Source organism: Sphaerodactylus townsendi, linkage group LG07, assembly GCF_021028975.2.
Source record: "Sphaerodactylus townsendi isolate TG3544 linkage group LG07, MPM_Stown_v2.3, whole genome shotgun sequence".
NCBI classification, from domain to species: Eukaryota; Metazoa; Chordata; class Lepidosauria; order Squamata; family Sphaerodactylidae; genus Sphaerodactylus; species Sphaerodactylus townsendi.
The window spans coordinates 29,206,921-29,279,009 of record NC_059431.1 but is presented as its reverse complement, the minus strand read 5'-3'; the positions used below and the strand labels follow the sequence as shown (position 1 = coordinate 29,279,009).

At 43.0% G+C, this 72,089-nt stretch overlaps 1 protein-coding gene across 1 annotated transcript; it reads right to left on the bottom strand.

The window, feature by feature from the left end:
• Positions 1–17,692: 17,692 nt before the first annotated feature.
• GPBP1 (GC-rich promoter binding protein 1) lies at positions 17,693–58,255 on the bottom strand. Its single transcript, XM_048503846.1, has 13 exons — positions 58,104–58,255; positions 56,085–57,065; positions 54,557–54,624; positions 32,230–32,358; positions 29,089–29,212; positions 27,763–27,986; positions 26,251–26,317; positions 25,354–25,538; positions 24,873–25,010; positions 24,518–24,682; positions 23,214–23,401; positions 19,622–19,724; positions 17,693–18,618 (listed from the first exon to the last, which is right to left on the bottom strand). The coding sequence occupies exons 4-13, from the start codon at positions 32,299–32,301 to the stop codon at positions 18,460–18,462; spliced, it is 1,425 nt and encodes a 474-aa protein (XP_048359803.1). The 5' UTR covers positions 32,302–32,358; positions 54,557–54,624; positions 56,085–57,065; positions 58,104–58,255; the 3' UTR covers positions 17,693–18,459.
• Positions 58,256–72,089: the final 13,834 nt, after the last annotated feature.

Here is a 72,089-nt window from a genome sequence, read left to right as displayed (position 1 = left end):
TCATGTTGCCATGGCAGCACAAATCCCACTTGAGCTCTAGCTTCTGGTGTGTGCAATATCTGCTCGTGCACAGATATCACTCTTGACTGAGAGAATTAATGCCAGAATAAGTGTGTGTGTATGTGCATGTGTGTGTGTGTTTTAAGAAACTAATACTTTTGTGGACTAGGGGATTTAACTAGGTTTACAAATCTCTAGATATGGCAGTGGCAGAGCAACCCTTGGCTATTAAAATATAGTGATTTACCGTTCAAAACTGTCAATCATAAAGCAATATGAAACAGCTACTGTTTCACTTCCAGAAAAATGACCACCTTCCCTTTAAAACCTTAGGCTAAATACTGCTGTTTTCTAGGAACCCACACCAAAATATTCCCCTCAGAGGACCTCTCTCTATTCCCCTTTTATGTGCAATATTAAGCAGAATGAGACAGATTTTGAATATACCATTAAATGGCAACCAATTTTAGTTATTTTGTTTATTATTACACTTTTACTACTATGGGCTGCAATTTAGATTTTCTGCCTCAAGCACCATACTGTCCTGATTTGTCTCTGAAATTAAACAACAATTCAAGACCTAATTATGCTGATGAGGCCTGTGATTATCTTGCAAGGGAAGCCTGATGAGACAAGACGGGTGAGTCAATGCTAGCTTGAAGTTTGCACCTGCAAATCCCCCATTTTGTAAGACAATGGCAGGGTAGCTACTTTAAAGCTTGATAATAAGGGAGTGAGATTATGGGGTTGTATCCTTCCCAAAGGGGAGATCCTGCTATCTAAATGAACAGCAGCCAGCTATCCGCAAAGATTCACCAGCTCTGGCTGTAATTTTGAACAAAACTGTACTGGGTCATTGAAAACAAAATAGCTTTTAAAAACATGGGGGGAAAGCATGTCCCATTCATTTACTATGGGGCCAAAATCGTCATTCATAGGAATAGACAAAGTTAATGCAGAGTAGTAGCTAGAACACTAAACTGTGAAGTAAGAACAGACTGCCTGAAATCTTATCTCAGATGAAACTAACTACCCTGTTTCCCCGAATATAAGACATCCCCTGAAAATAAGACGTAGTAGAGGTTTTGCTGAAGTATGAAATATAAGGCATCCCCTGAAAGTAAGACGTAGCAAAGTTTTTGCTTGGAAGCATGCCTGATGAACAGAACACAGAAAAATTAAGACATCCCCTGAAAATAAAAATGGACTATAGCAAGAAACATCTTTTGGGAGCAACCAAAATTAATATAAGACACTGTGCTTAATTTTAGGCTGCTCTCTGTTAGCACAAAGGTACTTGGAAAAAGAGCATTAGAATGTTCAGATTTTCCAAACACACTCTAATAAACCTGGATTGATTTCATTTTAATTGCTTAGTTTTCTTTGCAAATAATTCCTTTTTGTACCATGATCTTTTGAGCTGGGAAGGTTCCTAATTGTAAAGAAATTAATCGATTTCTGGGAACTGTTCTGTGTGCATTATCATTTTGCTAAATAGCCTGCAAAGAATCTTCATATGTGTGGAGTATATTATACTCCATATTCAAAATACTTTAAGGAACAAGTTTCCTTATTCCCTGTTCTGTTCCCCAACGTCCCCAGTGACCATAGATAGTCATTTCTTCTTCTACAACAAACAAGTCCCCTGTGCGAGCACTGGATCATTACTGACCCATGGGGTGACATCACAATGTTTACACACAGACTATGTTTACAGGGTGGTTTGCCATTGCCTTGCCCAGTCAAATACTTAACCCCCGCAAGCTGGGTACTCATTTTACCACCCTCAGAAGGATGGAAGGTGGAGTGAACCTTGAGCTGGCTACCTAAACCTGACTTTCGACAAGATCGAACTCAGGTTATGTGAAGAGCTTTCACTGCAGTACTGCAGCTTGCCACAGGGCCAATTATTTCTTCTTAGCCTACAGTCTAATCTGAACAGCAAGAATTCACCTACTTTCAACAAGGCTTTCACAGAAGAATTTCCTGGTGTAGGGATCTTTGGCAAATATCTTGTATCTTTGACAGATACCAGACATGCTGCAGAGTAATTCATGCAGTTCCTACAAGAGTCTGGGAAAAATTACCAAAAGATTTGCTTTAGGCACTTTTGATTTTTAGGAAGCGTTTATTTCAAAGGATTTCCTTTATGCTGCTTTGCTGATCGTTTTATTTCTGATGCTCTTTCTAGTCCATGTTCTGTTCCTAGGCAGAGCAAAATTTAGTAACATGCTGAAATGAAGAGTAGCTTGGGATATTTGTTATTACTTTGAAGTAGCTCTCATGAAAGAAAATGTGGGTAGCGGCTGTCCTATTGGACAGTGACCATGGTATATTAGGGGGTATTGTGATAAAGAGATGCAATATCCCTTAACGCTTAGGGAGGCCCTGTTCTCAGGAAAAACATTATTTCCTGGAAAATGAAGCAATAAAACTTCTCAGATTGTAGACCAGGAGAAGATGAGTTTCATTTATGGAGACAAATGGGCAGGATGCTGAAAACCATTTGCCCACCTGCCAGGAAGGGGCTTTTGAATATCCTGAGCTTTGCCATAAAGATTTAGGAGGTTTTCTGAAATGAGGATCCGAGCCCAAATAAATGATAAGGCAAAGGGAAGCTTTCCCAGCTGTGACAGGAAAACATAAAGGTCAGAACACCCTGTCAGAAGTATACAAAGCAAGCCAAGATCCAGGGAACAAAGAGTACGGGGCTAAAGTCTATCCTTTATTTTTCAAGGTTCCAGTGGGCTTACATCCATTCCGGGGAAGGGAATGTCAAGATAACTGTGACTGTATAATTTATGTAGTTAGCCTAACATGTTTTATTTTCTTAGTTCTATAATACCTAATAGTGTTTTGATATAGTTTTCCAATGTCCTTGAGTTCTAGAGACTTGAGATTGTATTTGGGTAAATAAAGATGTTTTCATTGTAAAGATATCAGACTGTAGTCAAATAATCTCACCCATGCATAGGCCAGAAATCCCTCAATGGGTTACAGACAGCTGACCAGGATTTGTGTGTGTGTACAAGAGTGAGTATAGCCACACATACCCCTGCATGCACATAACTTCTACCTGCATGTGGGGAAAAGGAGGGCACAGCAAAGACAGCTGGAAAGAAGGGGAAAAGGAGGACTCTGGGAACTATTTTATAGAGAGTAGCACCACCAATAAGTAAAAACGAACCTTTTTTAATTGGTTCAGTCTTGCAGAATGTTAACAGGATGTCAAATTTCAGAAAGCCATACTAATCATAATAGCATAGCATGACAGAACATCAAAGTTCAGGATGGTGTACATAGTAACTCCCTCAGTCAGTGGCGTATAGGGTGGTGTACATAGCAGCAGTGGCGTAGGAGGTTAAGCGCTCGTGTGTTGTGGGAGTTAAAATTTAATCACCACCAGCCATACAATTGGGCTTCTAAAAACTTTTTAGGATAAAAAAAAATCTTAAAATGGGCTACAGGAACCACACCATGGGAAAACCTGAAAGGCTGGCCCCTTTTTTGCTGTTTTTGTTTTTGTTTGCTTTTTGGCTTCAAGCAGCCTGGGTTTTTTGGCTGAAAAGTAATCCGAAAAAAGCCAAAATTTATTTTTTTTCCCCGGTTTATTTTTGATTCACTTTTATCTGGATTCACAGCCCTACTCTAAATCAGTATACCACGCTGGCTATCAAGTCAGGGAAATCATACAAAAGGAAGGTTTAGGCCTTTTCTCTCTACACTCCACAGTTCCGATCCAAACTGGGCCACACTCCTGCCTAGGAATTAAGTTCTAGGTACAGAACTCTCATGGCAGCTTTGTGAGGGACTTTGTAGCATGGAAATGAGCCCAGGCGACTCTCATGCCTGAGGAATACAAATGACAGCTAGGGGTTTTTTTTTTCCAAAACAAAATTATTGAGATAAAACATTAGCAAGAAAGGTCAACAGTTGAGATGCAAGTTGTGCCCTTAAAAGCTTCCAGTGCTGGAGTCGTTATTCAAACATCGTCATCCGATGAGGGACCTGATGCATCTTGAAGCAGATGGTTTGTGGTTAAAGCTTCCTGTATCTAAAATTATTTTCATAATCGCCAACGAACAACCTTTGAAAGTTCCTGGAAAACAAATATGAATTATGCCAAAAGACCATTGTGTTTTGTGGGAGCTCCAATTATTACTAAACAAATGTAGGCCTTGAGAACAGCTAACTGCGGACAAAGTCTACAATGCTTGTGTGACTTTAAAATCGGGCCAGCTTAGCCATCTGTTATTAATTCTTCTGGGATCACAGCCATTCTTTTATGTCCATTTTGTTATCTGGTCTTAACAAAGTAATGAAGTGTTAACCACATATTTAGCTGAATATGGAGAGTATGTGCTGTTGCTTATGCAGAGAAAGGTCTTTCCATCCTGGCCTGTTAATTTCGTTATTTTTCTAGTTCATCATCATTTCCCAGTGGTGAACATTTGCCAACTGCCTGGAGAGAGAAAAAGGTCCTGTCCCTTTAACAGAGTCTTAATGGGACGTTATTTATCTCTGTGCCATAAAAAGTTTCAGCTGCCCATTTCCATGCATTGAACTTTTGTTAAAAGCACAGGACATTTTCCCTCCAGCCCTGTCTGCAGCAACCCTAAAGGGCAAGAGAAGTTTGATGACAGTGAGCAAGGGATACAGAGATTTATTCAGGTTCCGTTCTGACAGGTAACTGGCCATGAATTGTCTTGTGGGAAATAAAACATTGTAGTAGTGCCTTTGTAGTAGCTTGGATAGCCCCGACTAGCCTGAGCTTGCTCAAGCTTGGAAGCTAAGCAGGATTGGCCCTGCTTAATAGTTCAGTGGGAGACCACCAAAGCAGACAGGGGGGCGGGGGGAGAAAAGCAATGGCATTCATCTCTATTCATCTCTATTCATCTCTTGTCTTCATAACACCAAGAGGAGTTGACGTACGTCAGTTGTGACTTGATGGCACTTTTTAGGAACTATAGTCTGTCTCAGGAAAAGATGTTAGTAGAGTTGTATATTCCTCTACCACAGAACTTAACATGCTGGACCTTCTTTGTTGTAGGCTGCTCTGCCTGGGTCCTAGTGCCTGTCTAGTCCTGCTCCCCTCATCCATTTGAAAATAAAAATACAAGGAACTATAAATGCTCTTGCATCAAAGTACCATGTTCAGTAATGCAAAAAAATAATGATTTTGACAAAGGCAGCACGTAAAAGTGAGTGATAATTCTCATACAATTTTCTGAATCACTGCACCTCAACCAGAGGTGGGATCCAACCAGTTCTCACCACTTCTCTAGAAGTGGTTACTAATTTTTTCTGAGTGCCGAGAAGGGGTTACTAAAGCAACCTCCCTGCCCAATAGGGACTGGAGGTGCATGTGTGCGGTGGCGCAACTGTTTGAATCCCACCACCATCGGAACCTGTTATTAAAATTTTTGGATCCCACCACTGACCTCAACTGAGACAGAGTGTAGTGGACAGAATTGGGGATTGCCATGAGGTCTCAGCAGGACACTTACACCACTCACTCAGAGGCAGCCAAACGCAGACCACTTTTAGTTTTTAAAAACCATGGAGCAGGGAAAGGCACAAACTCCATTTAAAGTACAGTTCGAAGCTCTCTATGGCATGGAAACCCCTACAGAATGGTTTAAGTATTTGGAGCACACAGACTGAAGATATAATCATCCAAATGCTGTAGAATTAATTCCAGTCTATGACAGACCTGCCTCTTAGAGATTACCATTTCTAATGAGATTTTTTCTTAATGGCACATTAGAGTTCATGTCCCTGCATGTTCAATTAATTGATGGTGTTTTTTAAAAAGCCACTGATGGACATAGAAAAATACTTTTGCATTCACTGACGACCGAAACAGTGAAACATGCATGATTTTTCCTTTAAAATACAACATTACAGTTGCAAGGCATCTCATTTAAACTCACTGGTGTAAAATTAAGAACACATTTAATTACTTGCAGTGCCAAACAGATGGTCAGCTCTGGCAGCAGTTTCAGGGTGGATGGGAATGCATCGATGTATCCCCCAAAGAATCTCACTTTCCAGCAGTTACTGGATGCAGATCCAGGAGATGAAATATTAACAACAACAACAAACACACACCCAAATTTCTGAACAGAGTCTCCCCTAATGGACCAGGATATCCGCCTGCACAGTCACAGACAGCAGGGGGGGGGGGGAGCAATGCCAGTTAATTGCTGTTATTTATTTGTGTATTTAGGCTTTTTTAATGCAAGAAAATTCAGCGTGGGTCGCACTGAACTGCATTGGCCCTGATATATCTCAAGTTCTGGGAAACTAGTCAGTTTGTGACAACAGATGCCCCTCTATAATGATACACTAATCCCCCATTCATCAAAAAGTACACTCAACCAGTTTCAACTGGAACCCAAGGTATGCTGCAATATGATGAGGATATGCAAACAGGTGAACCCCGTGTGGTCATATGCATGGGAGGCTGCTTTGCCTGCCGTGGGTCTCCCTTGGAATCAAGGCAACTGTGGCTTCAGCTGAAGATAAGGCTGAGTGCAAGAGGGGGGACCGGAAGCACATTTCTGGGTGGCTACCAGACACTCCTACTGAGAGGGAAACCCTCATGGCTCCTTTTGCCTTACAGTACGGGTTGGCAACCTTTAGGGTCAAAAGAGCCATTTTGACCCCCTCCAAAAAAGGGGGGGAATCTCTGGAGCTGCAAAACATTTTTGAGCCTTATAATGAAGGTGAAAGAGCTTGTTACGGGCTGTTGTGAGGATAAAATGGAAGCAAGGAGAACAAAGAAAGCTGCTTTGGGTCTTCATTGAGGAGAAATGGAGGGTATAAATACATTTTAAAATAAATAAATGAGTGCGGATGGTGCGCACCCCTAGTGACCATAAATGAAGAATCGGTTCACTCCAGAGTTCTAAATAAGGATTGGACTATAGTATAGAAATGCAGAGGTGCAGAGTGGGTAGAGTGGTCTGTGAGGTCTCAGTTCAGAGACCACACCCAGCCTCAAAATTCACTTCGATTACTTTGACCCTATCTCTTTCTCCTAAACTATCTCACAGAGTTGCTGAAAGAATAAAACGGGGGGAAAGGGAGAAAAACTACATGAACTCCCCTGTGTTCCATGATGGGACAGCAAGACAGAACTAGGCAGGGCTTGATTTAAGTTGGGCTCTGTACTTTACTCAGCGTGTGAATTACCTGACTCCCCTTAATACTACTGAACATCTTATTATTCTCTGATAACAGTTATAAATTATAGATGCAGAATATGAGCAACAGTGGGCACGCACTCACAGAGAATTCAGCAGAGTTTAGCATTAGCAACATTTCTATACTGACCAGGGTGGAAGTGAGATCATATTTCAGATTAGGTAATACTGACCCCGCACAACAGTGTTAAGAGTACACTTGAGCATGAAGAAATCACTCTAATATTGAGCAAAGGATGGTAACCCCCGAAAGGAGTAATTGAACCAAGTGATGAGTCCTGCAAAAGGGAGGGTCTGTATCCACTAAAGGACAGGGATCATGGTTTGCTTTTTTATTATGTAAGATGGGTCTCTCCTTTACTTTGCACTGAAAGGCCCTTTATCTGCGTCAAAGATTTTATTTCCAGTAAAGTTTACGATTGCCCCGAAAGGTTGCATCAACAACGGACTATCTTAACTAAACATGGACAAGCAAGACTCAAGAGCTTTGGTAGAAATAGCTGCTATTTTGTCCGATTGCAGCCTCTGCTGTGGGCTCATCGATGAATCACGTTGCTCCTCCGTATAAACAGGATACTGCACTTTCATACACAGGGCCGTTTACTAAAACACACACAAATAAACAGTGCAGCAGAGCAGTCTCAAGTTAAATCAGGCTGCAGGAAGAGTTCTCACTACGTGGCTACCCCAGACTTGCATCTGCTTACACCTGCATTCAGTTGGCACCGCTGATAAACAAGGCCCAGCTATACACACAGTTTGCTAGGTTAGTGCCAGCAGCGACATCCAACTACTTCCATCCCAACAGCTGCAAGTCCTTGAAAGGCAACTTTGCGGAGGCTGCTTCATGCACAATTTATTTGTGTGCAACTGTTTAACATGCAACCTGGTTATACTGGGATGAGGCTGAGGCTCAGTGGTAAAGCCTCTGTGTTGCATGCAGGAAGTCCCAGGTTCAACATACAGCATCTTCAGCTGCAAAAGTATTCACCTGCAACCCCAGAAACTGCTGCCAAGTCGGAACAGGCAGTCCTGACCTTACTAAACCATTAGGTCTGACTCAGTATAAGGCCCTTCCGTGGGTTCGTGTGATTTTTCACTGTGGCACCAATTGCAGTGTCATGCTGAATTTCCCTAGATCTGAATGGCAAGTTGGCATTGGGGATATGTAGTTAGCATAGCAGACCCAGTCATAGCATTGGCCATTCAGATATCTCACGCAGTCAGTAAAACTCCTGAGAAGAAGACTGCAAAAGTGAAACTTACATTTATTGAGGTAGATTCCGTTCACATCCATACTGAATTTAAAAGGAAGCCTTAATGCTTAATCTAAAGAATACTAATTCCTTTCACAAGTGGTCAGATGATCTGGTGTCCCATATGTGGGAGTATGAGGGCATTGTTTCTACAGGAGAGAGTGATGTATGCACCTGACCCCTTGAAGGGCCGTGTGGAGAAGTAGTATAGAATAACCACACAGGACACAAGCAGAGGTCAGAGGGGTCAGAGAGCGCCTCTAGGGTTAAGAACCAAGAAAGGCATCCCCTTAAGGAGGTAACACTTGACACCACTTTCCACCTCTACCACCAGTTCCCACAACTGGAAGGAGGGAGGAGGGACATCAACAGCACTAAGTAATCTGAGAATCAACTTGTTCATTTTGGATTCTACTATCTTACACAGAATAGCGTTTTAATGCCTATCACGCTTTATTTCAGTACATATCTCCTCCGATTTGTCAACTGGTGAACATATGAAACAGCTTTATAATATGTCAAACCATTGTTCTGCCTAGCTTTCAGTATGCTCTACTGTATCTCCCGGCAGCACTGTCTAGATTCTCAAGCCAAGACAGGTTTTTTTCCCAGTAGCTAAGATCCTCTGAGTGTGCAAAGTAGAGATTGGGACCCGATGCATAAAATTCACTGAGCCACGGTCTCTCCTTTAAATAGGTGAGAAACTATAATGTTATGTAACTGAAGGCACAACTAAATGTTATGGTATCCCTGAGGATGACCTGGCAACACTCCTGCTATTTTAGAGCTGAGCCATTTAAAAATCCCATCCCTGAAACATCAACCCTGCATAACTGTTAGTCTCTGACATGGTAGTGGTTCTTCCCCATAATATATCTAGCTCATCAAGTGTGTACTGTAACTCATGGGGTGTAGCCAGAGATAATCTCCCACCCTTGCTGTCTTTAGCTGGAGATTCTAGGGCCTGAACTTGAAATTTCTACAAGCAACAAATGTGGTCTATACTGAACTTTGACATGAAACAGTATAAAACTCTAAACAAAGACAAAATTCATATGTGTAAAGAATTGGCATCCATATACCTCCAAATGATCTCAAGGTGAGCTTTAGATGTTGTGCATAGTAACTGTCTGGGCTAGTGCCCAGACATCTGGTTAATCACACGGCGCCTATCGTGCAGTGAAGTGATAGTATGGTGTAGTAGTTAGAGTATCAAACAAGGATTTGGGAGACCCAGGTCCAAATCCTTGCTCTACCAAGGAAGCTTGCAGGGAGACCTTATGCCAGTCGCACTCTCTCAGCCTAACCTACTTCACGGTGCTGTTGTGTGGATAAAACAGAGATAGGGAAACAATGTGCAAATTAGGGTGTTGTAGGTTTTCCGGGTTGTATGCAGCATTCCAGTAGCATTCTCTCCTGACATTTCACCTGAATCTGCGGCTGGCACCTACCTGATGCCAGCCACAGATGCAGGCGAAATGGCCAGAGAAAATGCTACTGGAACACGGCCACACAACCCAGAAAACCCACAACACCTAGTGATTCCGGCCGTGAAAGCCTTCGACAACACAATGTGCAAATTACTTCAGGTCCTCGCTGGGGAGAAAGATGAGCTATAAAAAAGTAAATAATGCAGCATTATTCACTTCTAAGCTGACTGAAATCAATTATGCCAGCTGAAAATCAAGCCAATTAAAATCAGTGAGTTCAGTTACTAGCTCTGTGTAAGATTGAAAACACATCAAGGTCAGTATTATCCGCTCTGACTGGCTTTCTCTCTCTGGGGCTTCAGGCAGAGGATTTTCGCCTCACCTGCTACCTGCTCCTTTTAACTCGCTATTGAATCTCTGCCCTTCTGCATACAAAGCAGGTAGTCTATTTCTGAACCACAGCTCCCCCACTGTAGCAGTTCATGCTGGACTATTGTCTTCACCATTGTTATATGGCTTATGCAATGACATATGTGGGTTTTTTCAATTTAATTTGCTCTGCTCGTCACCTTTAGAAACATACAGTCCTTTCTAAAATATAGTCCCCTCTTTTTTAAAAAAAGAATAGTTTTTGCCCTTTTTGACACACATGATACAAACAATGGTGATATTTTTAGCCAGTGTGGTAGAGTGGTTAAGAGCAGGTGTCTTCTAATCTGGAGAACCGCGTTTGATTCCCCACTCCTCCACCTGAATGGCGGAGGCTTATCTGGTGAACCAGAAGTGTTTCCGCACTCCTACATTCCTGCTGGGTGACCTTGGGCTAGTCTCAGCCCCACCTACCTCACAAGGTGTCTGTTGTGGGGAGAGGAAGGGAAAGGAGCTTGTAAGCCACCTTGAGTCTCCTTACAGCAGAGAAAGGTGGGGTATAAAGCCAAACTCTTCCTCTTCTTCTTTTAATGAATATCAGCACGTTTTTTTTTTTAAAAAAACAAGTAACTGGAATCAAATAAGAGAAAAGGGGGATATATCTAAAAGATCAAATATGAATGTGGTGTCAGACACATCATGAAGAGCTCCATACTTCAAAATATGGCTCATAAATGTGTACTGTTAGAAATAAATAAGCAGGGGACCAAGGGGGACTTGCAGCCAGCATTGCATTATCCCCTTCCCCACTATTTCCACTTTCCATTCCCTGAAAGCCCCCATAGCCTCTTCCCGTTTCTATTTCCTTCCTTCCTTCTTTCCTTCCCCCACCCCACCAGCCAACCTACCTTTTCTCTGCCCCCTCCCCATCTTTTAGCTATGTCTATTATTTATTTACCCTGCCTTTTTTGCACAATGGTAACCCAAAGCAGCTTACATCATACTTCTCTTCCCTATTTTGTCACCACAACAATCCTGCAAGGTAGGTTAGGCTAAGAGTGTGTGACTAGCCCAAAGATACCCAGTGAGCTTCTACACCAGAGTGGAGATTTCAGTCTGGATCACCCAGATACAACTCTAACCTTGACACAAGCGGCTTTGAACAATTGCCAGCAGCAAGGCCTGGGTGAATCATGGAAGCCACATGGTATCAAGTCATCCCGGGGGGGTGGATGTCGTCCCAGTGAATCGTCCCTCAAAGGCCAAAATAGCCCTGGAAAGGGCTCCTACCTTTCCCCCTGCATTTTCCAGAAACAAATCAAGTCTTGAATACTGTTGTGGTACCTAGCAGTGGCCTCTGGAAACATGTGTTTCTTAAAGCCACAGCTGTTAATGTTACCCTTTTGGTGGGTTTTACTCCCTCGTATTTTTTTTGTTTGTTTTAGATTTTTTTCCCTAAAGATCTGTCTTGTCTATCCATGCCCCCAGTCTCCAGATTTCAGTAGCTAGTACTATGTTGAGGTTCTAAAAGGAGGCAAACATACTTTTTGTTTTTTGAAAAAAAAATCTAGCTTTTATTTCCACAAAGAAACTACTCTGCTGACATCTACTGGCTGCATTAGTGTCAGCCAGATAAAATGTCCACAAAAATCAATCTGAATTAGCACGTTTTAATTTGTTGGTGGGGCAGGGGAGGGATAAATAGAACAATATGGTGTTCTAAATAAAACACTCTAACCAACCGAAACATCTTTCACACACGAAGAATTCAGCCAATAGTTAGCAAGGCCTTTTCATTATTGTTCATAAGGTTGCCTGTAATCAATCTATTTGAATCAAGGAAATCTGGCTTTTGGATTCACACTACCTGATCTCCCAATCAGTTCACATCAGACAGGAGGATTCTAATCTTTTGGACTGAGGAGTTAATTCATTTATGATAATAGCATGGCATACAAAATCAGTATCAAGGCAAGAAAAGAGGAAGTTCTCCTCAGCACCAACTAGTGGAGATTAGTGAAACTAAACACCAAATATCTTAATAAAACTAAGGTAACAGAATGAAACTTACAGAGAGATGCCTGTATCAGTTAAGGATTCTGATTCAAATGAAGTTGGACTCTGTAATCCTTACCTTAATCCCCATTGAGATTGGGGAGTGGACACCTGAAGCAAACAGAATTGTATTTTTCTCTCTCTTTAAATTATTAACTAGGAATCACATGCAGCAAATCAGCATCAGTTTGGCAAGCTCAGCAATGGTGTCATATTTAATACATGTATGCAGGAGAATGAGGCAGCATGTGATGATTTTGATGAAGTAATAGAATGGCCAGGACCGCTGCAGATAACAAGAGGAAGCCAGAAAACCCCACTTGTTGGCCCGACAACTGCCAATGTATATGCTTTCTCCATCCTGGCCACCTCATTCCTGAGCTCAGGGACGTAGGGATAGATTTTTTATGGGGGGGGTTCGGGGGTTCAGGGGGGCCCACACCCCTACCTGCCCCTAGGGCATGGCCATGCCTCCCCAAGCCCCGCCCCCGGCCTAGCGCTTATAAAAGCAGCTCTCCAAGGCCGGGGACGGCAGACTCCCCCGCCCTGCCCCCCACCAGCTGGGCTCCCAGCCAGCAGCTGGCAGTTCCTTCTGCCCTCCCCTCTGGGCAGAGGCATAGAGGGAAAATGGAGCCCGGTGCAAAATCTGAGTTTTGTGCCCCACCCCCCCAGGGCAGCCACTGTGATGCTGGAATCCACCCCCAAACAGCATCACTTTCAATGGTGTTTAAACTAGAGAGCCCAAATTCTCCTTTTAAATCCACCTTAAAAGGAGAATCTGGGGTCCCCAGTTAAATAACATTGAAAGTGATGATGTTTTGGGGTGGATTATCCCCCACCGTGAAGCAGCATCACTTTCAATGTGGCGTAGTGGTTAAGAGCAGATGCATTCTAATCTGGAGGAATCGGGTTTGATTCCCTGCTCTGCCAATTGAGCTGTGGAGGCTTATCTGGGGAATTCAGATTAGCCTGTGCACTCCCACACAGGCCAGCTGGGTGACCTTGAGCTAGTCACAGTTTTTCAGAGCTCTTTCAGCCCCACCCACCTCACAGGGTGTTTGTTGTGAGGAGGGAAGATTGTAAGCCCCTTTGAGTCTCCTACAGGAGAGAAAGTGAGGATAAAGTGAGAGAAAGTGAGGATAAAGTGAGAGAAAGTGAGGCCTTTAAGGCCTTGCGCGGCCTGGGACCCTCGTACCTACAAGACTGTCTGGCCCCATATGTCCCACGTCTGTCCCTGCGTTCTGCGGAGGCCAATTTGCTGGTGATCCCCCCCCCCCTATGATGCGGCTGGCCTCCACCAGGGCCAGGGCTTTTACGGCCCTGGCCCCTGCCTGGTGGAATGCTCTCCCTCCAGCTGTCCGGGCCCTGCAGGACCTTCATGAGTTCCGCAGGGCCTGTAAGACTGAGCTTTTCCACCGGGCCTTCGGGGAGACCAGCGGCTGATGTGGGTGCCCATAACAAACAAACATGCTGTGTAACATTCTAGACCCACTGTCCCTCTCTTAAGAGGAGTTTTAATAGTCGGATGCCATCTATTTTTAAACTTAAATTTAAATCGGGTTCGATAGCTGAACGCTGCTGCATTTTAAGTCTTAATTTAATTTATTTGTTTTATTGTCTGTTTAGTGTTGTACACCGCCCTGAGCCCTCCGGGGGAGGGCGGTATAAAAATGTAATAATTAATTAATTAATTAATTAATTAATAAAAGATATAAATCCAAACTCTTCTTCTTCTTCTAAACTGAGGACCTCAGATTCTCCCTTTAAATCCATGCCAAAGGGGGTAGATTTAAAAGGAGAATCTGGGGAAATTTGGGGGGTGCCTGCTGTCAGGAGTGCAATTGTTAAGCTAGCAACACCAAACTTTTAGGGTATCTTTAGGAGACTCTCCTAATGATACCACCCAGGTTTGGTGAAGTTTGGTTCAGGGGGGTCCAAAGTTCTGGACCCTCAAAGGTGTAGCCCCATCTCCTATTACCTTCCATTGGAAACAATGGGGGATGGGGGCACCCCCTTTGGAAGTCCATAGCTTTGGACCCCCTGGACCAAACTTCACAAAACCTGGGTGGTATTAGTAAGAGACTCTCCTGATGATATCTCCCAGGTTTGGTGAAATTTAGTTCAGGGTGTCCAAAGTTATGGACCTGCAAAGGTTTATCCCCCATCTTCTATTAGTTCCCATTGGAAACAATGGAGGATGGGGGTACCCCCTTTGGGAGTCCATAACTTTGGACCCCCTGAACCAAACCTCACCAAACCTGGGTAGTATCATCAGGAGATTCCCCCAAACAATCCCTGAAAGTTTTGATGCTGCTAGCCCAGTGGTGCCAGAGGTGGCACTCAGAGCCCTCTCTGTGGGCACGCACTGAGTCGCCCCACCCCCAACCCCCACACACGCATCTAGGCTGGCCTGGGCCGCTGGGCTCAATTATTAGCATTAAATTTAAGACCTAGTTTTGGGGAAGCGGTGTAGGTAACCCTGTTAAGCGCTGTTAAACCCCACTGATTTTAATGCAAAGAACTAAAGCGCGATCCTTTAGCTGGGAGTAAGCTTGGTTGCTGGCAATGGGGCCTGCTTCTGAATAAACCCTCCTAGAGTCGTGAGTCACCCATTGGAAGAGCTGCATGGTTACTTCAAAGCAGAGCCACCGACTACCACCAAGCTTACTCCTGAGTAACGCACGCCTCAAAGCCAACCGTTTTTTCTAAACTAAAACCTCAGTATTCAGGTTAAATTGCCATGTTGGCACTTTGCAATAAATAAGTGGGTTTTGGGTTGCAGTTTGGGCACTCGGTCTCGAAAAGGTTCGCCATCACTGTGCTAGCCTAAACAATAAGCCCCCTGCAGGCCAAAGATCGAAAAACACTAAAAATGTTTTAAAAACCCACAAATGGGCGGGCGGAGCTTTGGACATGAAGGGGGGGGGGGGTTGAACCTGAGAACCCTCCCTTACCTATGTCCTTGCTTGAGCTCAGGAAGGCTTCCAGTCTCCTGTACACACAATTGGGTAGCACTGACTGTACAAAAGGTTTCTTAAAGTTACTCGGATAAATTATTGGGGGCTGCAGTCTGAACTACTGCATATAGTTTGCTGTCGGTTGGATCCTGCTGTGTAATTTTGCATCAAGTTATTAACTGGCTGTTGTGGGTTTTCCGGGCTGCGCGGCTGTGGTCTGGTAGTTTTTGCTTCTAACATTTCGCCTGCATCTATAGCTGATATCTTCAGAGACATATCATGATGAGACACGCACAGAAAAACACATCTCAGTATGATGTGCCATTGAAGATGTCAGCCATAAATGCAGGCGAAATGTTAGGAGCAAACATTACCAGATCACGGCCACACAGCCCAGAAAATCCACAATAGCCAGTGGATTCTGGTCATGAAAGCCTTCGACAATACATTGTCATATTAACACTTATGATTTCATTCAGCCCTTGTCTTTTTAGACTTCTGGTTAGTTGTACAACCAAAGTCCTGTTTCATTGTTTATTTAATGTCCCATCTTCTTGATTGTATTGACTGATTCTGTCATCTGCCTTTGGTCCCACTAGGTAAGGGAGAAATAAAAAAGTTTTCCTCACTAGGAATGGCCTGCAGCACAACCCCCTTACACTATTTGGATGTTTATACCACACTTTTCTCTGCAACCGTAGTTTACAACATAATTCCCTCCCCCTTTCAGCCTCCCAACCTTGTGTGGTAAGTTACACTGACAGAGTGACTTGGGTATAAAGGAATTGAAAAAGTTTGGCATTCTGAAAAAGCCAAACCCTCACTAGTATGGGTTTTGGGGAGCTTTCCCCTGAAATATCTGAAAATGTTGGGTTCCGTGGAGAAATCTTACCAGGGCAACTCTAGTCAAGCCAGGCCCCAATGAATCTTTTCTCAAAGGCCCAAACAAGCCCTGGAAAGAACCCTTTTTACTCATAGAAATCCAGCCTAGAAAGCTGTTGCCTAGCAACAGCCACTGAGTGAATCCACTGTTAAAAGCTACAGGCACTCCTTTCACTATTTTGGGTTTTTTAAACACTTCAATGTATTTTTGCTTCACATTTTTCTGCAAATATTGGGGCGGGGGTTTGTACAAAGATCTTGTCATACCCCTTCACAGCTTCTATCAGCAAATTTAAATATCCTCAGATTTGGCTGACTTGACTATTAGTATATAGTTTAAATATATAGACAAGTATGAGGCCCACAAGACTTCTCAGAGGAATTCCATTCTCCCCCCGCCCCTTGCCCCCATTGCAGTTCCAGGCCCCACAACCCACTTTAAGCCTGGCATCCTTCACTGCAGGAGTAGTGGGGCTGGAGTGGCTTCTAGAGAGCTTCACCACCACACTGGGTCCGTAACCTCTCCTGGCAGCTGCCACCACTAAGGCCCTGCCAGGGGACTTTCCATGCATGTCTGTGGCAACCACCACCAATTCAGCTGGAAAGTGTGTTGTCTGCACATGTGCAGATAAACGTTATTTTTTAATTTGAGGGAATTTAATTTTCAGATTTTTCTGTAATCCTGCGGAGTACCCCTAAGTTTTTAGAAAATGTTGTTTAGCAGTGTTTTGGTCACAATCTACAGATTTGGTATCTGCAGATGGGAATCGCATGCCACTATTAGACATTCCCCACAGTTAATTCCACTATTGTTTTTTCTCGAGACTACTTAAGACTTTCCTTTTGATCACTAAAAACTAAGCTGAAAAATAAAACCTTAGGAGCCAAGTCTATAAACATTGGAACTTTTTGTGAAAGCAATTTTAGTCTTCTTGGTGTCTACTGCAACAACATCCTTCTTCTGCAACAACATCCTTCAGTGAGCTATGGAACTGTATCAATCCAAACATTAACGATAGACTAATCCTACTTTTAGTTTAAGACGACAACACTGGACAGCAAAACACAAAGTATTACATAGAAAAGAGCAAGAATCCAGTAGACTACTGGACGCTTGCTCTTCTCTACAGCTACAGAAAAACATTGCTATCCATCATGATCTAAGTCTTACATAGTATACGAAGGAAATGTTTATGAAGAGCATTATTACCCAGATCTTGGTGACAGCAGTGGGGAAACGAGATCCCAGCAGTGAAACAGATATACCTGTACAGATGAATGTGCAGCCATACCACTATTCAATGGAATGTACCTTAACATTCTGGGCTGAGAGTCACAAAATGCATTTGCTGTATAGTGACACAGACCAGAAATCAATACTAGTATTCTCAGAAGAATGACAGGCAGCAATATTAGACAATTAAAGAACCATAAATATCTTCAGTGTTATGTACCAAGGTGACATTATGAGAAGACAGTTTATTGTGCATGAGTTTGACAAGACCAGTCAATGAAATAAGCTTTCTGCATCTGAATAATTTATCAAAATAATGTTTATTTACCCTCCCCCACAAGAATCAGCGCCCGTTGTGAGGATCCAGATTCCTGGGTCTCATAGCATCCAAATAAAGCTTTTGATTTACACCAGTTCTGTGAAGTTTGGAATTGAAGCAAGTCTTTTTCCATAATTACTGTAGTACAAACTGCTAGAGAGCAATTATTGGTATGTATCAAGAAGAAGTGGAACAATTACAACAGTTCAGGAAAATGGAAGTTTTAGTGCACTTTTTGTCATTTTTTTATTTTTAGCCAACATGCTATACTCTCTATCGTCTGTGCACAAAGTGAATACTGGGGATTTCCACCATATGGAAATCCGTCTCAGCAAGCAACACACTGTGTCAAGCTGCCCTTTCTCCCCTCAGACCTGCAGTTTTTAAGACAAAAACTTTGCCAAACAATACATAATCTTTTTTTATTATTAAATGAGAAAATCTCATTCTCATACATTGTCACATGGCTAGTCAGAGAAATGCTGCAGTGATGAAAAAAAGTCAATGTTGGGGCAGAGTCCTCATTTCTACAACATCCATTTACAAAGAAATTATAGTCATGTTTTCAACACAGCTCATCAACACAACGGTCTTCGGTTCCTTCACGAGGAGTCCCAAAGATCCTTCGTCTAACGGGGGGCGCGCGCACAGCACTACTTCAATTATAGTTCTTCCCCTCTTTTGAGCAATTCACTCGCAAACTGTGCCGGCTGCAAGAAAGAGCGCCTCCTGCTCTCCAGCAGTCTTCTTCACACATCATCATCATCTGACGTGTCGCTGCTGCTTGTTTCCGTGTCTTCATTCTCAATCGTTGGTTTGAAAGTGCTGTTTTTCCAGGGACTGAATTTGAAGTCACAGATGAGGCCATTTTTCAGAATACCATTTTTTCTAAGGCCATTTTTTTGTAACTGAAATGAAAAGCAAAGTTAGCAGTTTGAAGGAGACATAACCAAAAGGTTTCTGTTTTCCTAAAATATAAAGTGGCATACTGTGTTCATGGTAATCCTGCTTGCCTATTGCTTCAAACAACTTACCAAGAGGGAGAAAAAGTTAGCTTGTTCTTCCTGACCACTTGCCAAGCCCTCTATAATCTATTCAAATATTTCACCAAGGAAAACTCTGCAAAGTTCTAGAGATCTGCAAAAAGTTACAGGTGTAAATCTCTTTCCTTCTAAACCAGGGGTCTGCAACCTGCGGCTCTCCAGATGTTCATGGACTACAATTCCCATCAGCCCCTGCCAGCATGGCCAATTGGAGAGCCGCAGGTTGCAGACCCCTGTTCTAAACTAATCCAAGAATTTGGAAGTATCAAGTTGACATGCAACAGGAAGAAACCTCTTAGCTTAGTAATTTCTTGCCAACAGTGCAGAAGTCTCTTAAAGAAACTCGCACTGTCATGCTATTGTTACTTAGCTGAGCTAGTAGCAGAGGGAACATAAGACTCCGTATTTATGTAGCACAAGACTATAGAAAGTTGCATGCGTAGCTCTCATCCTAAAGAGTTACAGAATGGGTGATGTTATGGGGAAGCAGTAGATGCCATTCCATTCCCCATTACTGTCCACGGCTGAAACAGACATTTGCAGTGGCAAAAACAGAAGGGAGATTATCATACTAAAGAAGTTCAGAAATGAGCCAAACAGCACAGGCAAGTAGGACAGGAAGCAGATGACCGTGCTGTGTAGCAACAATTTGAGAAGATGAACTCTCTAAAGCTAATTTCCTACTCCAAGAAATTGTGCAGGCAAAGAATTACAGCTCTATGATGTTCAGGAAATGTTCAGTTGTGACTGATGCTTGAAGCACTAGACCTCAGGCTACTGGTACTGCTTCTCTTAGAGCTGAATGCTAGACGTATATCCATCCTGCTTTGCTCATAATGTACTTCTACAGGTAGATTTTGTCTCTCACCTGTTCACTGATAACCTGAAATTCCCTCATTTCATCCTCTGTTAATGGAGCACAGGTCTCATCATTCTCACTGTCTTCCTGCCAGCCCATCTCCTTTAACAATCTAAAGAGAGATAGAAGACATTGCATGGTTTAGTTTAAAGCCTTTTACTGATGCTTATATACACTGAAAGTGACTAGCAGCTTGAGGCCCAATCTGATTGCTTTGAAGGAGACCCGCTGGGCGGTCATTTGCCAGGTCTTCGCATCTGTTTCCTTCTACTCTTAAGACAGCATGGAGAAATGATTTGAGATAAGAAACCCTGTATCTTCTTTAAAGCTCAGATGAAGGCAACAGCACATAACTCAGAAAAAGCAGGAGCTCTCAGGTCCCCAAAACAAATTCCCAGTCATTTTGAAAAATTCAATCATCAGGGCAACTCTGATCAGGGCCACAGAATGAGCGTGTTGCCACTTTCCCAACCTGCAATGGCCCGAGAGGACCTGACTGCTACTTGACTGTTTGGGCAAGCATAGGAACACCACTTGCATTACCTAATTGTTAGCAGCTACCAGGGTCCATTTTTAGGTTTTTTTAAAAAGAGCAAAAGGGATCCATTGCCCCCACCCAGCTTCCCTTGAAATCCTGAATCAGGTGCCGAACACCTGATAACCAAATTATAAAACAATACTGGAAGCTCTGCTCATGGAACTCCCAACATCTTATACCTCTCTCCACAGGTATAATGAAGAGGGAGAAAGGCTTGCCTGTATACCCACCCACACACACCCACACCCACGGGCGACCCATCTGCAATGATAATGATTGTACATATGGAGTACGCATGCACGCACGCACGCACGCACACATGTCCAGCTACATGGGTTCTTCCCCAAAAGCCACTGAGGGGCAGAGAGCCAGCAGAAATTATCTACGGTACCGAAACCAGCAAGGGGAATTGGCAGAAATGCCCCATGGCCTTAGTGCAACAACCACTCACAAAGAACTGGTACAAGATGAGCTGGTCAAACCATTTCCCACCTGACTTCAAATCCCCCACCACATCCTGTGCCATTGTGAGGGTTTGAGTGGGGACATAAAATCCCATCCAAAAAGACTCCATTGGCAGTTCTTTAGGATTCAATATCTGCAGTTCTTTAGGATTCAATGCTGTGAGCTGACAGCACTTTCCACCACCATTAGGATTCAATACATACATTTTAAGAATTATTAGCTATCATATGTCAGGGTTGTTGGACAGTGGAATTCCCTGCCTCAGAGTGGTGGGGTCTCCTTCTTTGAAGGTTTTTAAACAGAGGCTGGATGATCATATGTCAGGAGTGCTTTGATTGTGTGTTCCTGCATGGCAGGGGGTTGGACCTGATAGCCCTTGTGGTCTCTTCCAACTCTATGATTCCAAAAGCAATCATTCATGTTCTATTTTCAGTCTGAACACAAAAGGGAGCTTTTTGTTCTTTTGTGCTTTGTACTTTGTACAGAAGCATAAATCGTTTCTGAACATCAATATTCCTGACATTTCCATTTTCAAACTGTACAGGAAGGTAGTTTTGTTTGCACATGGCTGCTGCTCTAAAACAAAAGGGAACAGCCAACAACAGCCGGTAAATGCAAGAAATTATAACAGGTAACAGCACTGGAAGCAACCAGAAAAATACTACAAATTACTAAGCAATAAAGATGATTAAAAACTACAACTGGGATTTTTTTTAATTGCCTTTAATGAGATGAAATGCAATAATGATTTGGGACTTTTTAAAAACAACTGAACTCATAAAAAGTTGTGTTGTGAAAGGAGAAAAACTTATTCTTATACATTAGATGTGGTATCTTGTCTAGAATTTGAAAGCCCTGCATGCATCCAGATGGTGAAACTCTTTTACTAAAACAGATGATGCCCACGCTCTTATTTTTTTGTGAATATGTTTAACAGGTTCAAAATAATGTATGTTTATTCCTTTCTTTCTCTGTATATATTTCACTGCCAATAGGAATTTAAATCCAACCCCCTTCTTAATTTCTCCTGAAGTAGTGTAAAGGATTCAATGGTGTTGGTGGTGGAGTAACCTTGAGTACATTCCACAGCCCGGGCGATGGGCCAGATGCATCGGCGGAGACTTTATCTTTGCGCGGGAGATGAAGTCTCTGTTCCCATGGGAAGCAGGAAGGGGGGATGGGGTGAATGGTATTATAACCTGTGCTTCTGGCGGGAAGTGTCATTCCTGCCACTGCGTGTACTTGAGCTTTCTAAGATGTCTTAATAAATGGACTTTTACTCCCAAAGCCTTTTATTTCTGCGTCTATGGAATTCCTTACAAGTAGTGTGTTCGAAGTTTAAAGCTGTTTCAAAGGGCTACGTGGTCCTAAGGAAATTACTAGTGTGGGATTCCAGGTTACATTTAACAAGTTAAAATGTTATTTATATATGCTCTGTAGCTTAAAGGTTTTTTTTTTTAAAAAAAATCTACAATAAAACAAATTGAGGCAACTACTACTGAGGTGACTACTGGATGCCCAGGCACAGAACTGTGTTGAATCCCTTCCAAGACACTACCAAGTGCAGAAATCCATTTTCCTCAAAATATTGGACAACAGTACAGGTATCACCCACCCAAAGAATCAGGCAGAGCAGGAAGGAGCCAAGTGCTTTGACTGCCCAAACAGGTCTAAACCTTTGCTTGCATGTTTACAAGATCAGGAACATAAATGGAAGGAAAAGCTAGCCCCTGAGAAGATAGCAAGCTACGCCACTTTTCACAGGCAGCCTGCACTAGAGGTTTAAAGATAAAAATCATCTTAATCCGATGGTAAGTCTCTGCTTCATCAACTGCTCGGGGGAGTGATTTAGCACTCTAACTCTGCTTGCTGCACTGTTTGAGCCTGACTCTGAGGGTAAAACAGGAACAAGCACATGAAAATCTATGCCCCTTGCCCCTGCTTCCCCTGTGGATGGACTGCAACACCTGAAGCACTTTGCTCCTCAGATACATCTGTCCAAGTCCAATCAGGTAGAATGCAGAGAGTTAGTGGGAGAAGAGTTAGTGGGCTTCTAACCTCCATTCATTGCATCAAACTGGAAGTCATGCACATATCAGTCTACAAGATTCTTTTTTGCTCCTAGACACATTCTGGCTGTACAAGTGTAATGTAGTGTCTCAGACCTGGAATAGGGGCTGATTGGGATAACAACTATCTGAGCACAGCACTGGGGATTAATCACACAAACACTTGGGCAATGTCCCTTGTAACCCATACCTCTAACCTGGATAGAGGAAGAGGAGGTCAAGAAAGGAAACAAAGCTATAACCCCAAGAAGTCTCATCCTGCTGCCACCAGAAATGCAAATCCCCCCAGGCACATCCTCTTCTGTTGTTTTAGAGAAAGGCAAGCTCTTAAGAGCTTCAGGAAAGCCTAATCTATTGTACAGGAAATGACTGGCAGTCAGGGTGAAAGTCCAGCTCACCAGGCAAATTTGACCTTCCTCCTCACCCGATAATGCAGGACCTAATTCCACACTGAATTAATTTGAACCCATTAAGGGAGAAAGATTTTTCTCAAAAGGTTAAACTGAACTGAGATTTTAAAAACACGTACCGATGCTCTGCTTCAAGTGAGCTTGAAAGGACATCAGTTTGAGGAAATGTTGAAGAACGAATGATCTGCTGGGAAATCACTGCAGCCGATCTATTTTCTTGCGGATTTTCATTTTCAAAGTTTCGGTTTATGTCCCTCTCTTGGTGATCACTGTTGCTATTATGCAAATTAAATTCATCATCATCCTCCTGTCAAAGAAGTCACATATTTCAGGAAGTTCCAGACATGACTCACATTTCACTATTTGCAACAAATCTTCACAATAGCAAGTTCCCTTTAAACCAAAAAATGCTCACTATGAAAAGTTCTAAATCTGAAAAAGTTTCATTTGGGTACGGGGTGCAGGATAAATTTCAGCAACTGAATGTTATGATAAGATGGATAATATAGACCAGAAACCGCAATACATGATAGTGAACTACCATACCAGCTTGTGTTTCAACCATTTTGGAAGTTCATCCTGAAGAAATCAAATATGAAAGATCACACACTATTCATAGCCTTGGACCTACACACTTTTTTTTTCCTTTCTAGCTATACTGCATATTCACAGCACAAGTGTGGGGAATATGCTCTCTAATAACTGAGTTTCAAGGACAACAGAGTGACCAGAATACTGGGAAGTCACCCTCCCTTCCCTACAGAAGTTCAAAACCTGAGAACTTTGTTGTTATAATGCACAGTTCCAAAACCAAGAAACTATAAAGAACACAGCATTTTAAAACTACTTCAAGTGTTCTACTGTACTCAGAAACCTCAAAACTAAATTGCTGGTGCTCTGCAAAAGTCACAGATAAAGGGGAAAAGCCTTGTGAGTATAAAATGAAGGAACACAAGGGCAATTTATCACCTAAAAACTAGATCAAGCAGTCAACCAAGTAAAAATACTACGTGAGTTGTGGAGTGCAAGTGCATAGACCCACCACCACCATGTGGCTATTTAATGTGAAATGGCATACATATATCTATATGCAAAACAGTTGATTCATCCTGATCTTCCATATAAACAGACAGAAGTAGGAGGTAATCACGCACACTTGGTAAGCCAGCATTTAGAAAGGATGGTTTTGGGGCGTATATCGTTATTACTATCAGAGAAAGGAAAGAAGAGATGGGAAAATATTTGCTATTTTCCACCACACCAAGCATGTTAGCAGAGCCAGTGTTAAGTTGATGCAATTTCAACAATCTTTTACTGCAAGGTTTATATGATCTGCTTGTTTCTAATATTTAGAATGATGAAAAGCCTAATGAAGTATACTGCACGGGTTTGATATAGTGCTATTACACATAAGTACACCCACTTCCTTCTCTTGCCCAACACAGTTCTCATCATGTTCTTCTTCAACTCGATCCCGCTTCAACGTCTTCAAAAATTCACTCTTTTTATCAGTACGCATTCTTGTCAATTTGGTTAAGCGAGGCTGGCCCAGTTTATCGACTGGGGATGAGGAATTTGACCGATTGCACTACAGGAGAAAGAGATGGTATAGAGAAAAAGTGAGGCAGTTGCAATTTTTGGTCAAGTAATTGTTTCATCTTATTTCAAAAACTTGGGTTTTATGGGTGTTCAAGAGTCTCCAAATCCACTGTTTAACACACAACCTTCTACACCTGAAGCAGCCCAGACAAAAAAGGAGAATCACATAACTGAAGTACCTCTTTCACAGAATTCTGTGATCCAACAGTCTTGGCAGTAGATTTGAAAGCACTGAAGTTTCCCATACCATATGCAGAATCATGAGGAAATGGACTCCCAAGTTTGTTCTCTTTTGTTTGGCTTTTCCACTGTGTAGACTAAAATCAAAACGGTAAGAGATATTTCAGGAAGATTAAACTTAACATTTTAAAAAGCTCAATTTATCAAACATTACAGAGAAGGGCCTGAAGCCATTATTTATAAAAGTATGTAAAAGCCCCTGATCTGAAGAAACTGCATGCTAAATCTGAGGGCACCAGAAATAAGGAGGTGGTAAGGGAAGGTAAAGGGGGAAATGAGAGATAGAGATGATGATGAACAGCTACATGCACTTAGCCTTAATTTCACTATCACAAAATGTTATATTAACATACAAGCAAAGAAATGTTGCAACAAAGTGAGGCTACCCTGCTGTCGATACACACAACTTTCAGCTCTCACCTTTGCTGGTGGAATGGCAGGCTTGGGAACTAAGCCTTTATAAACACTTGCCCCGGTCCCATTCTTAGCTGGCTGGGAATGAGCATTTCCTCCCAAAGGAAATCCAGATATCTGTAAATCTTTTGTATTGCCTTTTTTAATGACCATCATACGTGGAGATCTAGATTTAGGATTTAGAGGATATTCTGAAAAGAAATTTGAACAGTGTCATTCCAAATTTCAAGGGTAAATTCAGTGTAATTATACAGCAGACCTTAAGTGCTCTTAAATTTTGTAGGGCATTTAATCAGAGTACTTGAAGCTAGGTTTATACTGCATGAATGATGGTTTGTATGTTTCTCAACACAGGGACAGTGGAAGTCCCTGGATAAAAAAGGATAAACACCCCCATACATGCCCTGTTTCCTCGAATATAAGACATCCCAAAAAAATAAGACATAGTAGAGGTTTTGCTGAAGTGCAAAATATAAGGCATTCCCCGAAGGTAAGACATAGCAAAGTTTTTGTTTGGAAGTATGCCTGACGAACAGAACACAGAAAAAATAAGACATCCCCTGAAAATAAGACATAGCGCATCTTTGGGAGCAAAATTTAATATAAGACACTGTCTTATATTCACGGAAACACGGTATGCACACACATTTAGGCTTAAGGCTTTGGCCAATAAAGCCATATTATTAAAGGAAAGGATACATACACATTCAGACAAAATAAAGGAATGTAGTTATCAATGAAGTTCAAAATTTTAAGGCAAACAATTCATAACTGTCAGAGATAAATTATTGCACGAAGAGATAAAATTACTAGTAATATGAAATAATGGTCCTTTTTTTATTTGTGTGTAAAACAAAATAGTATTCAAGAACTTTACGGCAGTGCAAAGGTTAGTACTCTTACCCCAAACACCAGCAGCTAAAGATTTATTCTGGTTTGGTTCTCTCTCATATTCAGGATTCAGAGATGGCTAAAAACAAACGAGGGAGGGTGGAGACACAAAATTATTTTACAATCTTTTCTTTAAAAAAACCTCCTGTTTGAATAATTCAGAATTTATCATCCTGTTCAATTATTCAAAAATTTTAATGCTGTTGATAGTCTGACAGACACACTCACACCTCCTTAATGCAAAGGTCTGACTATTAGAAGAAATTCTAGCATACTAGATTTCAATCTCCATTTGACAGAACTATACCTGCTTTCTGCCTCTCCCAATAAAAGGTTCAAGAGTAAAACCAGAATATACAGAATCCACTTCAGGATATAGAAAGAGTTAATCTGTTTATATTAAAAATTTTCATGTTGCAAAATAAAGTCTTAAAGACTGAGATACGCATTACCCTGGACCCCTTAACATGAAGTATCAAAATTTCTTTACAAATGACATATAGGGGCTTTAGTAATATTCAACGTAAAGAGCCTAATGAACCCTTGAAGAACTGAAGTGAATAAATTATTCAGGTCACCACAGCACCAAGAAATTCCATTGTGGTGCCTAGTATGACCAGTAATGGTACCTCTCAGCAGTTTTTCCACTGATGAAAAATGAAAGGAGGGGTCCCCTTTGATTGCCAAAGATTATGCTGAGCAATGTGAGACAAGGGTGTATTGGGGAGAGGGGGAGAAATTGGCTGAAATTGAGCAAAATAGATTCCTGAATCCAAACCAAAGCTTTATCATATCACATCAGGATGTTTTGTTGTATGATGTAAAAACAAATGTATGCGAGGTTCCTGTCACTGCCTGTTTACATCTAAATCCAAGGTTACACCATTCAACAGGGGTGAATGAACTTACTTCTTAGACGGTTGTTTTCCATATGGCTCCAATATTCACTTAAATGGACCTCTTTAAAGCCATCATGGAATTATGAAAAATTGGGATGTCTGGAGACAGCGGCAGCTGTTGTTCCAGACTCCGCCGCCTCTATGGGACCAGCTGCTGCCACCCGGCACTTCATCATCCCCACCCCCCACGTTCACTGCAAGCTCTGGGTAGGCCTGAAGGAAGAACACCAGGCTGGCCCATCACGGGGGGTGGGGGCAGCAGGAAAGGGCAGCAACAGCAAGAGGGATGAACAAGTCGGCAGGAACCAGGCCCAGCCCAGGGGCCCAACTTATATAAACAATCACTGCCCAGCCACCAGGAGAAAGGACAGGGTGAACATCGCCCAGGAAAAGGGAAAGAGGGATAGAACATCCAGAGGGGTCTGGGGGAACCCCCACATGGGGAGACATTAGGTTAGAGTTAGAGGTTAACTTGATGAGAACCAGGGCTACCCCTGTAATAACTAATATACATTGGTCATAACTTTAATAAAACTGTGTGAAGAAAATGAAACCCTGAAGGCTAAAAAAATGAGTTTGGCTCCTAAATTCTGAACTGGCTCCTAGAGCCAAGAAAAAAACTCACAAAATCTTCAGCTTCAAATTGTTTGCGTTCTTCCTTGTCTTCTTTTTTCAGATTTTCACAGTCAGGTGCATTGCTTTCATGCAGCCCTTGGCTTTTCCCAGAGTGGAAGCTGCTGGTACGAGCACGTGAACCTCCACCATGGTATCCCCCTCTGTGATTTGTGTTTTCGGTGCCATTCCTGCCTTGCGAGCGCCAGCCATTTCTCTCTTTTCTTCCCATATGCCCTAGGAGTTTTAAAATTGAAACACAAAGTCAAAAAGGAGTTTTGAATTTATTTATTTATTTATTTATTTTATTGGACTTTTATACCGCCCATCCCCGAAGGGCTCTGGGCGGTGTACAATATATAAGGATACAATATAAAAACAAGTAGACAATTAAGAGCAGCGATAAAAATTTACATAGCTGTAGTTCTAATTATATAAAAGCTCAGTGGGTTAAAATGGCGTCCAACATTCCAATAATAAAAATCCCTCCCCCCTCAGAATAAGATTATATCCACAGAAAAGCTATAAAAATTTTAAAATTCAGTGTTAAGCTATACCTAAGAAGTTATTCAGACTTGTAACTGAACCTTGTAGGGACTGGGCTGCAATTCTATTTGCATCCTGGAGGCAGCATGGTGTAGTGGTCAAGAGCAGGTGGACTGTAATCTGGAGAACCGGGTTTGATTCCCCACTCCTCCACCTGAGTGTCAGAAGCTTATTTGGTGGAGTTTTCTACACTCGAACACTACACTACAGGTGTGTTTCTACACCCGAACATTCCTACTGGGTGACCTTGGGCCAGTCACAGTTCTTTGGAACTCTCTCAGCCCCACCTACCTCACAAGGTGTCTGTTGTGGGGAGAGGAAAGGAAAGGAGCTTATAAGTCACCTTGAGTCTCCTTACAATACAGAAAGGTGGGGTATAAATCCAAACTCTTCTTCTTCATCCTTCTTACTCCTCCTCCCCTGCCGCAGAAGATGAGGAAGTGAACACAATCTCCCCCTAACCCAGAAAGACAAGTGTAGCCCATGCCTATGCTGGGGTCCAAGAACAGACCTAATTGTCTTTGCAGACCTTATGAGTACCATTTTTTCATAGATGAACACTGTACTGTTGGTCATGGATTAGGAGAAACAGACTAAGAAATATAGCACACTCTCCCTGAGCATGATTCGTTTAAGTACTGTTCTGTACTTTGAAATGTGCTGTACAATTAAATGGTTTTAATTCTACTTAAACAGTACCAGCAAAGAATTTACGAATAAAGAGTTCCAGAACATTCAGAATAACTCACCATAAAATAGGCAAACATCTTACTTAAGAGACAAAAATACAAACCTCCATTTGAACGGCCACTACTAGGATCAAATCCATCAGAAGAGTTGTGCCGCCTGCGGTTAACTTCATAACGGTTCTCAGTCCATGAAAAACTTTCAGAATGCTTCTCAAGATTCAATGATGACTGAAAAGTGGAACAATATTAAATGAGGACTACAGTAGCAACACCAGCCTTCTAAAGGACACGGCACCATAATATTAACCTTTTCCCAGTCTTGCACGTCAAGAATCCTCCAAAATTTGTATCAAGTCTCGCTCAGGAGGGAGACTCAACTAAGAACATAGCACCTAAAGCCAAATTCAGATGAACAAATTGTTGGAGTTTGCCACATATGATAAGTTATTTAGTTTAATTAAAAATAATTGTATTGAAGAATATGTGGAAGAATGGTAACCATTAATATGTTATGTGGAAAATAGAACAGAATGCTCAAAATTAATAGAATATTGTAAATGTTTTAAAAAATGTGATCTCTTCATGGAAAGAAATTGAGGTTTATACTATAAGGAACAGGAAAGGAAAAAGTATTGAATTTTGGAATTGTTTATGATTATGGAAACTGTTGATCTTAGGTTATTGAAAGCTTAGTTAAAAGTCTGACGGGGGGGAAAGAAAAATTGTTTAAGGATCATTTAACAATAACTTGAATAAAAATTGTAAGAATATTATGTATCAATCCCTCTTAGGAAGTAGGTGGGTTTTGGCAGTGTTTTGTTAAATGCAGACATAATGTTATGAGTTTTTCTTCTTTTTATGTGAAAATTGTTTGTTTATATTGCTATTTTAATAATGTTAATAAAGATTGTAAAAAAATCAAAAACAAAATAAAGTCAAATTCAGTTGCATCTATAGAATTTTTCTACTCTCTATATACTCCATAGACCAGTGATGGCGAACCTATGGCACGGGTGCCACAGGTGGCACTTGGAGCCCTCTCTGTGGGCACGTGCGCAGAGTTCATCATGTGGGGGTGGAAAATCACCCCCACCACACACACACATCTAGGCTGGCCTGGGCCACTGAACACAATGTGCACGCACCAGGGTGAGCAGGGAGAACTCAGCTGACAGGCATGGTGTCTATGCTCCGGGTGGCTGCTGCCCGGGGGGGTGGGGGTTGCAGAGGAGGCAGAGATGCTAGAGAGGCACAGAGCAATGCGCACGGGACTTGCTGGAGGCTCGAACAGACTGGCCCCTGCTTGAGCAGGTGGGGCGGAGGAAGAGGGAGCTAACCAGTTTTTTCTAAACTGAAACCTCAGCATTCAGGTTAAATTGCTGTGTTGGCACTTTGCGATAAATAAGTGGGGTTTGGGTTGAATTTGGGCACTCGGTCTCAAAAAGGTTCGCCATCACTGCCATAGACCCACTGGATATAACTCCATATTGTGCTGCACTTACAGACCTGAATTAAATTCCACTGGATGGTTATAGACAGCATTTTCTACTAGAGACAAATGTATAGTATAGTTTTCACACAAAACATTTAAAAGTTTCCATCTGTTCAGAAGGTTGAACTATTTGGGTCTCTCCCTGAACTTCCAAATCATCAAAGTTAAATATTACTTATTCTCTATGCTATAGTCACGGAACGAAGCACTATTTGTAAACAGTCATTATAGTGTTACATTATACACCATCTAGAAACGAGATTTTTAAAGAATACTTCTACATACAAGTGTGCAGTCTACATTTTCAACACACAGTGGAGCTATCGCTCTATCAGATTTACTTATGTTGCACTGGAGTTTTGTTTAAAGTCTGCAGATTTATGACCTTTCAGACTATTATTGATCACTACGCTACAGTAAGATGAAAAACCTGGTACCCAAGAAGGGGAGCAAGCAAGTACTGCTTGTTAACAGAACCAAGGTGGCATTTTTAACTCAAGATTTTTCCACTACACATAGGCATCCTTCATATAAGAGACCACTGTCTCCAGGAATTACAGGACAGGCTCTTGACTTCACGATATTTTCAGCTTGTTTTTAAACATTGACATTAATATTTTCAAAAAACTGAAAAGGTATCAGTCACAGTAAAAAGCAGAAAAGGACAAATTCAGTTGGATCCTACAGAAGTTTTCCACTAAGAGTCAGCAGAAAACAACTGTATGTTCTGAAAGGGTTAAACAACTGAATATATTGTGATACTTAAAACAATTTATTGCCAGAAGTAATTTTGTAGATGGAACAGTGTCAAGCATCCATATCAAGTACATTCCATAATATCAAGGAGAATTTTATTTAAAATTACAAAGATCAATTTATCAACAACCAATCTAAAGCATATTCCCGATTCTGCAGCAACAATTAACAGATTGCTTTGCAACTAAATAGAGTTGTAATATACTCTGGGAACATAATGCAAAAATCTTGGCTTTATTCAGTCCATATGTTCTTTGCCTTGCAGAGCTGTTTCTGCTGAGAGATGCAATACATATTTATGTTCAGTGTTTTCTATATATATAACAATACTAATGAAGACCATTCCTTTGAATGCAAACGTTTCATAGTTATTTGGAAATGTGCTTAGTCAAAAATGCTTTGCTCAATGGGACTTTAGAATCAAAACAATGTGTAATTAAATCTTATTTTTAAAAGTTCAGCTGCAATACATTTTTTTTTAAAAAAATAATCTGATTAAGAATGAGATCGGAATGTCACACAAAAAATGTAATCCATTGAAGTTGAATTTATGACCTTGTTATGGATAGCTGTTCCTCTTTATAAAGGAAAAAAGTGGAAAATTACTTTCCCTGTCATCATATAGCATAACTATTCTGGCAGTTGTATTAAAGCTTGACATGGGACTGGCAAATCACTGAAGATATTATCTGCTGCTCTATCAGAATAACCTTTTAGTTCTGTTTTATGCTGTTTACTTTCCTTTGGAAACTAAAACTAAAGCTTTGACTTAATTGCATTTGCTTTAGAGCTGGGTTCCTTTTCAACGGAGTTTTTTTAAACAGAAAAGAAAATCCATGCTAAAACAAACTCAATCCAAATTTCAGTTATTCACTATCTGCTCTTCTACCCTGAAAACAATGAAAAGTCAGGTAAATTTTATGGTTTCCACAATTTAAAAAGTGAAGTTTAAGCGAAGTTCTCATACTTATGATTCAGGAGACAATAAGAAATTCACCTTTGATGATGATGATGATGATGGTGGAGTAGGGAAATTAAGCCAGGCTGGAGCAAAGTCATGCTGCGCCATTTAGGTCCAGTCTCACCAAGTCAGTGAAACAAGGCTTCAACACCTCATTGCAAATGTCTGTAAGAAAAGCAAGAAATATTGTTATAGTTAACGACCAAAGGAAACTATTTTACAGCCTAGATCATTAAACTTCAATTTTTCCTTGGTGAAATGGTTCCCAATTGTCCAAATCCCTGCAGGAAGCCCACCCGCAGAAATCAACACATGGACTTCCACTAAAAATGTTACTAATGTCTTCTGGAATCCAGTTTAAACCACAATATAAACAGTGAAAGATATTAGATGATCTGGATAAACTGTATAAGATGAAAACTGATGATAGTAAAACACAACAAATTTGCTCATGATCAACATTAAATGAGAATACTTAGGCAGGGCTCGAAAAAACACTAGGTACTGTAGAGTTCATCCAATCATATGTCAATGCAGCAAGTTGTCCCATTGGATGTTTTTACCTCCCTTCTCAAAACGTTTGAGACATTTCACAACATTAAAAAATACAACATTGCTTAGTATTGCAGTCTTAGAAGAAGAATAGAAGGTTCAGTTGAAACATGAGGAACTCCACCTTCTGTCATTCAACCATAGCTCTCTTGTAATGCAATGGAAAAATGTAATCTTTGAATGTTTAAAACCTACCTTGGTTTTTCCACTAAGAACCAAAACAGATATAATACTGGATAAGCATTTTAAGTGCAATTTGTATAGTGCAAAGGAGAGGTCAATTTGACATTCCCCACCACACACCAATTGAAACCTTATACTTTTTAGTCCGAGCAAGCAAAACCTTTTTCCTTCTTGAGCAGGACCTTAATGTTTCCGTGGGCAAAATAGAACCCTGTCCTCAAGCACTGTAACTATTGCCCTTCTTTAAAAAAAAAAAAATCCTGGGATGACCAGTTCATTGACTTCCCTGTATCATACCTGGTTTTCCCCTAACTTTCATACTGCTATTCTTACTCTTCAGGTATGATATATTTACATAACCTTCCCAGAGTGCTAATCTCAGTTCCGCTGAAGAAATTAAATTCTTTATTGTTGCTGTGAAATTCAGCAAATAAAAACACACACTGTACAGGGGTGGTACTCATTCTACTAATAGTAGACAACAAGAGCCATCAACAAAAGAGCCATAAGACTACTTTACATCGTGACTACTTTACACCCTGACTGCAACCCCAAATATACAATAATACTTAGATGTAACTATTAACATTAAATAGCAAGAAACTTTTTAAAAATATCATAGCAGATGGTTTTTCCCCAATAGAGATGTAAAATTACTGAAAATTTGGCAGCCAAGGAAAACCAGGCTTTTGGGGGGGGGGGGCAATTTGGGAGAAAACACTTACTTTCCCAATAAATCTAAACTTTTTAGCAATTTAGATTTAACATAAATGCATCATGCAGTTTGTATATAAGCTGTATATCTGATGTTTGTAGAATTAAGAAGTATTCATGCCATTTTCTAGAAGAGAAATCGCAAGTATATCCAACACGTGAGAAAGAGTTGCAAACTGCGGCACTCTAATGCAACCACAGCACGTGTCTTTAATTTTTGTCACAATAAAAGTTGAAGGTAGAAAAACAAATTTTGTAGAAATAAAAGAAAATGTGTTATTTAAACAAGCTCTCTCAATGAGTTACAACAGGTAGGACTGCAAAGCATTTTCTGATATTAAGATACATTTTAGAACATTTAAAACACCTTTCTTTAATAAAATATTATCAAACAATTTTGTTGACAAAATTACATTTAAATAAAAATTCTTGAAAATGTACTATGTCTACAGTATAAGAGGGTTTCTTCAGTACCCCCCCCCCCCCCGGAATTTCCCAATTTTTCTGTTGGAAAGGTTGCGAGTCCTCAGATTTTTCTCGGGATATATGGGGGGGATGCTTTGTTAAGCAAGACTTTTCTCAAAGGGAAAACATTTCATAGGAGGGTTTTTTTAACTCAGTGCTCCCTAAAATTTCCCCGATTCTTTTTGTTGGAAAGATAGAAAATCACCACATTTTTGTGCTACATACTTTAACAGTGGAGAATCTCTACTTAATAAGTATTTTATTCATTCCAAAGGAGAAATATTTTATAGGCATTTTTCTAGTGTTTCTTCCTCCAGAAAAAAATTGGAAAAGGTTATTCCCCAAACTTTCCTTCCTACTCCCCGCCCCGCCCCCCAGGTGATGCCCTGCCACTGCTGAACATTAATTAGCTCTTGTGTATCTTGAGTGAAGGAGTTGGACTTTTGACTCAGAACTGTGCAAGTTTTCAACTTCTCCAGAAATCTTTATGAGACAGAATTTTTTTAAAGGAGCATTTGTGTTTAAAAACACCTGCATGCTGTGATAACTACACAAAAACTGCACCAAAGGATGAGGGTTGATGGCCCGGACACAAGGCTTGCAGCTTAGGGATGCTCACACCTTATCCATCATCCAGTTCCTCCAATTGTTTTGACTGGTTTACCACGTGCCAATTCAAGTCCCCCCAAGTAAGGGCCTTATATACATTCTTTACTGGGGAACAGTTGTTTGAAGATAGTTCCCAAGCAACTCAGTATCACACCTTACAATCTATATAAGGCTAAGCTACAAATATAAGTTACATCCTGGAATGAAACGCTGAACTCGCTGTGAAGGTCCATTTCACATGCAGAATGGGATAGAACTCTGGAGAATGTCCTCTTCCCCAAACCAGATGAACCTTCATGTTGTCCAATATTTCACTTTCACTTCAGAAGGACAGTGTGGAACATTCTAGGACAGTGATGGCGAACCTATGGCACGGGTGCCAGAGGTGGCACTCGGAGCCCTCTCTGTGGGCACGCGCACACAGAGTTTGTCATGCGGGGGGCGGAAAATCACACACACACCCCCCTAGGTAGGGCCTGGGCCACTGAGCACGACATGCGCGCACCGCAGTGAGCAGGGAGGACACAGCTGGCGGGCCTGGTGCTTATGTTCCGGGTGGCTGCTGCCCGAGGGGTGGGGCGCAGAGGAGGCAGAGATACTAGAGAGGCACAGAGCAGCGAGCAAGGGACTTGCTGGAGGCTAGAGCAGGCTGGCCCCTGCTCGAGCGGGTGGGGGAGGAAGAGGGAGCCAACCTCTGGATTCAGTTTAAATTGCCGGGTTGGCACTTTGCGATAAATAAGTGGGGTTTGGGTTGCAATTTGGGCACTCGGTCTCAAAAAGGTTCACCATCACTGTTCTAGGAGGTTTTCAAGAAGTACATTCGGACAGGGAGGGAAATCTCATCCACCAACAAAAATATAAGAAAATTTAGAACAAAAGTCACAGGAGTTAGGCTATGCAGTATAGACAAGTGTGGGCCAAAAACCCAGGATAAAGGTTTCCAAATGTTCAACAGGAAGTGTTCTTGCTAAAAGTCATATAAGTAGCTGCACTGTGGACTGAGCATGCTGCCACTGTCCATGCTTGAAATCAACATACCAATGAGAGTCAATTGTTGATCTACTCTCTGAGAGTAGTCTTGAAGATTTAACTTTTAACAATGGGATGGCTGTTTTGTCACAAGATCTGGGTACTGAATATCAGCATTTTTTCCAGGGGTCTCCCAAGTCTTGATCCTTGAGTGCCAGCCCACCCCATAGAAAAGAGAGAGGCACTAGGCACATAGCCTAGTGGAGCTGTAGGAGGAATTGGGGGGAAATCAGCGCAACATTATAGTACAAGAACTTCTTTATTACACACACTCAAAAAAGAAAAGAAAAAGCATTGGCCATTCCTCCATTAATACAAATTTGATAAATTTTCCCATGCTAAATTAACACAAATGGGCCAATTCAGATCTAAAAATTGGGAACAAAGCTTGGACCAATGGGGGTGGGAGTTTATACTGGACCAATTAATAATAATATGATGATGAGTTTTTATCATTTTCTCAGCTAAGGTCTAGATAGGACTTGTCAACTTCTGTTATATGACAACATACACAATTGCAACAGGTGTTGGTATTTCAATACAGCCATGCAGCATTAAGTGTCTCTGAGTCCCCTTTGTTCCTGGAAATTCTAATTGAATAAATGCAGAAAATTAAACCTACAATATTTGTTTATAAATATTTGATGCCAATAAATATGATCTGCAGAGTGTTACGAATGAATGGAATAAAGAACTAGATGGCCCTATTTTGCCAAAGCAATGGGATATGGCTTTCAAGATTATACCTGCGCTCTGTATTGTGATATTCAGCAAGAAATTATATTTAGGATATACCGGACACCACACAATTCTTTAGCAAAGGAATGAGTGAAGGATCTAACTGCTAGTATGATAAATCACAGGATGTGTCCCTTAAACATAAGCTTTGGGAATGTCCAGTCATTCAGTTTTTTTCTGGGAAGAAGTTATGACAGCGTGCAATTATCACCAGCACCAACCATCAAAAGTTTTGATATGATCCTGATGCCTTAACAATGGAGGCTCAGATCATACATGCTGTTTACCTGGCTTTTCATCATCTTCACCAGGTGAAATCATTTGTACCCTAGCGGTAGGCGGCGGCCATATGATAGAAGACGAACGAGATATGGTCATGCTCGTTCGCCTTCTGACCTCCGACCTATCCCAAGGGACGATGGTGGCGAGGTTCAGGGTTACTCTACTTCGTCGCTGGTGTTGATTAACGCCAGGTCCATCAACAATAAAACTGCTGTACTCCGAGATTATCTCGAAGCCCAGCAGATGGACCTGGCCTGCATCACCGAAACCTGGGTGCGCGAGGGTGAAACCATCACCTTAGGCGAAGTCGCGCCACCCGGGTTCGCGTGTCTCCATCAGCCACGAACACAGGGCCGGGGGGGAGGTGTGGCGATGTTCATCCGTGATTCTATTCCCTTCAGGGAGGCCCCATCCCAGAGATCACCGGCATGGAGTGTGTCGGCCTAGAGTGGTTGGCCGAGGAGAGGTTGGCAGTCCTTCTGGTGTACCGGTCGCCTAGCGCACCAAGGGACTGCCTCCCGCGGCTGCTGGAGGTGGTGGCGGACTGGGCTTTGAGGTTTCCCAGACTTATTGTCCTGGGTGATTTCAACGTCCATGTCGACACCGCCTCATGTACAGCGGCTGCGGACCTAGTGTCATCCATGGCGGCACTGGGCCTCTCCTTGGTAAGCTCTGGCCCCACTCATGAGGCCGGTCACACGCTGGATTTGGTCTTCGGTTTGGGGGTTAATGTGGTCATATCCTCTATGGACAGAGTGCCATGGTCTGACCATTATGCCCTGAAGGTTCGAATGGACCTGCCGCGCCAAACCCGTCTAGGCGAGGGGCTGATTTATGCCCGCCCGCGGAGACTTATGGATCCAATTGGTTTTCTGAATGCTCTGCGGGACCCTGAACCCGCCGGCACACTCGATGAACAGGTGGAGGACTGGAATTCCCGGCTCTCCGATGCCATCGAGACTGTTGCTCCCCGGCGTCCTCTTCGCCCCCATGTTCGGCAGGCTCCCTGGTATACCGAAGAGCTGCGACCGATGAAACGGCTCCTTAGGCGACTAGAACGCGTGTGGCCGAAGTCGCGTGGCGGAGCGGCGCGAACATCCTATAGGACGTTTATGAAGGCCTGTGAGATGGCAATGAAGGAGGCGAAGAGGGCTTTCTTCTTCTCCTCTCTTAAGGCGTCTGCTAGCTCTCGCCAGCACAATTATTTCGTATAATTGGGTCCTTTACCTCCTTATCGGAAGGGTCCACAAACCAACGATTGGCTGTTAGCTGTGAGGCATTTATGAGCTTTTTTTGCAGATAAAGTCGCGTCAGCTCCGCCAGGACCTTCCATGCCACGTTATCTACAATTAGTGAACTGGAGGCTCCCTTGCCGTCTTCGGACCCCAAGTTTGGCCCAGTTCTCCCCTGCTCTCCGAAGCCGCTGTTGACAGGGCCTTGGCTGCTGTTAGACCTACTACCTGTCCTCTGGATCCGTGCCCCTCCTGGCTTATAAAAGCTTGCCGGGCGGAGCTACCACCCCATCTGTTGAACATCCTCAATGGCTCCCTTGCGCAAGGGGTCTTTCGGATGGGTTGAAGGAGGCAGTGGTCCGCCCACTTTAAAAGACCATCGTTAGATCCAGGTGGATCTGGCCAATTACCGCCCCGCCTCGAATCTTTCGCTTCTGGGGAAGGTAATTGAGAGAGTGGTGTTGGAGCAGCTTCAGGGTTTCCTGGATGACGATCGCCTTCGATCCCTTCCAGTCCGGCTTCCGTGCTGGGCATGGGACGGAGACCGCTCTTGTCGCCATCACAGATACGCTCCGTATCCAGCTTGACCGAGGCGGATCGGGCGCTGCTGATTTTGTTAGATCTTACCGGTGAGCATTTGATATGGTCGACCATGACCTTTTGACTCCACCGTCTGGCCGCCTCGGGTTCGGGCACTGTCCTTCAGTGGATTGCCTCATCGAGTCAGCAAGTGTGGTCGCGGGGATGAAGCCTCCAGGAAGTGCCCGCTTCAGTGCGGAGTACCTCATGGAGCGCTGCTATCCCTGCTATTATTTAACATCTATATGCGACCACTTGCTCAGCTGGTGCGGAGCTTTGGCCTGATCTGTCATCAATATGCTGATGACACTCAGCGCATTCTGTTGATGGAGGGGGGATGCCATACCAGGCGTGCTCTCCAGCATTGTTTGGAGGCGGTAGCTGGTTGGTTGCAGCAGAGCAGGCTGCAACTGAATCCATCGAAGACGGAGATCCTCTGGCTAGAAGCCGCAGGGGTGAGGTTGGAGATTTCCAGCCGGTGTGGAGGGTCTCATTGGCGCCGACCTCCTCCGCTCGCAGTCTGGGGGTCCACCTGGATTCGTCTCTTTCAATGGAGACCCAGGTGGCCCATATAACCCGGACTGCATTTTTCCATCTTCGTCAGGCCCGGTGGTTGGCTCCCTTCCTCTCCCAGGCGGATCTGGCCACTGTGATCCATGCAACGGTCACCTCCAGGCTGGACTATTGTAACTCGCTGTACGCCGGCCTTCCCTTGCGTTTGATTCGGAAGTTAAAACTGGTCCAACATGCGGCAGCACGCCTGCTCACAGGAGGCGCCTTCAGAGAACACATCCAGCCTGTGTTGCGGCAGCTGCATTGGCTTCCGGTTGAATTCCGAATCATCTTCAAGGTGTGGGTTCTGACCTTTAAGGCTTTGCGCGGCCTGGGGCCCTCGTACCTTCGGGACCGCATCACCCCATATGTCCCAATTCGGCCTCTGCGTTCTGCAGAGGCCAATCTGCTGGTGGTCCCCGGCCCCTCTATGATTACGGCACTGGCCCCGGCCTGGTGGAACACCCTTCCTCCAGCTGTCCGGGCCCTGCGGGACCTGGGTGAGTTCCGCAGGGCCTGTAAGACCGTGTTGTTCCACCGGGCCTTTGGAGTGTCCAGCTGCTAATATGGTGCCCCTCACTGCTCTGTGCCTGGGGCAGTTACATCAGGGTCCCCTCATATGAGGAGCCCCCTCATATGGGGAGCCCCACTGGCCCCCCCTCAGGGAGGTAGGTTTTTAAATTGGGGCCAGACGCCTTCTATTTATTTATTATGTATTATGGTTACTTGCTGTTTTTATGAGTTTTAAGCTATTTTATGGGATGGAGCCTATGTATTTATATTTGTATGATTGCTCCTGTTGTTCACCGCCCGGAGCCCCCCGGGGATCGGGCGGTATATAAATTGAAAAAATAATAAATAAAAATAAATAATAAATAATATCCCAAAGCAACCTAGCTACAGTGATCCACGCAACAGTCACCTCCACATTGACCACTACAACTCATTATATGTATGGCTACCCTTGGCTCTACTCTAGACACTCCAGTTGCTTAGTGGGAACCTGTGGCAGATTCACATCCAACCACTGCCCTCCACCACTTGCACTGGCTCCAGGTGTAGAACAGAATTAAGTTTAAGGTTCTGGTCCTGACCTTTAAAGTCCTAAACAGTCTAGGTCCATTGTATCTATGGGAGCACCTCTCCCAGTACGTCCCCTGAAGAGCACTGTTTTCATCAACTAGCAATTAACTGGTGATACCTGACCCAAAAGATGTCCCCTGGTCTCACCTGCAGCCAGGGCATTTTCAGCCCTGCTGGAAAGCTCTGTCTGATGCAATTCAGGCCCTGCTGGACTTGATGCAATTCTGCAGGGCCTACAAGACAGCCATTCTGCCAAGGTTATGGTTGAAGGAGAAACAGTTTAACAATGGTTTTCCATCAGTTTGCCGCCCCCCCCGCCCCCCCCATTTATACTGGCCACATCGGTTTTCAGAGTTAGGATTTTTAACATTTTAAACTTTAAATTGTATTGTATCCATTTTATGGGATTTTCCCCTACTAGAACTCAGGTAAACTGTCTTAAAGAATCTATGGCTACCTCTACAGAACTGTATGTATTGAGTTTGTAATGCCGTACAAAGATAGCTATGCTAGACCATGTAGCAGCCCGGCATATTTTGTCAAAGAGTGCATTTTTGGCTAATCACATTTCATTGCAGCGATACCAGAAGGCACAAATAAACTTTGGGATTTGTATACCTCAATTTTACATGCATTTAGAGTAGAGCCAATAGATGCCTTCTCTAGACTGGGAGGGCTAACAGAAATGAACAGGGGTGTTAGATTTCCTAAAGTTCCTTGTCTTTCTGATGAAGACTTTAAGCACTTGAAATACGTCCAGTGTATGTCACACCTCCTCCTTGCTATGAGATGGATTTGGACAGAAGGATGGCAAACAGAGCTCTTGGGAAATGTGGAATCTTGATGCCACTTTTGGTTTAAATGTGGGGTCGGTTCTTAGGATGACCTTATCTTTGTGAAAGATGCAAAGTATGGATTTGACTGACAATGCCCTGAATTCTGAAACCCTACATGCTGAAGTAACTGCCATGAGAAAGAGTGTTTTCATTCGTATCCATTTGAAAGGAGTTTTCTGTATGGACTTGAATGGCGCCTTAGTTAGTGTCATGAGGATCGTTCGTAGACTCCAGATAGGGAACCTGTGAACCTGAGGTAGATTGCTCTGAATAACTCCCCCGAGAAACCTCTGGATGTGAGGATGTTTTGCGATGCTTTCCCCTCGGTATGTGAGAAGGACCATAGCCAACACCACCATATGATGCTTCAAAGTTGAGACTTTTAGACACAATAACTGGTCATTATGTAAGAACTCGAGAACGGGTGAGACATTTGGCTTCAGTGGTTTCACCTTCTAGTGCAGCAGCAAAGTAAGGTCTTCCACATTGTGTTATATATGTGTGTGTGATAGACAGCCAGTGTGACGCTAGTATGGTGTCCACAGCATCTGGGGAATATTTCAGTTTTAGGAGTTTCTGCCATTCAATAGCTATGCATGAACTCGTAGGTCTTGAAAGTGCAGCAGTCTGGCCCCCGACCAAATGTCTGCATAATCAGGCTTGGCGACGGAGAGGAAGTCCTTGTTGTTCTTGTCATTTCTGCGGTGGAAGGACTTGTTGTTGCCTTGTCTACCAAAGGATCTGTTGGTATAGTTCTAGAACAGGGGTAGGGAACCTTTAACACTCAAAGAGCCATTTGGACCCATTTTCCACGGGAAAAGAAAACACTTGGAGCCGCAAATAATTTTTGACATTTAAAATAAAGATAACACTGTATATATTGGGTTTTTTTACGTTTTACTCCTCTCATTCTGAGAAGCACATGGATGCGTCCGCCCTGCTGCCTGCAGGGCGGGCAAGGATGGGGCCAGCGGCTCGGCTCATGGAGCCGCAGTGCAAGGGCAGAAGAGCCGCATGCAGCTCTCGAGCCGCAGGTTCCCTACCCCTGTTCTAGAATAAACTTCAATTGTCCCAAAAGAACCTCAGCAAGGTTCTTTGGGAGTGAAAATTAAACCCACTTGAGGGTCTCCTATTGTTGGGTGGAATGGGTTTGGGCATCGTTGTTTTGTTGTCCCAGGTTTCCATCAGGACTTCTCCATGGAAGCTCCAAAGAGCATGTCACCCTGAAATGGGAAAGCTGAAACAAAAGCCTTGGATCTTAGATTTGCAGGCCAGATCCTTAACCACAGGTTCCTTCTGGTTGCCACTGAGCAAGCCATGGCCCTGGAGGAAAAAATCAGGGAATCTAAAGTGTCATCCGCTGCAAATAATGTGGCCTTCAGAATTCTATTTGTGCTTTCTAGTACTCTCCTACTGGATTCTGGCAATAGCCGTTGGCAATAGCCTTGACACATGTTGTGGCTGAGGCCTCGATCGCCATTACTGTGGCTTCATGGGCATTCTTCATGGCAAAATCAGATCTCCTAACCAAGGAGTCCCTGATGAAGCTTTCCCTGTTCTCTCATACCAGATCACCAGACTGTAGTGCTGCCACTGAAGTGTCCACAAGGGGGACTTGAAGGAGATTGTTTAAAAATTCAGGCACAGCACAGAACTTCTTCACAAAATCAGAAAAGTTTATTTGGTGTTGGTTGGGCCCATTCTTTCTTTGGTTGGTTTTCGAAGAAAATGGGAAAAGGAAACACTTTGCTGCCTCTGTTACAGGGAAGAGCTCCCAGTTACCTTTTAATCTGCTCTTAGTGTTAGTCTGAGAAGCACTGGATTCCTGCTGAGGAGCCATTTCCTGCAGATCTAAGGCAGCTGTAGCTTTTGCAAGGAAGTACTGATAATTCTCCTATTTAAAAAATCTGAGGGATTCCTCTGGCATTTCAGTGGTGGTAGTCTCATCAGAGAGAAACTCTCCCTCTTCTCTATCTTCCTTCCTGCTAAAAGACACGGATTCCTGGGCCCATCCTGGTGGTTCCCTGGAGCAGCTACCCCCCCCCCCCCAAACATATTTCTGCTATCTTAGTAGGCCAAGAAGTGGTGCCCTTAGCCCCCTGGGGATGATTAGGTAAGGGGAGAGAGAGTCAAGAGGAAAGAGGTTGGGTATGGTATGGCTCAGGGGGAACCCCCTGGCAGAAGAATTCTATCTGTTCCCTAAAGGTTTGCCTGATAAAATCCATTTGCTTGCTTGAGAAGGCTGAATTGCCAGCAGCCGGCAATTTAGCCACAGTTAGACCCACTGAAATGTTACCTGCTGTGACAGATGCCTCAGCCAAGGCTCCACTGAAAAATCTAGGCTGTGGTGGTTGCTCACAGCAGACCCAGCACTCCAAAGCCTCTCCTGCTGTGTCTGGTGAGGAAGGCAAAATGGCAACCACCTGTTTCTCCAAGGCCGAAGAGGCACCATTTCTTCTTTGTGCACTTGGAACTGTTGCTCGCTGCCTGCAGATCAGTCAAGGCATTGGTTCCTGGGTAGGTAGGTGCTAATTGCTGACCTTCTGAAGAAGGGAAGTGAGGGGAGCATTCATTTTGGCTTTAGAAAGAAAACTGTTCCTGTTGCCTTTTTCTGCCTTTGGCTAGAAAGCACAGGAAAAATCTCCGATCCCTACCTGAGTTCTGGAACTAGCCTAAACACTGAGCCAAAAGTGATAGATAGGGAAGGTAAGACAACAAGAAGCTAGAGAGGTAAAGATAAAAATGTAGAACAGTAGAAAGGCAAGTCTCAAAACAGAGCCAAAACAGAAACCTACTCTCCCTGTGCTAAGCAGGAAAAGAAACTGGAGAAGGTGACTCCCACCACAAGTAGAGTTCCTGCCTCCCTGTACCAAGAGGTGGAAATCACGCGCTCAAGATGTCCTTCTGAGCCAGAGGGAGAAAAATATCTGAGGTTTCGCAGATGTATCCTAGTCCTTCCCTTACATCAACCTTAATGCTCCTCAAAGGGAGGGGATGAAAGAGAAGATGGAAAAGGGGGGGGGGAACTAGCAAAGTAGTCACTGTGGAAAGTCGTTAATAGGCAAAAAGGGGAGCGGTCTTAAATCATAGTTTATAGGAATCCAGTTCCCAGAGCTCCTATTAGGAGACTATGCTCATTGGTAAAGCAGGAAGCAAATTGAATCAATGATTTACTCCCATAAAGGAGACAGGAAGTTCACTTTCTGGTCCTGCCTCCTTGATGGACAGATGGAAATCACTAGTAACAAGAAGCTCTCCCCCCTCACAGTGAAAACAACACTTCCTTATGTTTTGACAACACTATCTTGATAGTTGTAGATTTTATGTTCAATAAAATAAGACCCGATTCAAAAATTACTGTTTCTAAGTCACCTTGGTTCAGCTAATAAAAGCGCAAATCATTTAAATGAATGTCAGAAAAAAGGAAACAACTATTAAACACCTCTACTCAACATTAGGGAAATGTTCCAAGTTTGAGCTATGTTTACCAGTTTGACATTCAACAAATCAGACAGCACCAGCAAGAGATTTATTTTCCTGATCAAACTGTATAGTTTCTAACACAAGAAAGTATGTTGCTTTAGGTACAGACTGGGAAAATCTCAGCTAAATATTTACAAATAGTAAATAATAGGAACCAAAGTTTTTAGATTCATGGAGAGTTTCTTTCTTTAAAAACCCGTATGTTACTAGGAATCAGGATTTCACCAATTTTGCTGTCACCCAACCTATGCTCCAAACTTCCAAGAAGATACACAAAATACAAACTAGAAAATGTTGGGAACAGAATGATGAACTAGGGCCTAAACATCAAACATGTCCTACTTATTAGAAATAATTTTAAACAACTGTTGAAATGATGGTTTAAAGATCTCTTTATATTTTAGCCTGCCATTAATGTAACATTCAGAGCTGGAAAAATAATCGAAAATTCCTAGGTAGTTCCAAATATTTTGTTGCCTAGGATTTTCCCCCAAGACTATTCAGACAGTCTCTAAAGAGGCAGTAACATGAAGTATTAGCATAAACTAATGCTATTCTAGCTAGCATAAAATATCATTAGCTATATTTTAGTCTCAATGAAATATACTATACATTAAATTTTAAATATCTCAGTTAATTTCCTAGAGGATGATTACATTAGGACAGAGCACTAATTAAGTCTTTGTTCCAAAAAGCTTCAATTTTCTTGACTTCAAACTCAATCCTAAGGAGAAAGTTTTATTGGAATGCAAGAACTATCAGATACGCATCCAAAGTAACTGACTGTGACCCTATATCCACATATTCATATTTTATGGCATAGTAAAAGAGCTGACAACAATAAATTTTAGCAAGCTTTTGCTGCCAGCAATAATGTGCGCCTGCTACCGCCGTACCTCTTTCAAGTCCTCTGGACTGGGTCAAGGTTTCATCAGGCTTTGGACTACATTTTGAAAGCATTCTAAGTGGTTTCAAAATGAAGTGTTAGGTGCAATCATGGGGCGGAGGGGGGAGGGCATGGAAACTATACTTGTAGACCTTTCAAGAAGAAACAAATAAACAGTGCATACCAGAATTTCAAGATGCTGAGATTTCCATGTTGTCTGTGAGATGACCTATATTTTCAAAGCTACACAGACTAATATACGTCCATTTAAAAATTATGTGCGGTAAATACTAATATTTCCTGCCTACATGCTGCTAGTAATCACTCTTACTGAGATAAATTACTCAGACTATATTAAATCCCTTCTAAGGGTGACAACAGAAACAAGAACATTGAAGAAATGATAGGTCATATAAGACAACCACTTCAGTTTTCTTTATTCCATTCATTCGTAACACTCTGCAGATCATATTTATTGGCATCAAATATTTATAAACAAATATTGTAGGTTTAATTTTCGGCATCTATTCTATTAGAATTTCCAGGAACAAAGGGGACTCAGAGACACTTAATGCTGCATGGCTGTATTGAAATACCAACACCTGTTGCAATTGTGTATGTTGTCATTCAACAGAAGTCCTATCTAGACCTTAGCTGAGAAAATGATAAAAACTCATCATCATATTATTATTAATTGGTCCAGTGTAAACTACCACCCACATTGGTCCAAGCTTTGTTCCCAATTTTTGAATTGGCCCATTTGTGTTAATTTAGCATGGGAAAATTGAATTGGCCCATTTGTGTTAATTTAGCATGGGAAAATTTATCAAATTTGTATTAATGGAGGAATGGCCAATGCTTTTTCTTTTCTTTTTTGAGTGTGTGTAATAAAGTAGTTCTTGTACTATAATGTTGCGCTGATTTCCCCCCAATTTCTCCTACAGCTCCACTAGGCTGTGTGCCTAGTGCCTCTCTCTTTTCTGTGGGGTGGGCTGGCACTCAAGGATCAAGACTTGGGAGACCCCTGGATTTTCAAAGAAATGTTTCTTATCCAACCTCCTCAACTAATTATTCACCACGTACAGATAAACTGTTGACATGACAAACTGCATTACTTAGCTGGCCTGAATTTTTGTTCATTTATTTACATTATGTATAGTCTGCCTTTTTCACTCTGGCCGTTTCCGCACGGGCGGAATATGGCGGCCTGGGGACGGCAAAAACGCCGTTCCCAGGCCGCCGTTCGCACAGGGGGTGCAGCTGCTTCTCAGCCACGCCGCCCGACCAGCGCCGAGCCGGCGTTTCCAAACCACGCTTCCCCAGCGTGGTTTTTTGGAAACGCCGGCTGGAAGCCGCTGCCGTGCGAACGGCTTCCCAGCGCTTCCTCCCCCCCCCACTCCCTCCCTGCACTTACCTCGTCCCCAGGCCTCCGGCGTGTCGCCGAGGCCTGGGGACACGCCCCCCTGCCCTGCAACGCAGGAGCAGGCGCGCAGGGCCGGGGGGGCGTGTCCTCAGGCCTCGGTGACGTGCCAGAGGCCCGGGGACATGCTGGATCGGCCGGGCGGCAGCGCTCCGCGGCGCCGTCATCCCAGCCGGTTCTGGGCGGACGGTCCCAGCGTCGTCAGGTCGGCACGAAATGCGCCGACCCAGCTGCTTCCGCCTTCGTGCGGAAACGGCCTCTGACTCAAGATGGTTTACACAAACGACATGATCAACAGGATGAGAAATAAACAAGACAACCAGGTTTGGATTGCAGAAATTCAGGTGTGTGTTCTTTTTTCCATAAAAACTGCAGAGTCACTAAACACCTATTTAGGGCTGAAAGTAAAACTAAAAGTGCTGATCTCTAAGACCAAGTTCAGCTATATTATGGTGCTCACAAGATGCTCCTATTTTCTATACATAACACCATCTTTAGAGAGCGGCATTAGAGCCCCAAGATGAAATACAGTGCAAGGGATAAACAACCCTGATTATTCCAAAAGAACTAGTTGCAATTTTTGCTGCTGATGCTAAGCAGGACTACTACACATTACCAGGTTGGAACACCTGCTGGGAGCCGCAGGTGGGCCAGTCTGAGTTCGTTGGGAGATATAAGATATAAAGAGTACCAGTCAATCACTGAATACATTTTATTCCTTCAAGGAACAAAAAAAGTTACCCTTTCCCAAATAGTTTTTAAGGCTGAACATATTAGTGTCATTTCAGTTCATGAATTTATAAAGTATGTTTGCTATTTAGCTTGCCTTAAATCCCCACACCCAGTCAGTAATCCCTAAAACTTTGTTGCAGGAAGTCAAATGCAAAGACAAAAACATGAGCAGATTACCACATTTAAGATCCAGATGTCTACAGACTGGAGAGGGAAGAATAACAGGATATAATCTATTGAAGCATTTTTGAACAGCTTTTATATTTTTGGCAGAATCTAGTCACTCTTGTAGATGGTTCAATACAAAGTATCTTCACCCACTGTCTGAAATGTTGAATCCACAGTATTTTTGTAAGATATGCAAGTTCTGCTCATGATTTCTTTGTGACCCTCAGTAGCAAACAAGATGCACAGCTCTCCTTTGTTGGCTTCAAACACCTCCAACACTAGCTGCAGGATGCCCTTTCTAGATCCTTGTCTGCCAGTCTTACAGCCCCACTACTGACTTCATCAGATAGCGATTTGTAAAAGCAGCGATCACTGCTTTTACCACCAATAAAAATGTAGTTTAATGAAGTTTTACAAATTTCTGCATCCCAAGTTATACTACTTATTTTGTACTTATTTTCACATGGTTCTGTGCCATCTCTATACATTGTTATGTGAAGTCAAACTACATCTTAAAAATTAATACAGCACATAATGCCCCAAAGTATGCAAATATATGTGATGACAATTATTATTATACTTATTTTTCCATTTCACCACCACACCCTCCACTGTTAAACTCACAACAAATTCAACTTGTTTTTGTAACTTATATTTAGTCTTATTTAGGAATAAAATAGATCCTCATTTTTGGAAATAATAAACTTAAGGCATCTCTGTGATCTAGATTCTAATGTAACCCAATAGTTCAACATGAGAAATACCCGTATTTACTTTTTTCCCCAAAGTTACATAGGCACACTGGCTCACTCCACCTTGCCACTCAAGCTTGGGAATGGCAGGTCATCACTTTCTGTAGCCTGTCACACCACTCCAATATTATCACACATACGCAACTTTGCCTAGTTCAGCAGCAACACTGAACAAAGCCTTCCATTAAGATAATATCATGACAAGGACCCATCTTGAAGCATAGGGAAGCAACAAAATTACTCACAAGTTAGCATCCCAATTTTTAAACAAAAATATGTATTTATGTCCAACACTGAGTTAGGTCATGTTGAAAAGCACTAATAACACTGAGTTGTTTATCATTCGAAAGGATTTTTTTTCTGAATGGAGGTGGCAGAAAGTGAGGTCAAGTCACAACTGACTCTGTAGGGCTGCCAAGGCAGAGAGTTTGCCACTGCCTGCCTCCACGTGGGCTGAGAGAGTTCTGACAGAATTGTGACTGGCCCAAGGTCACCCTGTGGGTTTCACATGGAGCAGAGGGGAATCTAATCAGGTTCTTCAGAGCAGAGGAACAAGCAGAGGAACAAGAAATGACAGTTGGAAGGGTGAATGTTTCCTCCACTCCTGCGCACCTGGAAATTTTAGGCAGGATCCATCCGACTCCCTCTCAGGCCAGTCTACCTCAAAGAGTTGTTGTGAGAACACCACAGAAGAAGGTGTTCACTGCCTATGTACACTGCCCTGAAATTCTAGGGGACATTGTGGGATAAAAGTACATCAAAAGTGAAAGTACCAAATAGTCTGTTTGATCCTTTACTGACACTGGTCTACTTTTAGACAAAGACATTACAACAGAGACTTCTCCCCCACTCACAACCTCCCATCGAGTTCCCCAAAATGTTTCCCATATGGGGCAGGGTACCATTCTAGGGAGTTCAATGGCCTGTAGTGGGAGGAAGAAGGGCCATTCTGAAGTCCAAAATGCTTCCCAATAATGGAAATTAAATTTTAGATCAGCCCCTACTATTTTGAACTTTAGATACGAGTCATGAGTTAAAGGCCTGCTGTTCAATTTGCTGTTCAGAAGTCATGTCTGCCTCTGTGCACATGACTAAGTTTCTCATCTGAAGTTTATCCTCTTGGTGGATCAACAGAATGCTCAAGAACAGTTTTTCAAGACTTCAGATCAAGTGGAGCAGCCCATCCCAACATGGAGGAAGTAGTTTACCCCTTGCATGACCACAGACTTCAGAGTGATCAAACAAGTGACTGAAGTTGCCCATGTGGAAGGCCCATTTTGCCATGAGGGATAATATTTCACAGTGCAAGGCGAGTGGATTTATATATAGATGATCTGAGTTGATCTATTTCCTGGAAGGATCTTAGTCCGAGTGTTTTAGTCTGAAGAGGTGATTCAAAAGTACAACTTACGGGGAAGGGGGGGGGGGTTGAGTTGCAATAAAACTGCAAAACTGACAGAAATCCCACAGACGCACACGCTATGTTGTGCAAGAGTTCTGGGGAAAGCATGGAGATGCAATTTCTACCAATTCCCCATTTTTACTTTGTAGCACATCTCATGCTGCTTCCCAAGAGTGCTGCAACCAACAGAAGAGTAAGGTAGGCTGCTAGAGCAAGAGCATCCAGTAAAGATCCCTTCCATGAGCTCAACTTTGTTTGCAGTTACTTGGAGCCAAAACAATGGTTGCACATGCAGTAAGGCTGCTTCTTTGTTGCAAAGTATTCAGGTTTTGCCTTCCTGTGTCCCCTCCTCCAGTGCACAGTCTCCAGAAAGAAGAGTAAAGTGTAACAGAGTAAGGAAGTGGACACTTTGACATAACCACTGTACTCCATCTCACTGGGCACTCACTCTTCAAAGAATTGAGCAGGCAGAGTAAGGATAGTGTAGCTCAGTGTATGCACATGTAGCTGTTCCCTGCATATCTCCATGACCCTCAAAGATTGGTAAACTCTTTGAGAGGGAGATATAATGCTGCTTCCCAAGAGTCCTCCAACCAACAGAAGAGTAAGGCAGGCGGCTAGAGCAAGAACATCCAGTAAAGATCCCTGCCATGAACTCTACTTTGTTTGCAGCTACTTGGAGCCAAAACAATGGTTGCACATGCAGTAAGGCTGTTTCCTTGTTGCAAAGCATTCCGGTTTTACCTTCCTGTGTTCTCTCCCCCAGTGCACAGTCTCCGGAAAGCAGGCCAGACAGCTCGAGAGTAAAGTGTAACAGAGTGAGGAAGTGGGCACTTCGACCTAACCTCTGTACTCCATCTCACTGGCACTCACTCTCCAAAGAATTAAACAGGCAGAGTAAGGATAGTATAGATCAGCACATGCACGTGTGGCTGTTCCCTGAATACCTCCATGACCCTCAAAGACATTGAGAGGGATGTATCAGCCAGATTCCCCGAGTAAAAGACAGCAGTGCTCAGCCCAATGAAACTGGGGACACAGAGCAGCAAAAGAGGGCACAGGTGAACACAGAAATCACAAGCACAGGTGAGAATAAAAATCACCCTCTAATTACATCTTTCCAAGCTCTCAGTAAGTTCATGTAGATTTGTTCAATTACCTCATACAGACTAACCACACTGCACATCTACCTGGTCTAACCAGATTTTAATTAAAAGAAATGGTCTTGTGATGAAGAAACCGGAAGATCTGGAATTCTATTCAAAGCTTTATTAGGTAGTTCTTATGTAACATGAAACAAGTAATCTTAAAGCAGTGCAAATAGTTCCTTCTTCCAGAGAACTGTTTGCAAACATTACAGTTGGCTCAGATGAAGAAGAGGAGTTGATTTTTATACTCTGCTTTTATCTACCTTTGAGGAGTATCAAAACTGCTTACAATTGCCTTCCCTTTTCCCTCCCCACAACAGATACCTTGTGAGGTAGGTGGGGGATGAGAGAGTTCTGGAACTAGCCCAAGGTCACCCAGGAGGCTTTATATGGAGGAGTGGGGAATCAAACACAGTTCTCCAGATTAGAGTTTGCTGCTCTCAACTACTGCACCACATTGGCTCTCTAAAGTAGACAGGATTCTTTCTATTTTAAAAGCGTGTTCCAAAATTTCAGTCTTTTTTAAACTATTCAACTGTCTATTTTATATTTTAAGTGATATTTCTAGTATTGTTTGCCCCACTCTGTGTGCAGTTTCATTTTTATATATGAAACACTTTAAAACAAACAAATTGATGCAGATTCCTCAAACACTGCCTGTGAATCCTACAATGCCAAATTTACTATGTAGAATATATTAAACTATGCATCGCCAACCAGAGTTTTCAACTCAGAAAGAGTAGACCCAAGTTCAATTCTCCACTAAGTAATAAAGATAATTGGTGGTGCTGAGCTAGTCACTCAGAGCCTAATTTGCTTCACTACACCATTATGAGGAATTGGGAAAACAATATATACATTGTCCAGAGATCCTTAAGAGAGTTCTTTAGAAGGGTAAGATATAAATGTCATTAATATGGAACCAATAACATTTGAAGCGCTTCTCATAGATTCTCAAGCCTTACAATCATCTGTCTGCATATATCCCACATTGTAGATAGAGAAAGCCCCATCCAGATGGGGGGGGGGGCTGAAGCAGCGTGGGCTTCCACCGGTGGAAATGCCCTCCTCAAGGGACTTACCCTGGGGGAGGGGTGAAACCACCAGTGTGGACCTGCCGCCAGCCTCCCCAGGCATGGAGACAAGGCACTGGATGCTGCGCCAGAGTCCCTGAACCCATGCCACCGCCGCAGCAGGAGCGGTCCAGAAGCAAGGCGAGGAGCTAACATTAGTCAGCTTTCTCCCAGCCATTCACCCGTTTATACCACCAGTAGCCAATTCTGACTTATACAAAAGTCTATTCAGCCCCATAGAGGCTTCTCAACGGTGGGGAGACTGTTTTGGTTTGCAAGCATGCCACTGAGAAGCCTGTTTAAGAGCAGCTATGCTACACAGTTGCAGCTCTGCCGCCGCCCGCCTGGTCACTTGGATGGAGTTGTAAGATTAATGTAACAGTCTTCTTAGGCCACCAAATGAGCTAATGACCAATACAGGCAACGTATCTCAGCACAGGTCCGTCAGGGAAAGAGTAACAAAATCTAAAATTGTGAAATAACTTCTCCCTGCGTTCTTATAGTGGGGGTGGGAGGTCTCAAGGACAAAGAATTTTAGAAACATTAATCAGATTACAGGGAAATGAAATTCTGAAGCAACATGAATGTTTTAACTCCATTCCAAACAAAAACTGGGCCCACTGAATCATCTCTAAAGTAAGACACTATCAACAATCCTTACTGATTTCTTTGAGGGTCGTGACACAGAAGCAGGTGATGGTAAACAACCTCCAAATGACTACTGCCTTGAAAACTCTACAGGGTCACTATAAACCTTGAACATCTTAGAGGGTCACCATAAGTCATATTTGACTTCAGAGGCGGGTGGGGCTGGGCTGTGACCCACTAATTACCTTTACCAGGGAGGAAGAACTTCAGGGACAGCTGCACCTTTATTATGGTGATGTACATGTCCTGGGCTTTTCCTGAAAGATTTCTGCACATACAGCCACATAAGACATGATCAGTTTTGGTTAAAGACCAAAAACAGACACATAATTTAAATGTTCAGGAACAATGACTAAGCCTGAGTCTTACAGCTACAAGTAAGAGCACAATATATGAGGGACGCCAATAACTAACTATACAACATTGCAATCGTACAATTAAGGTGGCAATGCCAAGCAACTATGCAAATTATGCTAGCAAATGAATTATCAGAACAGTAGGAGAAAACTTCATTTTCAAGGAACTTTCAGACTCTTATAACCACTTTTTGCACTCTCTGCATTTTTCAATCCATGCTACCATCAACCCAGCCTCAACATGTGTAATAAAACAGCTTTGTAAACACTATTTTGTATACAGATCCATATTTATACTGCCAAAACCATTCTGAAACAATTACAAAAGCGTGAAAAGCCTATGCGTAAGGCTCAACAAATGACACTGACCTATAGACTCTCAACCCATGGCTAACAGAACAAAACCACAGGAATGGAATATAAACTCCAACACAGATCGTGCTATGGACTTTGAAGGTAACAAGAAAGTAAGAATAGTTTTCCATCTGCAGATACTTCAAGAGGAATAACTAAAATACCCACATGAGCCACCATCTTAATAGAATGCAAAAGGTTTCACTTTCATATACAAAACTGAGTTTGAAAACAAACTTATTTTTCAATCATAACCCCTTAACTGGGATCCAAGAGGTCTAGGCACAATGCAGCATTTTTCTAATCAGCTTTTCAGAATGATATTCCTTCCCAAGGACCCTCCAGAGTTTTTAATGAACTTCTGAAAAGTTCAAAAAGAATGTAGAGTGTCTGAAGGATATCGTGTAGCTAATCCAGGAAGACATTCTGATCCTGACTCTAGTCTATGAGGCTTTCAGTTTCTAGTGGCAATTAAAATTTAAGATACCATGCTCAGTCCATAGTTCACAAACTATTATTTACCCCTGAACTAAAATCTGTTAACGCTTACAAATTGTTTCAACCAGTCATGTGGCTAACTTTGTATAAAGACTGCACAACAGGTAAGAAAGAACTAAAGTACTCTGAACTGTTGTTAATACACAGCGTTCTGGTCACACCCCTGATATATAAAAGACAACCCCTTCAAGTCTCCCTTTTCAAATAAAGAGGGTGGAGGTGATGGCACTCAGCCATTTTAACACATGATAATGGGATGGAGGCGTGGATCCACTACCAGAAGGCACATACACATAAACAAACCCTAGCTTTCTGAAAATAAATGTCTTTAAAGACAATATATACAAAAAGTGTTAAAAACTCTGCCAAAATCAAAATATCAGTGTTACCGAAGTGATCTGTTGTTCATTGCTTACTAGATTTCACTTAAAGCTTTCCAACAGAAATTAAAATAGAAGCCTGGAAGTTCCTAACGTACAAATCCAACGTGTAAAGCTGCTGGGAATTTAACAGCTAAAGCACTGTTAGAAATTGACATGATTTTCATAAACAAAAACACATAGTCTAAACCACAAGAACTATTACTCACTTTATGAACTAGGTTGTTTTGTCCATCTTATGTATCTCAAGCAGCACTGGATTCTGTTGAAAATAAACCTGCAAACCAATTTAAGATAATGTGATTTAATATGTTTAAGAGTGCACATATTATCCTAATGAAGTTATCCCAATTCTGTTTTTTAATAAAATGCAGAGGAAGACAAGTTTAAGTCAGTTATTGCTAAAAGAGAATACTCTGTTAGGATATTAAAACAATATTCTCATGCTGGGATGAGCTTAGGAAACCAATGCTATCTAACATACAGCAACAGCACATCAACAGTCATGAATACTACCACACCAGCATTGGAAAGCCCCAGTTGTTGATACTGTGTAAGCTTATAAAAGACAGGTATAAAGTGCTGGAGGGAGTGCTGTCTTGTCAAACAACACTGGTGTAGAAAAACATCAAATAAGCCAGCAAAACATCAATAAAGGGTTCTTTCAAATAAATATTTAAGAAGCAAGTGAAGCATATTAGTAACATGTGCTTTACTTTCCATGGAACAGGAAGCTGAACTCTTCCAAGCAACAACTCCAGCTGAAGTCTCAAGCAAGCTCACAGCTCCCTTTTGAGAAACTAAGTACATTTTGGGGTGCTGTGTGGTTCTAGCAGCATTCTCACCTGACGTTTTGTCTGCATCTGTGGCTGGCATCTTCAAAGGATCTGATAGTAGGAATGGAAAGCAAGTACTCCATTTGCTTTCCATTCCTACTATCAGATCCTCTGAAGATGCCAGCCACAGATACAGGTGAAACGTCAAGAGAGAATGCTGCTAGAACACGGCCATACAGCCCGGAAACCACACAGCACCCCAGTGATTCCGGCTGTGAAAGCCTTTGACAAAACATTAAGCACGTTTTCATTACTAAAAGCCAGGATCTACCATGTCCATAAAAACACTCCTGTACTATTAACTCCAGCTCAAAATTTTGCAACAAACTACAGACTGGATTGCTTACAAAACAAAGCTGCTGTCTAGAAAGCTTAAATTCAAGTTTTGCTTTCGCTTCTGAATGTTTCTAATGTAAGAATCCCTAATATACTATTAAGGAGGTACGTTCCAAGCTCACAGAAGATGAGCAGTCCACTGGCTAAATCTGCTGTCAAGTTTAAGGTAAAATGGAAAATGCTGAATCAATAAGATGCAGATTTCCAACTGTGTGCCTTGGGGTTCGATCCTGACAAATGTTTCCATAGGCAGAGGAACTTCTGTCTGCAGAATGTGAGCTTCCTACCTCCTGCAGCTTAGAATGTACCCCAAAATCCTGCTTCTGGGCCATCCCTACTCTGAAACAGGATTTCAAGAAGCATTTCAAGCCACTGTGAGAGGAAGAAAGAGAATTCATACTCCACAGACTCTTGTGTTGGCAAAATGGCAATATATCTTTTTGTTGTCAGAAAAATGCAGGGTTCAATTCAAACTAACAGACCTAAAAAAATCTGCACACACTCTACATTTATCATTTGCACCTCACTAACAACTGGGTCAATGTGAGTTTCAAACAGTACTTACAAAATCCAGGAGAACTGCAAGGATTGGCGTTAACTCTCTGTGATCTGTGTTTTCCAGTTTGCCTCCCCGCAATAATTTCCCGAGTTCCTTAAAGATACTACATCCGTAGATTTGCAACACAAAGCTGATCCTTGGAAATCAGCTGCCCATTCTTCACATTTAAGGACTCCACAAAGTTACATCCAGGTCAGATGAGTCTGATTTTAACAGCTTGCCTATTCCTTCGAAGCGTCTTCTCTTTCTTACTCCATGTACAACTCACTATCACAAGCATCAGTTTGAGAAGAAATAAATATGCTGTTTATGACACGAACAGCAGAACTGAAAAGTCAAATTCCATATCTGAAGTGAAGCACATTTGCAAGTGTTATTGCAGGCATCTGCACACAACAGCTATCTGGATGGGGCCATCCCACTTCTTCTCAGCATTTAAAAAAATGCGAAGATGTCTAAACTAAAAAAAAGTTAAGTGAAAAGAAAGTATCCTAGTCTATTCATTTAGGAAGCAGGCTTCATGGCAAAATGCTTCCAAAGCTAAACTGCCTAAAAAAAGAAGTCAAAATATCTGCCATAAACCACGAAAGCCAAAATAGAATAATTAGCAGCTACATTTAATATAATCCTCTAAACCTAGTTGACAAAACAAGTTAATTGTAATTTTGCCCAAAATTCTCAAACTTGAAAGTAAAAATGAGTTTGGAAAGTAGCATGCAGAATCTAAGATTATCCAACTATCCATTCCATGGCGGCAAAAATCAGTCCAAGGTTTTCGAAGAAAAAAAAGTTCAGGCTTTTAGCCGGTTTCTGCAGACTTCGGTATTGTATGAAGCAGAAAAGTGGCTGAACAGGTTATAATCCCAGTTGCATTTTAGTCAATATTTTTTCATTTTAATTGAAGCCAAAGTTATAGATCAACATCCAGTTAACTTGTTATAGGATGAGGCAACAGGTTGCAAAAGATCCAGACTTCTTTTCAGAATCCTGGGAGGGAGAGAGAAGAGATTCACACACTTCAATCAGGTTTGCCCCCAGAGACAGCTCAGGACTCACTGTTATTAGTCTACTCTCAAAGAATCACCAACACTACCTTGTTGTGAACAAAAAAGAGAAAATCCACAAGAAAAGTTGTGAAACATTAAATAAAATAATCATGACGGGGGGGGGAATGTGCTGAAAGCAGGAGGAATTGGGGGAGGCTGCCACTCATGGATGAGGAAAGCAGTTGTTGAAGAAGTATAATAGGGAAAGAGGAGTAAAAAAACCTCAAAGAGTGACGTTCTTTTTGGTCATAAAAGAATGCATAAAAGGAAGACACAAAAATGTATTTGGCAAAGGGTGGGGGGGGTCGCTACTGTTTACCTAGGAGTAAGCAGCTTGAATCAGTAGGAATTACTTTAGCATGAAAATTAAAAGGACCACAAACAACCAGGTTAGGAAATTTTGAGAATATCGGGGTTCAAAAATCCTGCAAAGTGCGAGCGAGTGCGGGGAAAGCGCCCATGTTTTGTACACCAACGAGCAGACGAGCGCGTTTCCTGCCTAAGCTTCGCTCTTCCGTCCCCCTCCCAGGTAAAGTCGGAGCCGAGTTCCCAATTTCTTCCTCCTCTATAAACAAGAGGAACTGAGCGTGTCTTGTTGGGAGTGGGGGCGCGTTCACTTTCCCTCTCCCACCCTCCCAAGACCTTCCAGCTACCTCAGCAGGCCCTTCTTGCAAAGGCAGCTGGGGCCAAACACAATCTGGGACGAAGAGGCCACATGCTCCAGACTTGAGGAGGAGGAAGCGGGGGCCGGGAGGAGAAGAAGAAAAATAAGAGAGCCGCTTGTAGAAAGGAACGGTTTTTTCCAGGGAGGGGGATTTATATCCCAACAGCCCCCCCACCCCTCCCTTCCCCAGAGACGTCCCTTTTCTCCCAACCCCCCCTCCCCCGCTTCCACCCCCTCCTGCTATATAAACATTGTTTCCTCCACCGTCTCTTCTTTTGGCCTGCCCGACGGGCGAGAGGGCGGCGCGGCTCTAACCTGCCAGCCAAAGTCCCGGCAAAGCTCGCAGCTCAAGCGGGGTCCCGAATTTGAAAGCTCCTTTTTGCCGCCGCTGGTCCCCCGCCGCGCGCACGACTCCTCGCTCCAGTCAGGCAGCCAGTCCCAAAATGGCGCCGCTCCGAGCCGCAGCGGCCGAGGCTCGGCGCCCAAACCTCGCGAGAGTTCCTCCTCATCTCTCCCCCCCCCGCGTTGCCGCGAGCGCGAGGCGCTGCTCCGAGGAAAGAGCGCGCAAGGTCGGTAAAGGCGCTGTGTGGATTTTTTTTTAATTACATTTTTTTAAAAAAAGAGAGCAGGTGAGAGAGAATGGGAGTTTTTTTAATTCCTTTTTTTTTAAAAGAGACACGGTTTGGCTGGGCGAAGCGGGGAACTCCCCAGAGGGCGATTAGCGAATATGCGCGACCGTTTCCAGGAGACCCGCCGCCGAGCGGAGGTTTCGAGGAACCCCCCGGCCCCTGTGCTCCGAAACATTCCCCCTCCCACTTTCCCATGCGCGGTGTCGTTTGACTGAAGGCTGGCCAGCCCGCGAGCCTCCCCGTGTGACGTCACTGGGAACAATCCCGAACGTTCGGAGAACCGCGGAAGGGGGAATCCCCCAGCGCGCGCTTGCCTTTGCTGTCTCGTTACAGAGAGGAGGGAATCCCCCGACTGATGCCGCTGGATGCAGGGGGAGCCGACCGGGATGGTGAACGGGCATCGCCCCCTCCACAGGTCGCCTGTCCAGCTGTGGATCGGAGTCTGGCGCGCGGAGATGCATCCCTGATAACCGTTTCAGGCTATCCATCTTCCTTTCATAGCGCAGTAGGGAAGCTTCCGTGGAAGAAAACGCCTCTTCTCCCTGTGCATCTGCTTGCATAGGAAAGCCCGCGTAGAATAATCTAAGAAGGCTGGTGGGGGAGGTTGTTAACTGATGCTGGGAAAATGGACTTTTTCTGGTTTGGCTGCAAAATCAGATGCATTCTGAGGAAGGTGGGATAAATGTTTAGTGATAGGCAGAAATATGTATAGATTTTGCACGGAAGAGCTCTGGCTGGCATCAGTGTTTTGGACTGAGGCTGCCCTAGCCCTTAGCTCAGCGATGAGGTGATGAGAAATGATTACGAACATTCCAACTGTGCTGTTTGACATGTTTATTTTTATCTCTGTCAGCGTATTCACTGTACAGGCTAGATGGAGTGTTGATAGGAAGGGCACAGCAAAGTCTAAAGGCACTATTGTGACAGTCCTAGCTACCTATTATATAAACAGCCAATAGCCTCCCAAAAGTGAAGATGTAATTCATAACCTGTGCCAAGCCACTGCCCTCAGACTTTCCCTGGATTCCACCCACTCAAAGCTCCTTTTACCCACCCCACCCAGCTTCTATCGGCCTGTAAATAGCAGAGGTTAGGGACAAACAGTATAGGAAGCCATTGCTTTCGCATCCTACTTCAGTTTTTCCAGAGGCACCTGGCTGGTTTCTCTTGCAAACAGATAGCCAGACTTAAGTCTGACTCAGCAAGGATGAGTTTGTACAACAACAAAACCCAGCTGAGTTTGCTTCTTTCTCATGGTCACTGAAAATATTTCCTCTTTACCAATTCGTTCATTTTAATCCCTCCCATCAAATACCCTCTCAAAATTAGTTTCCTCCAAATGCATTTCAAATTATTCCTCTGTACCGTGTTAGGGGGGGAAATGCTCTCTCCCATATTCCCTCCAGTCCCCTCTGATTTCTCCATCAGAAGAAAAAAAAATCTGGAGAACTGGGTTTGATTCCCCACTTCTCCACAGGAAGCTGGTGAGTGACCGTAGGTTAGTCACAGTTCTCTCAGAACTCTCTCAGCACATGCGGAGACAGGCAATAGCAAACTACCATTAAACATCTCTTGTCTTGAAAACCCTTCGGGGTCACCATAAGTCAGCACACAAACATAAATGTAATGAATTTGCCTTATTTGTCCCTCACTACTGAAGATTTGCAACACTGTGGCCCCTTCCACACATACAGAATAATGCACTTTCAGTCCACTTTGCAGCTGTGCAGAATCGCCAGATCCACTTGCAAACAATTGTGAAAGAGAATTGAAAGTGCATTATTCTGCATGTGCCTGTGTGTTTCTGCATACAGAGTCACCAGTGATAACAGCCTGATCCTATGAGTTTACTTAGTGTTCAGGAGGTGGCTTGTTCTCAGGTAAGTGTGGATGAGATTCAGATAGGTGTGAAAAAAAGATGTGAAAGTTATCTGGGAAGTTTTAGTGGGGGTGAGAAAGACATTGGGAGTGCACTCAGAAACTGGTGCAATTTGGGGGGAACAAATCTTTTCCGTATTTTTGTAGCTTCTCACTTTGTAATTTAGTCCCATCTAAGCAGTTCTGTGTAGTAATATAAACAAAAAAAAATCACTGCTCCTCCCAGAGCAGTTTGCAATTTAAATGTCAACACCAAAGAGAAAGTGCAAGGGAAGTTTCTCCCTGTCTGCCTGCAGTCAGCTGACTGCAAGCCAAAATCTGACAGGCACCAAATGGAATGATTATCTGACATCACCTTCAAATCTACTGCCCCAACAACTCAGATCTCAGCAAGCACCTTTTTCTAGGTCTGGCTGATGCTGTATGTGCATCCAGTATTTTAAAAAAAAACCATGCATGCACCCATGCACGCACAGCAACATAAGGTAGCATTGATGAACAGGAACATAAAAGTGGTTAAGTTTGGTTGGATCATTCTCACAGTTGGGACTATAGTATTTCTGGCCTGGAGATGCAACTAATAAACTTGCAGATGCAAAGGGAAGGGCGGGGGGAGAGGAGCTGTGCAGGCTTGATGAGGCATTTGAGTCCTGAACAGACCTAGAAACAGCTGTCATCCCCAGCTGTCGTGGCATGGTGCCAGTTCAAGTTGTAACCCATCAGCACAAAAATGGGATAGGACCAAGACCTCAGGGCTGCGTTTAGTTCAGTCTATATATGTGAAAACTGGTATGTCTTCTCCAGGAAAGAAAGTTCAGGGTTTGCTAAGTGCCATCTGTTTCCAGTGCTACAGTTCAGTCTCGGAACATATGCTGCAAGAACAGATTTGAGCACAAACGGGCTGGTACGGAATAGATTTCTTTTGCCAATGACAGCCCTTTTACGTCAAGGATAAGGGGAAAGGCTTTCAGACGGTCCTCCCACTCCCCATCATCTTCTTTGCTGGAAATCACTGAGTAAGCTGAAACCTCAGGCAAAGTAGGTTGCGTGTCCCCCACGTGCCTGACGTTGCCATAGCAACCACGGTGCACAACAGTTTTCTATTGCAGCAACTTTTATGTACAAGACAGGTAAAAGTCCGTGGAGATCAGTTGACTCTTCTTTAGAATTAGTTTTTATTGGACAAGGAGCTACATTTTTATATATGTATGCATATATATATAATTTTTTAAATACAAAAATCATCTCTTTTCCCTCCCCTCCCCTTTCCAGTTTCCCTCACAATTCTGCAAACATTTTTTCAGTGTCACCCTTTCCATTCTGAGCCAGTGGCGATCTCTTCGTTGGCAGTGCCATGCAGAGGCCACAGATGCTTTCTTGAGATCTTATTTTTTCCACATTGTTTCCTAAAAGAACAATACACCTGTCCCAGAACTCAATCATAGTCAGATACAGAGTCAACAATATACCTTCTCAGCCACAGAAACAGCGTATCAACAGCATTAGTCACGTGGTGATAGAACAAAGGCCCTTTGTGTAATTCAGTTCTGCCAAAAGAAGACATCCAATATAAAAGCTTAAATTAGTAGGTTTGAAAACAAGGTTGTGACTGAACAGAATTCTGTTAAGGGCACAATACGTTCATTGGCAGGCTTTTCCAAAAGGTACAATGTACCAAGTTAAACCCAACTCATCTAGCACCACGAAGCAGCAATACCAAGAGGTCTCCAGATCTTTGACAAGGGTCCAGTAGCCACACTTGAGCCATCTGTGTAGGCACCAGAGCTTCAAGGCTCTCTTTCCCAGGACAACTTTTTGTGTGTGTACATGAGTTCCATCCAGTCTCAACTGATTTAGGGAGACCTCAGCAAAGGGCTTTCAAGACAACAGAGAAGCAGAGGTGGTTTGCCATTGGTCTCCTCTGCAGAACCTTCCTTAGTGGTCCCCCATCTAAGTTCTGATTCTGCTTAGCTTCTGAGATCTAATGAGATCCAGCTATACTGCACCATTCCGCATGCAAAATAAAAACCAGGGATTTCCAATCAAGAAAAAGGTAATGCAGTCAAGAGGAGAAAATAAAAGAAGGTCTGGGCCCATGCTGTTGACTGCCCGGGGCAGGCTGCTGCTGGGGAACTAGATGTTAAGAAAGTTACAAAGTTCTCTCTGTAGTGTTCATATTGCCTCAATAACTACTTGCTGTGCCCTCTCCTGTTCAGTGGAAGGGGCCTTCTTTTCCCTCCCCCTCCTCCAGCAGGGTTGCAATCTATTTAGTTTAGAAGCTCTGACTAGCGATGTTGGCCACTACAGACCCGTGTCTTAGGCCTGACTCATATATACTGGGAAATAGTAAAAAATAGACAGTGCTATATAGACTAGTCTACAGATGATGTCAAACTCGCGGACCTCCAGGTATTATGGACTACAGTTCCCATCATCCCCTGCCAGCATGGCAGGGGATGATGGGAATTGTAGTCCATAACATCTGGAGGGCCGCGAGTTTGACACCTAGTCTATCTTTGAATATTCCTTTGCATTTAAAAGAAAGATGCTGCAAACAGGTAACAAGCATAAATGGGGGGAAAGAGCATTAAAAAAGGAGTCTACCCCTTGTTGCTTGATGTGATTTGTATTTGTAGGGATTTTCCCCTTCAAACATGAAGCAGCATCCCAAACATGTGATTCTTTACCTGCTGTCAAGAAAAAAGTGCAGTCCATTTTATCACCTTCGGGCCAGCATGGTGTAGGGGTTAAGTGGCGGACTCTAACCTGGAGAACTGGGTTTGATTCTCCGCTCCTCATGAGCAGCCGAAACTAAGCTGGTGAACCTGGTTTATTTCCCCACTCCTATGCATGAAGAAGAAGAAGAGTTTGGATTTATACCCCACCTTTCTCTCCTGTAAGGAGACTCAAGGGGGCTTAGAAGCTCCTTTCCCTTCCTTATCCCACAACGGACACCTTGTGGGGTAGGTGGGGCTGAGAGACCCCCGAAGAACTGTGACTTGCCTGCTTGGTGACCTTGGACCAGTCACAGTTCTCTCAGAACACTCTCAGCCCCTCCTACTTCACAAGGTGCCTGTTGTGGGAAGAGAATGGGAAGAAGTTTGTAAGCTGCTTGGAGACTCCTTAGGGTTGAGAAAAGTAGGGTATAAATCCAAACTCTTCTTCTCTGGGACCAGGACTTAGATTAGAGCAGCCAAACACTTGTTTAATTTTCACATATACTAGTGATTATAGGTGGGGGCGGGGGTTGTTTACATTCTGTCTGCTTTTTTTGCTGTGGGCAAAGGAGGCTGCAATTGTTGGTTTGTACTTTACACCTTCGTCTAACTCTAGGGGCTTGCTCAAAGGTACAAAGTCAATTCACTAATTCCTTCCCTGTGACAAACATCCTCAGGAAGACTACCCTCTCAAATGTAAAAGAACTGTCTTGGATAATAAATGTTCATCAAGCTGTTATCAAGTCAGCGTTAGGCTGTCCTGTATATTGAAGAATGATTAAGCAGAACTCGAGTGGCACCTTAAGGACTAACAAGATTGATTCCAGCATGAGTTTTGATAAATCAGAGCTTGCTGCAGGTGTATCCAAAAGGCTGATAAATTGATATTACATGCTGCAGACCACAGGCAGTGTGCTTTGAGGGCGAGATGTTACTAAAAGAGGTCAGTATAAAACAAAATCAGATCCCACTTACTGTGGATCTCACCACTCACAGCTGTTGACCAACACGCAAAGAAAAATCTGAGATGGTACAGGATGAAACGTGAAATGCAAACCCAACTAGAAAGTTACCAATGGAAAAATTTAGTTTAAATAAGGGGTGAGATGTGGTAGAAGAAGAAGAGTATGGGTGTATATTCCCCCCCCCCGCCCTTTCTCTCCTGTAAGGAGATTCAAAAGGGCTTACAATCTCCTTTCCCTTCCCATCGCCCACAACAAATACCCTGTGAGGTATGCGGGGCTGAGAGAGCTCCGAAGAACTGTGACTAGCCCAAGGTCACCCAGCTGGGATGTGTTGGAGTGCACGAGCTAATCTGGTTCACCAGACAAGTCTCCACAGCTCAAGTGGCAGAGCGGGGAATCAAACCCAGTTCTCCAGATTAGAGTGCACCTGCTCTTAACCACTTCATCACACTGGCTCTCAATAATAAGGGAGAATACCCAAGTTCCTTGGTAATACCTGCAGGGAGAGATTGAAAAGTTCCTTCATCTTCCAATATTATATATGCCATCAAATGTCAGCAATGCCCTTCCATTCTCTACATTGGACAAACAGGTCAGATCCTATACAAACAGAATAAATGGGTGGTTGTGGGTTTTCCAGGCTGTGTGGCCATGATCTGGTGGATCTTGTTCCTAACGTTTCGCCTGCATCCGTGGCTGGCTTCTTCAGAGGTGTATCACGGAGGGAAGTCTGGAGCAAGATCTACCAGATCACGACCACACAGCCCGGAAAACCCACAACAACCAGTTGAATCCAGCCTTCAACAGTACATAGAATAAATGGGCATAAATCCAAGTTGGAATACCATGACACTCAGAAACCAGTGGGAGATATTTTAATCTTTCAGGGCATTCTATTGGTGATCTAAGAGTGGCTGTAGTCTTTTTTTTTTAACTCACAAATTACAGGGAGAGTTTGCTGAATTTAAGTCACAAGGTCATGATCAATCCAACTGTTCCTTTCTGTTGTTCGCAACTTTTCATAGAAATTCAACAGCCTTATAGATGTAGTCTTCATGCATGTGATGAAGTGAGTTCCAGCTCACAAAATTTTATTGTGTAATAAAGTTTGTCTCTAAGATACCACTGGACTTCTATTTTATTTTTCTGCAACGGTGTAGCCCAGCTGCCTCTCTGGAATTTTGTATATTGAAACATTCCCACCAGTTGCAACTCTTGATTAAGCTGTGCTCAGCCTATTGAACTATCAGACACCTATGCAAGTGTTCTCTGGAAAACTAATTAGTTAATAAGGTCTTAAATTTTCTTCTGTGCTAACACTCCCCATAAGTTTTATGAAGTATTGTTTTAAAAGAGAGTCCAAAAACTTCAGCTAGACTAGAACCCTGCAGTTTGATTGCTGACTGAGGTCTGCTCCCAGGGCATTTGTTATGTCCAGTTATTATATTGGAGATGATCAGATTTCTTATGTTTGGTCTTGGACTCTTTAGTTTGGAGAGGAGACGTCTGAGGGGGGATATGATTGAAGTCTATAAAATTATGCATGGGATAGAAAATGTTGACAGAGAGAAATTTTTCTCTCTTTCTCACAATACTAGAACCAGGGGGCATTCATTGAAAGTGCTAGGGGGAAGAATTAGGACTAATAAAAGGAAACACTTCTTCACGCAACGTGTGATTGGTGTTTGGAATATGCTGCCACAGGAGATGGTGATGGCCACTAACCTGGATAGCTTTAAAAAGGGCTTGGACAGATTTATGGAGGAGAAGTCGATTTATTGCTACCAATCTTGATCCTCTTTGATCAGACATTGTAAATGCCTTAACAGACCAGGTGCTCGGGAGCAACAGAAGGCCATTGCTTTCACATCCTGCATGTGAGCTCCCAAAGGCACCTGGTGGGCCACTGCAAGTAGCAGAGTGCTGGACTAAATGGACTCTGGTCTGATCCAGCTGGCTTGTTCTTATGTTGGTCGAACAAACGGGTATTGCACAATTGCCATTCTCCCAAAACTCTTCTCAGTCCCCTGAAGCCTTAAAAAATCTCAAACATAAAAAAAAGCCAACACCCTTTTCTCTCATTGAGCTGGGATTACTGTCAATGGGAAGTTGTACAAAACTTAGACAAAAATAGACATAAACTAAAAGCAGAAATTTTGCCTGTCTGCCTATTATGTAATATGCAGAACCTATTGTCTTCTTTTAATGGAAAAATGGCAGGGAATAAAGTAACTGGTGAATAGGTCAATTCTTCTCTTCTATAGTTCATTGTAATCTGCACTGACTCCCACAAGAAAGGCAGACTATAAATTAAGAAATATTATTTTTTCCCAAAGATTAATTGGTTTTTACTGTATTTTTAAAATTTAAAACATGTATATGCTGTCTTTCAATCCAAATGGGGTCCCCAAGGTGGCAAACATCAAACATTAAAGTATTTAAATGTTAAAACATTCAAGACAATAAAACAATGTTTAAAATATAGAATATATAAATTATTCCAACTGTACAATAAAAACATGTAACCACACAGCACACATAATACAACCAGGGAGATGGGCAAATAACAGTTACCTGGGGCATACCAAATGAAGCGAGAAATGTCTGCACATTCAGGCAGAAAACAACAGGGTGGGGCCGAGAGAGCTCCAAAGAGCTGTGACTAACCCAAGGTCACCCAGCTAGTGTGTGTTGGAGTGCACAAGCTAATCTAGTTCCCCAGATAAGCCTCCACAGCTCAAGTGGCAGAGCAGGGAATAAAACCCTGTTCTCCAGATTAGAGTGCACCTGCTCTTAACCACTACACCACTGCTGTCTGGGGAAGATACTTCAAAAGTTTTGAAGCCAGTACTGAGAAGGTGCTTTTTCAGGTTGCCAACTATCTAGCCTAGGGGTCTGCAACCTGCAGCTCTCCAGATGTTCATGCTGGCAGGGGCTGAGGGGAACTGTAGTCCATGAACATCTGGAGAGCCACAGGTTGCAGACCCCTGATCTAGCCTTAGCCAGTAGGTCCACTTGAATCAGGGCCTCCAGAGATAACCAAAGTGGCCAGGTAGGTTCATGTGGTTTGGCTTTAATAAGCTTGGATGATTTTGTCATGCAACATCCATGTTGAGCTGAGAAATGGAGCAGGGAAGAATGTTGCAAGGCGCTTAGGGGCACCATTACAGAGGAAAGGGGAGTATAAATGAAGTCATTAAATAGAGTCAAATGTGAATCAGTATAGAATCAAATATGACTCTTAAAAAGAAAATGAAATCTTAATTTTATATTTTAATTTTTTTATACCACCCCTCCCCTTTTGTGCTCGGGGCGGTTTCCAATAAGACAATGCATATACATTTATATAATACTGTCGCTGCCTCAACCGTATACATGGTAAAACAACTTCGTCTTAAAGGCCCTGCAGAATTGCAATAAATCCCACAGAGCTCTGGTCTCTGACAGACGTTTCACCTCTTGTAATATATACAAGAGGGATAGATGGCATGCTAGAATAACCAGCGAGGCAGACAAATGTTTTTATGAAACTTCTTAAAGTAAACAGCTGCTAATAATCTGACTACAAACTATGCATAGATTTATGCCGGTGCGCTAAAACAATATTCCTGTGTCTATTACTTATTATAATACCTCATGTGTGCCACTTCCTAAAAACAAAAAGAACTTACAACAACCAGTTTTGGGGCTTCGAAAACCTCATGGATTTTTAACCAACGTCCTATTTATTAGTAATGTTCCATTGTAAATTTCCGTCATGCAAAATGGGATTTGTTGTGTGTGTGCAGTTCTGCGATTGGCTGGCCACATTTTTGTCCTCACCAACATAACCTGTGTGCACTCAAAAATGGTCAAATAATTGCCGTGCTTCCTAAGTGGTGCATGCTCATGCATATACTCACTCATGCAGACTCTGTTTCACATTCTTCTGATCTGGTTTGCTGTACATATAATTGGCTGTTTTACTCAGGTTTATTTGCTCAGTCATACGTTGCACTTTCTTGCCAAGTATCTGCTTTGCTATGTCAATTTGCACATTGCTATAATCCTTTACCTGTAGAAATGGGAGATTTTGCTCATCTCCAACTGTCACAATGTTTTACCAACAGGAGCCTTGGGCTATACCTTTCCGAGCAGATCTCTGAGAGCCATGATGGTTTTATCCTGCTGTGAAGACACAAAAGGCTCCATCTCATTCACCCTTTTTTGGCTTCTTACACGCACCTTTCCAGCCATGCTGGTACCCACTCTCCATTGCCTCATTTATGAATGGCCATTTATTCACAAGCAGGACACTGTTCATGAAGAAGCCTTTCTCCAGCTCCAGGGAGCCAGAAGAAACTGCTGCCTATATAGTGGCGCTGCCACTTCCCATGTTTATGGAGACATTGATAACCTGTTTTTTCTCCCAGTGGGGACCAAAAGCTGGTCACGCAACTCAGTTCTCCCATTTTATCCTCGCAACAACCATGTGTGAAAGATTGGGCTAAGAGACAACTACTGGTCTAAAATAACCCAGCAAGCTTCCATTGCACAGTGACAGTTCAAGGCTGGATCCCTTCCCCCTCCCTCCAATTAGTTTGACACACTAACCATTTGGCCATCTGGCTTTCCTCCCCATTCTGATGTCCTCTTTCAAGTTGGATACTCTGAAAGGCAACAGTGCCCTCCCAGGTCCCCAACATGCACAGTGCCGGTTTTTGGCTACATCCATCCCTTCTGGCAATTCCCCTCCTTGGCCTAGTAGACTCCTGTGTGCTGCTGGTGAGCTTGCTGGCACTTGAGGAGAAAAGAAGAAGAGTTTTGGATTTATATCCCCACTTTCTCTCCTGTAGGAGACTCAAAGGGGCTTACAATCTCCTTGCCCTCCCAACAAATGCCCTGTGAGGTGGGTGGGGCTGAGAGAGCTCCGAAAAGCTGCGACTAGCCCAAGGTTACCCAGCTGGCATGCACAGGCTAATCCGCAGAAAAGCCTCCACAGCTCAAGAGGCAGAGCGGGGAATCAAACCCGGTTCTCCAGATTAGAAGGCACCTGCTCTTAACCACTATGCCACTGCTGCTCCTAAAGAACAATGTAAGAACTGCCTGCTGCCTATTACTTGATGATTCCCATTTCAGCGATTTTCCTGCGGCTTGGTGTCTTCTTGACCCAAACGGGACAGATCAGTTTCCTTGTGAATTGATCTGTCAGTAGGAAGGACTCCAGCTTGCTGCTCAACATAGCAGATAAGGACTGCTCCAGCAGATTCTGGTTTACTTGTTGGTGCTAGCCATATTATTCTGTTAGAGGGGTGAGGGGTAGACTTCTATGGCACTTTAAAGATTAACACCTTCATTGTGGCATGTGTTAGAGCTCACTTTCCCAGATGCTTGGGGTGTGCTCCTAGGATAGTTTTTATTTATTCATATGGGTATAGTCAGAGAAGGGGAAAATGCATATTGTACTGTTAATCTCATCTGCCAGCATGTGTATCTGAGTACCCTAGCTAAAAATTGTACTCCAACGGGATCAATCTAATTAGCAAGCAGGAGAAGTAATAATTCATGGCTTATGTGGACATAACCGTATCTACCTTGTTGTTATCTTGCTCTTCCTCTGGTGTTTCCTGCCTGTTTTCACTGTCACAGTAAACCTGTGAGGTAGGGTAAAGTTCAATGGAATGGCTGATCCCAGCTTAGCCAGTGAAATTCATAGTAGAATAGGGATGAACACCTGGGTGTCTCCCAGTGGCATAGCACCAACAGGGTGGGGTGGGGCATGACGGAGCCGTGGCCAGGCCGTGGAGGGAGCGTGGCAAGGGGGTGGACGGTGCTGTCGCATTTGAACTGTTCTGGTGAACCCGTTGCAGGCTTGCCCATACAAGCCCCCATCCCATGCACCCAATCTGGCCTGGTGAGCTTGTTGCGGGCTCACCAGTACAGGCAGCAACCTACCCGCTCTGAATCCAATCTGGCCTGGTGACAGGGGCATGGGGGAGAGAAATTCTGCCTGGGGCAAAATGGTGCCTAGGCCATACCCCCACACACCCATGCCCCCTTACTTTATCTCAGCTGGCAGCTGGCTGAAAAAACAGCCTGCTCTGGCTGCTGGGCCTGGCTGCTGGGGCGGGGCGAGGGGGGAAGGGGGAGGGTGTGGGGGCAAATTCCACCTCTCACATGACTCTAATGGCATGCGCCCGGGGTGGGGTGCCCTACCCTGCCACATTATAGCTACACCATTGCCTGATGAGCCCTGATGTTGGCAAAACATACAAAAATGTGACCATTCTGTCCACACTACAAAATGGGATGAGTGATCATTCTAAAAGGTTTAGGAAAGATTGCACTGAAGAAGGGGACAATCCAGAAAATGGAAAGTAAAGTGAATGCTCCCTGTCCCTCCAAAACCCACTCCAATTATGATGCCAAAGCAGAGCAAAACCTGTGTGTGACAGCAACCCCAGCCAGACTCTTCAATTGCTACAACATGCTGGCTCTCCTAAACCTAATCCAAGTTGAACATATTTGGTTATGAAATGAATTTCTGCACTAACAGCCTACAGATGTTCCAATATTGACAAATAACTTGCCTCTGCCAAGCTCAGAAATCATGCTGCTGAAACAGTCTTGGGATTGGTTCAGCTAGTCACTGTAACCTCTCTCGCTTCACTGACCTTCTACACATTTAGTCAACTATGTAGTAAGCAAGCTCTATGCACCAAGTTTTGTATGGCCTTGCACAAGAGTTCACACCATGTTTGAATAAGCTGGTTCTACAGCAGATCTGGTGCTCCCACTCATACAAGCTATATGATGTTTTGTACAAACCAAAGAAGTCTCTTTGGATTGTAATGTTACCTTTTTCAAACAGTGTTCAATCAAGAGGTATAGAAGGCAATAGATCCAGCAGAAGAAGCACAAAAGTCATCTCCACAGACAGACACATAGTTGCCTCAGAAGAGTTTGGGGAATGTCAATCATGGATTTTCAGGGGAGACCTCTGTGGCCTCAGATGGAGGAAAGGGGTTTAGCAAGCCACTTTGTACCATCTTTTCCCCCATGACTGACCCTTTAATTCAGCTACAAGAGCTTTTCTTTTATCTTGTCTCTGCATGTAACAAGAGGGTACTATGAGTGTGTTTTCTCCCAGAGCCTCTCAAAGTTTTCATAAGGAAGTATTCAGCCAAACTCGAATTTACCATGAGTTCCCAAGGCAGGTGCCTGGACCAATGGGAGAATCCTTGGTTGAGGGGTGGAAGTGAATGCCTGTATTTGCATCTCATGGTTAGCTGATGTCTGAAAACCACAATGTTTGTGAGAGAAATGTTTGTGAGAGAAATGTTTGTGAGAGAAACTCTTAGACTCAGTATTAATTTATACTTATGGGAGATGTTCAAGCTACAAAAGGCTGCAGCATTTATTCAAACTGGTTTGGAAGTTAGTCCATGTAAATAGATAGAAGTTCTTTATGGGTAAGTTAGGTCTACTGTGACTGGATGGCTCAGGCCAGTCTAAACCTGTCAGATTTTAGAAGCTAAGGAGGGTGAGCTGTGGTTACTCCTTGGATGGAAGACCACCAAGGAAGTCCAGGGTTGCTACACAAGGGCAGGCAATGGCAAACCACCTCTGAATGTGTTTTGCCTTGAAAACCCTACAGGGTGGTCATGAGTCAGCTACAACTTGACAGCAAAAGGAGAAAATTAGGATTAAACTTGAAGGCTGCAATTTTGCATCTTACTGACAGAAAGTTTCATGGAAACCAATAACCCCCACCACACACACACACACACACACACACACACACCTGCTGAAACTAATAGAAAGTAGGTGTGCGCAGAACAGCAACCCGAATCAGATTTCAGCTTAGTACATTCCATTTCTGCCAACTAAGGCTAAGTGCTATGTGTGGGTGCTTATATTTATTTGTCAAATATATTCAAACCTTGGGAGACAAATAAGCAAGAATCTTCAATAATTCTTGCGGATTAATAGAAGAGATGTTGTGGAGCAACATAAACAGAGATCACCAGGCCTGGCACCTTCCTTGTCCCAACTTTCTCTAAGCTGGATGAGCTTTGTTGTAGAACAATGTCTGAGCAAATTCTGGCGTAAGCAAAAGAGTCGGGTAAAAAT

What these genes read in the sequence shown, in the direction of transcription:
- GPBP1 (XM_048503846.1), bottom strand. Translation starts at nt 32,301, where the DNA reads ATGGCGCAGCATGACTTTGCTCCAGCCTGGCTTAATTTCCCTACTCCA. An exon ending in CACAGAATTCTGTGAAAGAG is followed by an intron (nt 24,683 to 24,872) that starts GTACTTCAGTTA and finishes TTTCTCCTGTAG; the next exon opens with TGCAATCGGTCAAATTCCTC. An exon ending in TTCAGGTTATCAGTGAACAG is followed by an intron (nt 18,619 to 19,621) that starts GTGAGAGACAAA and finishes TTTTCATTTCAG; the next exon opens with TTACAAAAAAATGGCCTTAG.